Consider the following 63,027-nt stretch of genomic DNA (forward strand, 5'->3'; position numbering starts at 1 on the left):
CAACATTAAAGACGTATTGAGCTATCAAATTATCAAGGATAACCCAGTAAAATGTAAAAAATAAATCATGAACAGTGTTCAATTTTTAGAATCAGAATTTTTGTAATAAATTTGTTATATGTTACCTACAATTTTAACTAGTTTAACTATGGTGTTGACTTTAGTCGTTTAGTCAAAAAAAACTTTCACGTGCCACGTCAGTTTTTGTTAACTGACGTTGACATAAGGGACTAAAAGTATGGATAAAAAATATTAGAAGAACAATTTTTTGAAGAAAAATTTTAAAATGACTAAAAGTAAAATTGACCATAATTAGAGGAAATAAAAACTTATTTAACACTTAATAAATTTTATAGTTGGAAAAATATTGGCCCGTTTGTTTTGACTTTTTTTAAAAAGGATGTTTATAGTGTTACATATTTTAGTGTAAAAAAATTTATAAAGAAATTTTTCATAAAGTCTTCGAATGAAAATACCCAAAATGAAAGTCTTTAAAAATGAAAGTCTTCAAATGAAAATAACTATTCTTAAAATGTTATTTTAGATATTCTATCGATTTTCTTTTTTTGATATCAAAATTTCAAAAAATCACTTAAGTTTGAAATATTTCAAATAACTTTTCATAAAAATCATTTTTGAGATAAAAAATTTTCAAAAAATTGTGATTTTGATTATGTTTTGATATTCAATAATGTATATTTATGTTATAGAATGAACAATTCAATCTTTTAATTTATAAAAAACAAATTTAGAAAAAATTGTAATATTTTTTTTTTTGTAGAATCCATTTTCAAAAATACAAAGAAAAATTCATTTTTTTAAAACTAAAACAAACGGCCCATTATCTCCCTATATTTGTTTCATGATCACTATGCTCATTTATTCCACTAATTATATGACAATTTTATAATTAAAATGTAAATTCTAGTTTTAATATTAATGATTAATATCCCATTTAAAAAAAATATAATATCTAATGTACATTATTTTTATTACAAATAATTTTTTCAATGTAAGATATCTTCTTTTAAGAAAAATAAGTATAAAATAATAAAATGATAAAAGATATATAAAAATTCTTATATGCTTTTAGAAATATTAAATGTGATAACAAAATTTAAGTTTGTACCTCATTTGATTTGAAAAATTATATACACAATAAATAAATAATTAAAATTGCCACTGAAATTTAGAAAAGTCCACTTCATATCCGCAACTCATAAAACCTGTGCTTTTGTAAAACCTACGCCTGTAAAATCTGAAATTGCATATTACATAAAACTCTTATGCTCTCATATAAGGATTTCACAACCAACGATTTAAAATTGCATATTCTCTCTCAATTTTTCTCTCGATCTATCAAATTTGAAATTTTTTATAAAAAATATTCAGAATCAAAAACTTTTTCAAAATCAATTTTGAATAATCACAAACATAATCCTTCTCTTTTATGTTTCAATCTTTCTTTAAATTGGATTTTCTGTTCAATTTTACTATCGAATTAGAATATATTTCGATTTCCTCTCGCTTTCCACACGCCGTCGTGTTAAGATCCTAGTGGCATGTCCTTTTACTTATTATTATTTTTCTTAAACACTAAATCTAATTTAGTTAGTTTTGTTTAAATTGTGTTCTTTGGAAATGAAATTTCAGATAACTTTGATTCAAGGTTTTAACTCTGTTATTTGATATTAACTATGTTATTTGATACCTGATTTATAGGTTTTGTTTGATGTAATTTTTTATATTTGAATTTATTTATTTATTTATTTTAGTTTCGAATTTCATATACAAAATTTTAAGTTGATATGGTCCTTAATAAAATAAATTTTCATAATCAACATTAATAAATAAAAATTCATAAAAAAATCAATTAAACAAATAAAAAGAGTTTAAATTAAAATTGTAAGGCTAGATGAATAAAATCTAATTGTCTTTTTCAATAATTAATTATTTTTTTCATATTCATTTTATTTATAGTTTTGGACTCTACCTCCAAAGAAAAATAGGAGTGTGAAATATTGGACTTAGACAATATTTAATAAATCAATGGTTAATCTTATATTTTAATTAGCCACACATATTTAACCTTAGTTATTGACTCGTTGAAAAATGAATTAAAAAATAATGATTATCTAGACCAAAAACCAAAACAGTAATTATAATCATAAGAATTAAATGTTATTAAATTTTCTTTTTTTCTACCATAAATATTATAGAAAATAATAGGTAAAAGAAGTAAAATTTTATATTTATATTTATATTTGTTTCAATAATTTAGATATCTACATTGCTGAAGTATCTCCGATTCCTCTAGCAAGAAATTTGATTTCTTTGATCCTTTTAGGATATTTAATAACAAATTTGGTGGTCATAGTGATTAAGCTATGCAAGCATTCATACAAAATAAGATGTATAATCATCATAAAAATATTTTTTAGGATCATGTTTGAATGTGTAAGTGCATATTGCTAATTAGATTGTCAAATTGTTTGTATGTTATATTTTTTTATATGTGCTTCTAACACAATTGTTTGTAAAATCACATCAAACATTAATAATTATTTGTAATTGATCTAAATGATAATATTATTTATTGGTTTTGTTCGATTGATAATCAACCAAACAAGTCTTTTAAGGACACACTTCTACGGTAAAATGTATCTTTCAAATTTTATACTGAGATATCTCTATTGTTTAGCTTTATATGTTTACTAAACATAATTATATTTTTGTTAAATATTTTTTTTTTTATTAGGGCTATGAGATGTTATAATATTTTGAGAGGCTTTATTGTAAATAAAAAACCTAATTTTATATCTATTAAGGTAAGTTAATTTTCTTAAATTTATTGATATTAAGGTAAATTAATTGTCTTAAATTTATTGATATTAAGGTAAGTTAATTGTCTTAAATTTATTGATATTATTTAATTAATTTGTAGGCAAATCAACAAGACAATAGTTGGGCTTGTGATTATTATGTAATGAAAAATATGTTTGACATTATGAAGACAGATATATTTTCAAGGATTTCAATATTTAATATGTAAATCACATCACTTCATATTTTAACATGTTCTCATTTAATTTATTGTTTGCATTTGTATATATATATATATATATATATATATATATATATATATATATATATATATATATATATATATATATATATATATATATATATATATATATATATATATATATATATGATGATCCATCATCATATTCTATGATGTTATTGATAATATCCGACAACTTTGGACTCAATTTATTTTGTAAATAGTTGAATAACAACATCAATATGAAGAGAAAGAAACATGAAATTTGATAAAAGATAGCGTTTTGTAAGAACTAATATTGAATTATTAATTAATAAATCTTTTAATATTAATTTTTGTTTAAATTGGGATATACACTCTTTGATATAATTGTTTAAATTTAAACAAAAAAGTGTGAGTTTAATTTTGATCCGTTGAAACAATAATAAAATATTTGCAGAACTTGATTAAGATTAAACAATTATGTTATGTATTTTTTCCATCTATTTTATAGAATAATATTTGTTGATGGCTCATTTAAAATCATATCACACTTGATGTCATTTATAACACTAACTTTAGTAAATAACAGGTGTGATACATACGCCATACAAACATTATAAGAAAAATGCATACACCTAATTTAAGAAAAAAAAACAGATGTGAAAGGTTGGTTTCTAACCAAATAACTTTGTTAAACTTCTAACACCAAATTTTGGAGAAAATTAATACGATATATATGTTCTACATCTTTTTTAGATAAAAACATGTGTCATAAGTTGTTTTCTAATCAAACTACTCTATATTAAACTTTAACATCGGTTTTTGGAAAAAGTAGGTACGACTTATAAGTATTTACACCTCTTTGAAGGAGAAAAAAGGTGTCGAATGTTAGTTTTAACACCAATATGTAACACTTATAACACTAGTTTATAATCGGTGATAAATCGATTTACCATGTCTTTTTTAAAATCGGTGTCAAAATGATACTTACAATACCGATAGCAACAACACTGAAAAAAATAGGTATTAAATCTCTAAAAAACAACGGTTAAATTCCTTATCTACACTAATCAAAATCATTAATCCTAGGGTTTTGATTAATCCTAGATCTTATATATTATTACAAGATATAGTTTCTTATGATGAAAGAAACATGTAAGACCAATCTGGACATGAAGAGCTAACCACCACAACTAAATATCAGTTATGACAGTTAGGAGTTAGTTGGAGATTAAAATCCAATAGGTGCTTATGTAATATAGACAGCATAAACCTTACTTGTTGTATAAGAAGCATGTATTCTCCTTAATAAATTAATGAAGTTAGATGAATTTCACCAAATATACTTGTTCATAATATGGTATTAGATAGAATAATCTAGCTTCATTCTTCTTCGCCCAATTCATCAAGAATAATTTCTTGATTCATTTTTTCCCCTCAAGTCCTTGATTCATTGATTTATTTCTTCATCATCTTCTTCATGTCATTGTTGGTTTTCATACCAGGATTCGTTTTCTATATCCTTCTTTTTACCTAGTTTCGCAGATTTGTCTCATAAAAGTTCATGTTTTGTTTATCTCTTTTGGTCCATCTTTGCTACTCAATCACGCCTCTACGCGTTGCTCCATCAGGTCAACAAGTTGACATCAATTCATACCACTACATTCATCCCAACTTTGTTTGCATATATCCAAAGCTTAATTGGTCCAATTATCTTGCATGTAGTAACTCCATGCAGCGAGCTTTAGGTGCAAAAAACAAACTTCAGTTCATCAACGACACAATTGATATTCCTCCTACAACCTCAATTGCAATCAATAGAAAAATTGTAATTACCTGATTCATTCTTGGTTTTTCAATTCTGTTTTTGAGAAAATTGCATCTACCATTATGTTTCATGTAAATGCCATCAATGTATTGACTGACCTAAAAGAACGATTTTCCAAAGATGATCGCATTGGTATTTTCAACCTTCGATCTTCAATCAATAGTTTGAAGCATGCATCTAAGTCTATTATGGATTACTTCATTAAGTTATAAGGTTAATGGGAAGAACTCAATGAACATCTCCCATTTTTTGTATGTTCAGACATGCAGAATGCTTAGCCATGCAGAATGTCCGTGCCTATTGACATGAAGATCAAGTTATGCAGTTTTTAACTGGTCTGAATGATCAATACTCAGTTGTGAGGACTCATTTTATGTTGATGGAACCTTTACCACCAATCAACAAAGTTTATCCCATAATGTTGCAAGAAGAGAGCAATCAAAAATATGTTAATACAACTGAAGAAGATAACTCAATATTGGTCAATCCAGCTGAAAGATTTGATCACAAAGACAAGCCAAAATACTTCAAAAATCCTCCTATACAATGTAAATTAAGAAATAAGAGTGGTTATACTATGGTTTTCTGTTATCAAAATCATGGTCACCAAAATTCCAGCAGGAATAAATATCAAGTTAATGCATCCACCAATCAAATTTGTGATCTTGCTCAACCAATTGGTACCTCTACAGATACTTCTCATGCAAGTAACAACTATATATTTCTCATGAACAATATGACCAATTAATTGACTTTCTCCAACAAGTTAATTTTCTACTCTAATCAAATTCTTGCACTAATGTTTCAGTTTCTTCCATGATTCATGATAATCCATTGACTTCTATCTCTTCATGTATTATCCGCGCAACTTCTAAATTGCTACCTCATAATCAGTTTTGGATCCTTGATTTTGGTGCTAATTACCATGTAGGATATTCATTTAATTTCTTTCCTTCAACTCATGATATCAAATATCTTAACATCACATTCCCAAGTGGTCATTATATATCTATTAAACAAGCTGGGAACATCCATTTTGTTCCACCTTTTATTTGCACAATGTATTATATTCTGATGAGTTCCATCTCAATTTGATCTCCATCTCCAAAATTTGTAAATCTCTGAATTGTAAAATTGATTTTTCTATCAATGATTGTGTCATACAAGATTTGAGAACTATGAAGATGAATGGTTTGGATATACAAATTTCAAATGAATGTTTGGTCCCTTGTTGATGACACAAGACCACCTCATTCTATTTCAACCATCATTAACACCATATTTCCTAGTAATGCGTTATGGAATTTTAGATTAGGTCATGTTTTAAATAAAAATATTAGCCTTATGAATTTGTTGAATCCATCTATTTCTTTTGATAATAAAGTTACTTGTGATATATGCCACATATCTAGACAACAAAAAGTTTCCATTCTGTCATAGTTCTAGCACTACTAATTCAAAGTTTGAAATGTTTCATCTAGATATATGGGGGGCTTTATCTATACCTTCACTACACCATCATAAATACTTCTTAACAATCCTTAATGAGTATACACGATATGTGTGGATTGTTCTTTTGAAAACCAAAGCTGAAGTATCTACAAAAGTGAAACAATTTATCACCATGATCTAAAACCAATTCCACATTACACCTAAAACCATAAGAACTGATAATGGCCCTGAGTTTTTGTTACAATCCTTTTATGATTTCATATGAATAAATCATCAAAGTTAATGTGTTGAAACCCCTCAAAAGAATGGGATGATAGAGAGAAAACACCAACATTTGCTCAATGTTGGAAGATCAATACTCTACCAAGCCAAACTGCCGAAATAATATTGGTCTTATGCGCTCCTTTATGCCACATTAATCATAGATTGGGTCCCCACTCCTACATTAAAAAACCACTCCCCATATCATATATTCCATGATAAAACTCCTGAGATTGATTCATTCAAAGTCTTTGGATCACTATGTTATGCTTCCACACTTAGTATCCATAGAAAAAAACTTGACCCTAAAGCAAGAAAATCCATATTCTTGAATTATACCATTGGCACGAAGGGTTCCACCCTACTAGACCTTAACACCAAAGAAACTTTTGTCTTAAAAAATGTGTCATTTCATGAGCACATTTTACCATACACCACACAAGCATGTCACTCATCTTAATCATGGACTTACTATCCTAGTTCATCCCTTGACCATTCCACAACCACTACTTCCTATCCTACTAACCATTCACCAATCAATGATCCTCATACCTTCCCTACACAACAAAATGCACCATATCCTTCCATATATGATTTTCCTGAGGTTAATCAACCACCACCTATCACTAACCAACCTACTGCAGCAATCATTGATTTGCAACCAGTCATGCACAACAAAATTCACCACATCCTTCCATACATGACATTTCTAAGGTTCATCAACCACCACCTAACACTAACCAACCTATTGCAACTATTTGTACCTCTTTAAAGGTTACATACAAGTCATCTTATTTGCACCATTATGTATTCTCCACATCTCAAAATACCAATCAATTGTCTAAAGGTGTGCTATATCATATTTCTCTTTCCATGTCTTATTCTAACTTATCTACACCATATTGTCACTATTACTTGTCTTTCTCATCACATACTGAGTCTAAATCTTATGCTGATGCTTGTAAGTTTGAATATTAGAGTCAAGTTATGCAAACTGAACTCATTGCACTTGAAAAGATAAGTACTTGGAGTATAGTTGATTTGCCTTCAAATGCTAAGCCTATTGGATGCAAGTTAGTATATAAGATCAAGCACCATGATGTTATTACAATTGAGAGATTCAAAGCTAGGTTAGTTGCCAAAGGATATATCCAAATTTAAGGACTTGATTACTTTGAAACTTACTCTTCAGTTGACAAATTAACAACAATCAGACCATTTGTAGCTCTTCCCTCCATCAATAGTTGGCATCTTCATCAATTGGATGTGAATAATGCCTTCTTACATGGAGAAATTTAAGAGGATGTGTATATGACAATTCCACCAGATGTTAAGCATGATAAACCCAATCAAGTGTGAAAACTTGTTAAGTCCTCATATGGATTAAAATAAGCTAGTAGAAAATGTCATGAAATGTTAACTATTTTTCTCATAAACCATTAGTACAAACAAGCTATTGCAGAAGTGTCATTGTTTACAAAACAAGATCAAACATCATTTACCATAATGTTAGTTTATGTAGACAATGTTATTTTAGCAAGTAACTCAATATAAGAAATGAAATAGATTAAGGAGAAGTCGCATAAAGAATTCAAGATCAAAGACTTAGGCCATTTGAAATACTTCCTTGGAATAGAGGTTGCTAATTCCAAACTTCGCATTTCATTTTGCCAAAGAAAGTATTGTTTGGACCTCATACGATATTCAGAGGTACTATGTGCAAAGCCAACTTCCATACCATTAGATCGTTCAACAAAACTCCATAAGGATGCTAGTACATCATATCATGATATTCCTGCATACAAAAGATTTTTGTTATAAGATTACGTTATCTGAATGCTACTAGATGTGACATAACTTTTTGCACTCAACAACTAAGTCAGTTCTTATCTTCTCCAATATTGAATCATTTTAATGAAGCTACTCGTGTTTTGAGGTATTTGAAGTCAAGTCTTGTAAGAAGGATATTTTTACCAAGAGACTCATAAGTTAAGTTGCAGGGATACCCAAATGTTGATTGGGTTGGATGTTCGGATACTAGAAGATCTATTTCAGGATAATGTTTCTTTCTTGGAAGATCTATCATTTCATGGAGGACCAAGAAGAAATTAATTGTTTCTAGATCATCGAGCGAAGTTGAATATTAGGCTTTGCCTACTGCTACATGTGATCTCCAATGACATGTATATTTGTTCAAAGATTTGAAGATCAATTGCATACAGACACAATGATATATTTTGATAACCAAAGTGCATTGCAAATTACAGTCAATCCTGTATCTCATGAAAGAACCAAACATCTGAAAATTGAGTGTCACATTGTAAGAGAAAATATGTTGAAAGCGTTAATAAAATTACTGTCATGTATATCAAAGGATCGAGTAGCAAACTTCTTCACCAAACCCTTACTACCTCAACCTTTCAATTTATCAACCATCAACTAGTGGAAAGGTGTTACAAGGTATAATTTCTTATGATGCAAGCAACATGAAAGACCAAATTTGACATGAAGAGCTAACCACCACAATTAACTATCAGATATGACAATTAGAAATTAGTTGGAGATTACAACCCAATAGGTGTTTGTGTAATATATATATATATATATATATATATATATATATATATATATATATATATATATATATATATATATATATATATATATATATATATATATATATATATATATATATATATATATATATATATATCATAGACTTTACTTGCAATACAAGTCAAGCTTGTATTCTCCATAATCAATCAATGAAGTTAGATGAATATCACCAAATCTACTTGTTCATAATATATATTTTACTAAGAAATGGTTTCTCTACCTTTCACTTAGTTATTAATTTTCCCATTTTCAACCTATATTTTGGTTGAAAATGAAATAAGAATATCATCTATTTATATATATTAAATCTAGTGCATCAAACTATCTTGTGATACTTCAACTTCTTCTATGCCACATCATTCATTTTTTTTTTATGGTAAATCTCAAAATTTATCTTCAATTTTTAAAAGGTCAAAATATATTGTACTCTCCATAAAATATCTGAGGTTCGAATCCAAACAAATGGAAAAATACAATTACCTAATATTTGATTATTAACTTTCTTTATTTCAAAAATTATCATACTAATTTACTCATAATAAATTTATTATTACTCCAACAAAATATATTTTTTAAAATTTTAAAAATAAAAGAGATGCTCCGATCCACACACTTTAAAATGTTTTTTGTTATCTTAAAATGACAGCAACAAAAGAAATACTTGAAACATAATTTTAATGTTAAAGTATATATTCCATAATTTTTAAAGTTAAATTACTCTCAATTGATCTAAAAATATAATAGAGAATGCAACCCTCTTGATCGAATATATATATTTCTTCTCTATATTTTTCTTATCATATTAGACAAATAAATTAAAGACAAGCAATAAAATTATCGATTTCTCATATATATATATATATATATATATATATATATATATATATATATATATATATATATATATATATATATATATATATATATATATATATATATATATATATATATATATATATATATATATATATATAGATTTATAAAGATATTGACTGCTTTATTCGATAATAATGAAAATAAAATTTATTTTTTATCTAAGACTGAAAATAAGTATATGTCTTTAACAACTTTTAATTAAATATTTAAAAGAGAGGCAAATATTAAAAATATCTTAGAAGAAAAATAAAAAATAAATCATTAAGGAAATTTTTTAAAATTTTTTAAATTTATAAAATAAAATCTTGTATGTTAGTCTCAACTTATTAACCTAAATTTTTTATTCATATTATTATCTCGATTATTTTATAATAAATTATTATAATATAAATTTATTGTTCATATTTACAAAATAAAAAAATTTATAATTAAAACTCAATGCAAATGAAATAAAAATTAATTAACAGCCGCGGATCGTGCGAATCTCATTCTAGTTAAATCTTAATTACCAGCCATATATTTGAAACATCCTCGAATGAAACAACCAAGTATTTGTTTATTATGGAGTTTTTTTGTAAATTACCATTATTTTTATTCTAGTTTAATCAAATTACAAATGATCAAAGAATTTAATAATTATTTTAAGTTGGGGATGCTACAAGTATGAAATGTTTTGGTATTGACGTAGGTTAAATTATAGATATATGTTGATTTTCTTGATTGTTTTTTATTATTTCCAAGACTACTAATATATCAATAGTTGTTCTGATTGCAAACACTTTTAAAAAAAAAGTTAACACTTCATTTCTATCATATAAATTATTTTTATTATTTAACACTCATATTTCCATTTACTACTAATTAATTTTACTTAAATATATACGATCCACTTTATTGTTGTAGGTGGTAGTTGTTACTTTTGTGAGTACTTGATTTGTTTGACATTTACGCAGTTGTGGAAAGTTTGTCCATACTTTTGTTTTATCTCATAGTTTTTGAATTTTGATGACGCAGAAGTTTAATTTCGTCTTAATTCTCTAATATTCATTAAACTATGAATGCCAATCGTGGCAAATACTTTCTTCAAGTATCGACAAAATAAATGACCATCTTGAGCTATATATATGCCCCCACATTTCAACCTTCAGATCACACATTGAAACACAAGTAAGTTTAAAAAACCAGATGAAGAACTTGAGTATGATTCTAACGTTGCTAGTGCTATTGCTCCTCACTATGGAGCAAGGGAATGCTTTTGATTGTGAACAAGCAAAGACATCTGTAGAGCCTTGTACCTCATTCCTCGTCGGTGATGATGCCGAGCCATCAGCTAGTTGTTGCAGTGGCCTTAATGGTCTGAAATCTTCAACACCCACTGTTGATGAACAACGTGCCGCATGTGAATGCTTAAAAGAATTTGCTCGTAGCAACCCTAACATCAAAGACGACTTATCTCTCTCACTTCCCAAACATTGCGGTGTTGATGTCAGTTTTCCGATAAACAAAAACATGAATTGCAATGAGTAAGTTCTCAATATTTATTTATAAATATTACATTTTTAATTAATAAAGTTTCATCATTTAAAGATAAATAATTGAGATATCGTGTGTGCGTATGTTCTAATGTATCTGCCGAACTATTATTTGAAATTGTTTATCCTAACAAAAGAAATATGTAATGCTACCTAAAATCATTTATAAGTTGGACGATATATCTCTTTCTTGTAAAAATTGCAGTAAAAATAGTTACTTCTATATTAATCAACAATTAATTTTTTTTTAAGAATTTAATGTGGTTTCTTCAACAGATGTTACTCATGCACGGGAAATGTATTCATTATTTTGTCAAATAGTTGATAAAGTAGTAATTTAGTTTTTCTTTACTTATATATTTTTCACAAATTTATTTACTATTGTATTGTATTATGCTTGGATTGATATTGATATTAATTTTTGTGTTTTGTTTGGCAGCATTCAGTGAACTAAATGGAGAAAATAATAAACTAAACAGGGTGGACACTTGGTTGTTCTTATAAAAATAATACAACCCTGTGTAATACGTGTAATATGTTCTATGATGTTGTAATATAAAAAAGTTGATGTTAATAAATAATATGATATTTATGTTTAGTTATTTTTGTGCATTTTTTATGGAGATTAACTCAGGCATAAAAAAGTTAAGACAATTTTTTTAAATTATTTATTTTGGTAATAATTTTCTAAACAATGTTTAATTTTTTTAAAAATAATTCTATTAAAAATAAAAAAAGATTAAGTAATCTATCTTATAATATAGTAGGTAAAAAATATTTCTATCAACAATAACAAGAGTAACAAAGATTGTTAAGATTATTTTTTAAGTTATAAACATGTAAAACATAATTAAAAAATGTACTAAAAAACAAAAAATCATAAATTTGATTTGAATTTTTTCTCTTTTTCAACTCAAGTTCTTCTATTCTTGATTCTATTTTTCTTATGGCGTGCATTTTTTTCTTCCTGTTGTTTTTCAACATTTCCTTCACTATTACTTCCCATTTCTTTTCTACTTCTCTCAACTTCATCACTTATAGAGTTATCCATAGTATTCTTATTAAAATCTTCACTTGATTAAGTTGTAATTTGTTTAGATAACTGCTGAATTTGAGTTTCAAAATTCTTTATGAAAGCTTATCGGTTCTTATTGGATATTTCTTGTTTGGCCTTTAATGCTTTGAGATTGAGTTTAGCCATCTTCCTAAATTCATTCGCAACCTCTTTTAGAATATGCATGACTTCCTTGGTGGTGGATCTTGAAGAGCTTCTTGATTAAAATTTTGATATTAATTATTATTTCATTTAAGATTTAAATTATCATCCCACACACAGGTTATAAGTATTGGAGTAAGGATTTGTATCTTGATATTTTGTTTCATAATGCGTTTCTTCAACGTATCCATCTGGTACACAATGGTTATTGATGTGACCTTCACAGAAATCACATCGTAATGCCCCAACTAGATTAACATTTAATAGAATTAGATTTGAGGCTGCCAATTATTTTGATAAAGTTTCAGGTTATGCTAATAGAGGAAGTTGAAAATCAAGGTTCATTATACACAAACAAAAAAAATACCTTAGTAGCACTAAACAAAACCAAAATTGAATAAGAATATAAAGTTAATATAAAACAAAACAAGAGAACTTAAAAATAAAAAGCGTAACATAAAAATTAGAATGATGCCAAAAATTTGATAGACTTTTAACAAATGTAATAAATGTTATCGAAGTAAAATAAATAAATTTGTTTCCAATGAGATTTTTTATTTTATTTTAACAAGAAGATTATAATTCCATTGAAAGTAAAATTTGGGATTTTCAAACTTTGGTTTGAAAGAACAATTGCTTCAATAAACACTTGTTGGAAATTAGTCAGATTAAAGACGATTAGGCATTCCTTCGAATCCCATGTATGTCACTATTGATTTTGGTGTTTATTTTCCATATGTTGATTTTTCATCGCATACCACAATTTGACTTAGTCGTTAAAGTATATAACTCACATTTCTACACCACAACTCTGTAATCCCTTAAATCAATTGGATAATTAAAGAAGACAATATTCAATACGTTAAATCTTAAGTCACAACTTATAATTTCACCTCACTTTTTTAATAATATTTTAAGTGTTTGATTTTATACTCGTAGAATTTGCTGCAAAAATACGTTACCTGCGGATCTTTCTCCAGAATTTATATTATATAAAATTTATGTATTTTTTTTCTAAGTTTTAAAAGACCAGTACCTAATTTTATTACCTTTACTGAATTTTTCAAAATATCCACTAATTGTATGCATTTTTACCATATTTTTTAAAAATCTTGTAAGAAACCGTTTTTTTATAAATATTTTAGAAAATAATAATATGAAAAATTAAGTTATATTAAAAAACAACTTAAATTAATCAATGTTTTTTAGATTTTCTTCCGCCCATTATCAATATCTTTCTCTTAGACGCTTAAAATTTGATTCAATACTTCTAGTTCTCCAACCATTACTTACTTCTCTATTAATTCTGTATGCAAAGTTATTATTACTTTAGAGAATGATCTAATAGAAAGGAAGAGTTTGCTGAATAATTAGAAAAATTAAAACAAAAGTAACGTAAGAGAAACTTTTATCTTGAATTTTAGCAACAAACTTTCTATGTGTATATGTTACATGAACTTTCCCCTTAAAATTTAGGCAAATGATTTTTGTTAGTAATTACAAATTCTATTACCAGAGTAATTTGTGTTAAAATAATAATGATTTATTTTAAAATAACATTCAATTTTTTTGTGCCATATGGAACAACATAGAGGAATTTTAAGAAATGAGGGTTCTTTCACAAATGTAACTATCAATTGTGGTACATTAACAAGTCATGGTTATCCTCAAATTGGATATTTTCCACTCCGCTGATTTGCATTTTATAGATGATTATTAGTCGATGCTTTTTATTTTGTAAAACAGATGAAATATTTGTTGGATTTAGTCTCCCTTTTTATGTGGAGAAAGACCCAAATATGATTAGTCTATTTGTCTAACTTATTTAAGTGGAGAAGATCAATTTAGGGGTTGAGAGAGATAAAGAGAAAATAAGAATTCAAAAGAGAGAAAAGAGGAGAGAAACATATTCTCATATTTCTGCAACCAATCTCACCAAATCAACAATCTCCGATTCGTTAACCGTGAGACAAAAGTAACGTAAGAGAAACTTTTATATTGAGTTTTAGCGACAAGCTTTCTATATGTATGTTACATGAATTTTCGCCTTAAAGTTTAGGCAAATGATTTTTGTTAGTAATTACAATTTTTATTACCAGAGTAATTTGTGTTAAAATAATAATGATTTATTTTAAAATAACATTCAATTTTCTTGTTCCATATGGAACAACATAGAGGAATTTTAAGAAATGAGGGTTCTTTCACAAATTTAACTATCAATTGTGGGATATTAACAAGTCATGGTTATCCTCAAATTGGATATTTTCCACTCCGCTGATTTGCATTTTATAGATGATTATTAGTCGATGATTTTTATTTTGTGAAACAGATGAAATATTTGCTGCGTTTAGTCTCCCTTCCTATGTGAAGAAAGACCCAAATATGATTAGTCCATTTGTCTAACTTATTTAAGTGGAGAAGATCAATTTAGCGGCTAAGAGAGATAAAGAGAAAATAAGAATACAAAAGAGAGAAAAGAGGAGAGAAATCTATTCTCATTTTTCTGCAACCAGTCTCACCAAATAAACAATCTCTAAATCGTTAACCGTCAGACACAAGTAACGTAAGAGAAACTTTTATATTGAGTTTTTTAGCGACAAGCTTTCTATATGTATGTTACATGAATTTTCGCCTTAAAATTTAGGCAAATGATTTTTTGTTAGTAATTACAAATTTTATTACTAGGAGATTTGTGTTAAAATAATAATGCTTTGTTTTAAAATAACATTCCATTTTCTTGTTAGCACTATCTGATAGTGGCATAGGGAACAACTTAGAGGAATTTTAAGAAACGAGGGTTCTTTCACAAATGTTACTATCAATTGTGGTAGATTAACAAGTCATGGTTATCCTCAAATTTGATATTTTCCACTCGGTTGATTTGCATTTTATAGATGATTATTAATCCATGATTTATATTTTGTGAAACAGATGAAATGCTTGTTGAGTTTGGGCTCCATTCTTATGTGGAGAAAGACTCAAATATGATTAGTTCATTAGTCTCATTTATTTAACTAGAGATGATCAATTTAGGGGTTGAGAGAGATAGAGAGAAAATAAGAATTTAAAAGAGAGAATATATGAGAGAAACTTATTCTTGTTTTTCTATAATTAGTCTCACCAAATCAACGATCTCGAATTCGTTAGTCGTCCGATAAAAGTAACGTAAGACAAACTTTTATATTGAATTTTAGCAACAACCTTTCTATATGTATGCTACATGAACTTTCACCTTAAAATTTAGGCAAATGATTTTTGTTAGTAACTACAAATTTTATTACTAGAGTAATTTGTGTTAAAATAATAATGCTTTGTTTTAAAGTAACATTCAATTTTCTTAGCACTATTTCATAGTGGCATAGGAAACAACTTAGAGGAATTTCAAGAAATGAGGGTTCTTTCATAGTTGTTACTATCAATTCTGGTACATTAACAAGTCATGGTTATCCTCAAATTTAATATTTCTAACTCCGTTGATTTGCATTTTATAGATGATTATTAATCGATGATTTTTATTTTGTGAAATTGATGAAATATTTGTTGGATTTGTCCTCCTTTCCTATGTGGAGAAAGACTCAAATATGAGTTGCTCATTTTTCTCAATTATTTAAGTGAATATGATCAATTTAGGAGTTGAGAGAGATAGAGAGAAAATAAGAATTCAAAAGAGAGAAAGGAGGAGAGAAACCTATTCACATTTTTTCTGCAATCAGTCTCAGCAAATCAACGATCTCAAATTCGTTAGCCATCAGACAAAAGTAATGTAAGAGAAACTTTTATATTGACTTTTAGTGACAAGCTTTCTATATGTATGTTACATGAACTTTCTATATGTATGTTACATGAACTTTCTCCTTAAAATTTAGGCAAATGATTTTTGTTAGTAATTACAAATTTTATTACTAGAGTAATTTGTGTTAAAATAATAATGCTTTGTTTTAAAATAACATTCAATTTTCTTGTTAGCACTATCTGATAGTGGCATAGGGAACAACTTAGAGGAATTTCAAGAAACGAGGATTCTTTCACAAATGTTACTATCAATTGTGGTATATTAACAAGTCATGGTTATCCTCAAATTTGATATTTTTCACTCCGTTGATTTGCATTTTATAGATGATTATTAGTCAATGATTTTTCTTTTGTGAAATTGATAACATGAAACTATATCACATTTTTAGACTTGATTTAATTAAATTATATCGTTATTTGATTCAATTTATTTTATATTATTCAATATTACTCGGTATTTTCTTATTATTTATTTCAGGTATCATTGTTTAAAGCACGTGTGAAAAAGAAAGAAAAGGGGTGCAAAAAGAAGATTTTCTAGGAAAAGCAGCAAGCTGAAGCACCAAAGCCCAACCCACGTTTGGAACAAAGAAACTTGCTGTCACGACCGCAACAAGCACGTGCCGATCGCCACGTCCTAAAACCTAGTGTTACGACCGTAACACATAGTGTGACGGACGTCACACATTCCATCCTATATTTTAGGCTTTACGTGCGTAACGGAGTGGACGGTTTCCCCTAAATTCTCTCCTGCACTCGTAGACGTTTTGAACCACACTGAAGACCCATTCTAGGAAACGGTTATTTTGGGAGGTGAATATAAATAAACCTCACAAAAGCCTATTCAACCTCTCTTTTCGCCGTACAATTTTTCCAGCATTATTTTTCCAGCACTCTAAATTTTCAAGCAATTTATTTTCTTTTCTTTTCTAGTTTAGTTTCCGAAGCATACAATTTATTTTCTCACGATAGTTTCTACACCGAAAATTATTGTGTAATTTTTACTGGATCTAACCTTACGTTAGATCATAGTATTTTATTTCCTTGTTTTTACTTTCCTATCTGATTGAGAATTGTGAAGAACAAATCCAACCGGCTTGTGGTGGAGTGTTCGAGCATCGAAGCTAGGAGATAGAATCCAAATTTCTAGTATTTTTCCAGGTTCATTAATTAATTAATTTATCGTCTTAATTTACATATGCTTTGTTCCGCTGTTTATATATATTGTTTGTTTGATATGGCCATATTTATGCATGATTATTGTTTATGCATATTTATCATGTCTGGATAATTAATTTAGATATCGGTATGTAAAGTAAGCGGAATAAAGGAATCAAAATTGAGTTGGTTTAAATTTATTTCAGAATATAGTCACTCTTTTTCTGGTCTCAATTTACAAGGTTAATACCAAGATTTTTGTACGAGAGTAAAAGACATAAAGAAGTTAAAATCAATAGAACGACGGTTTGAGCTTTTAACTGGACAGTGTAAATTGAACATTAACTTTAAATCAGGGCGAAAGCAATTTTTAAGGTTAATTAAATTCTAATTATTTTCAAAAATTATTTTTAAAAGTTAAATGTGAGGACGAGAGTTAAGCATTTAAGTTTAATCATATAATCTAAGTCAACAGAGCGAGAGTTTGAGACGAGGGCGTTTAAACGGTTAGTATTTTCTCAAAAGGAGTTTCCATAGATTCTATTATTTTCAAAAGTGATTTTAGATTTAACGAAATAGTGAGAGCGTACGTTAAAATATAAAGTCATAGTCTAATTCAACAGAGCGAGAGTTTGAGGAAAAGACTTTTAATTAATAGTGTCTACTAAAAAGACTTATTTTAAAATTAAGGAAAAGACCAACGAAGATTTGATTCCCTAATTGCGACGAACTACCTACTGATATCCATATTATTTGATATTTTATCTAGATCCAAATTTAGTTTTATTTTTTCCTAATCATTAAAGTATCATCCGCCTTAGCTTTACGCAGTAACCCTAGAAAAACGGTAGATCGATTCATTAAGTCCCTGTGGGATCGATATCTTTTAAAACTACGCGATTAGACTGTGCACTTGCAGTTAGTACCCCGATAGACTCATAAAGTCGCGATCAGAAATAAATGAAATGTTTGTTGGGTTTGAGCTTCCTTCATATGTGGAGAAAGAACCAAATATGATTAATTCATTTATCTAACTTATTTAAGTGGAGATGATCAATTTAGGGATTGAGAGATATAGAGAGAAAATAAGAATTCAAAAGAGAGAAAAGATGAGAGAAGCCTATTCTTACTTTTCTGGAGGAGATAAGCCTACCCAAGCGGGGTTCTCTGACTTTGATATGGATGGAGACATTGATTCCATAAATTCTACTTCAGGCTACATGATTAAATTTGCATGGGGTTATGGTTTGGCAGTCTAGATTACAAATGTGTGCAACATTGTCTACTAGATAGGCTGAGTTTATTGCCATTTCCAAAGCGTGCAAAAAGTTACTCTAGTTGAAGAATTTTTTGCATGACCTTGGTTTTGTTCAAGACAAATATGTGTTATATGTTGATAGTAAAAGCTCTATTCATCTTGGTAAGAATCCTACTTTTTATAATAGGTCCAAACATATTAATGTGAGATATCATTGGATACGTGATGTTTTGGATGCTAAGTTGTTGAAGTTAGCTATAGTTCATACAAATCATAATGGTTCTGATATGATGACTAAAGCATTACCAAGAGGGAAATTTGAAGTTTGTTTTGATATCGTCGATTTGGGGATTTCCTCCACATAGTAGTGAAGGGGAGATTTGTTGGGTTTGGGCTTCATTCCTATATGAAGAAAGATCCAAATATTATTAACCCATTTGTCTCACATTTTTAAGTGGAGAAGATCAATTTAGGGTTGAGAGAGATATAGAGAAAATAAGGATTCAAAGGAGAGAAAAGAGAAGAGAAACCTATTCCCGTTTTTATGCAACCAATATCACTAAATCAAAGATCGCGGATACGTTAACTGTCAGATCAAGCTCAAATTTGGAGGGTAGGTTCACAACACCTATCTAACTTTGACTGTTCAGAATTTCAAAACAAGGTCTGATCCGAGAGATATCTGCTTCGCACTGAAGCTACAGATTTGAGATTTTTTTCTTTTCTATTTTATTCTTATTTGTAAGCTAGTTTTATTTGTGATTTGTGGTTGTCAGCACTAGTTTGTGAATCACTTTAAGACTCTCTTGTACCCTTAATTGATTATAGAGGTGCTATTTCTTTAGCATGGACAACTCATGATTTTTACTCACATATTGAGGTATTTTCCACGTTAAAAAATTTGTGTTCTTTGCGTCTTTATTTGTTCAATTTTCCGTCTTATATTTGTCGTTGATCCTTAAGGTTCCTATAAGTGTGGGAAATTTTGTATCCCCTGTTTATTAGTTTGTTATTGTGTCTTAATTTCCCATCAGAGTGACATCAGAGCTCTTGGTTAAGGGATATTTTACTTGTTTCAATGATGGAATCAAATACAAATATGAAGATGGTATTTTTGAATGGTTCTAATTACCATTTATGGAAGGGCAAGATGAAAGACTTACTATTTGTCAAGAAATTACATTTACCTAATTTTAATTCCACAAATCCAGATTTTGTGTCTCATATTGAGGGGTTTTCCACGTTAAAATATAAGTGTTCTTTTGTGCCTTTATTTGTTCGATATGTTGTCTTATATTTATTGTTGATCCTTAAGGTTCCTACAAGTGTGAGGAATTTTATATTCGTTGTATCTTAGTCTGTTATTGTGTCTTAATTTTACTCCCATCAATGCTTTTATCAAAACCATCAATAAGTTCAATGTTCTCATGTAGTTATTGTTCTTTAATTTGTCATTGAGCATACATGGCTTACCCCACCAATTCTTTGATCCCAATCAATAGAGATAGTCATTTCTCTAACAACATCTGAATCAAAGTTGCACAGTTGCAACCACTGAAACATGTTGGTGAACCATTTTTTAATATGTATTGATAAATATGATACTCACTACTTTCTAAATTGCTTTATCACATAATATATGAGACACATATCTTGTACCATGATTCAAACCAATATTATTAAATATTTTGTATAACGTCTGTATTCCGGTATTGCATTGGAATTTTGGCTACCCGATATGAAAATCGGTATTGCATTTCGACATCGTTAAACTAAAAATGGCGAAGCTTTTCTGGTATACTACAATTATATCTTGACTAGCGTTCAGACGGGCACTCCCGTGCTCGTCTGTCCTCTTTTTTTAATGCGCACAACAAAGAAAATTAAATGTAAATTTTTCTTTTTATGAGATTTCTATTGTATGTAGCATTAATAATATTATTATTACACTTTGAAAATGATAAACAAAGATATTCAAAATTATATTAAAGCATGCAAATTACTATTGATATTGTATAATCAATGACATTCTCTAAGAAGAATGCCGAACATGAAATCTTTATACGAAGTATTTTCTTTTTCCCTGCAATTGTTTTCCGTGGTAAAGAAAAAATTTAAGACTCTAAAATTAGAATTTTTTTAGATAAAAAGATAGTAAAATTAATAGTAAGTAGTGTAATATAGTTTTTTTTTACCTTATAAAGATTTGTATTAATTCTTCATACATCCATTTATCAATGCACTCTTGAGATTTATAAAACTACAAATACATGACAAAATGTCATATCATCAAAGATATACATTCAAAATATTTGAATCATTTGAATATAATAAGATTTATTGTAACACAAATAAATGTATACCTGGAGAATGAAGATACTTTGTTTTAGTCTTGATTTAATAGAACAACAACTCTGACTTATTTCTGAATTACTTGTATTTTTGTTATAAAAAAAAGAAAACGATGGACTTAGTAAATATATATGGTTTTATTTACATAAACCACTAATAGAAGGTAAATTCATGAATTCAAAAATATTCTTAAATGAATAAAATAAAACCTCTCTCTCTCTCTCTCTCTCTCTCTCTCTCTCTCTCTCTCTCTCTCTCTCTCTCTCTCTCTCTCTCTCTCTCTCTCTCTCTTTTCTGGAATCTGTCTTATAACAACGATAAAAAAATATAAATTCATAAAATTCTAGTATCCGCTTAAAATTAAGTTGAAAATTTCAAATTTTCCGAAATTTTTACGGGATATCATGATCATTCCATTCCAAACGAATATGCTAGACTTTATTGGAGAGTGTCAAGTTAAATATTGTCATGACTTATATTTCTCCTGTGATTCTCTATTATATTTCACTAATATTAAGAAAAGTAATAAATAAATTTCTTTAATGTTCATATGATGCAATATAAACAAAAAGAAAGAGAACTTACATCGTCAAAGTTGTTGATTTTATATTTTTAATATAACATCTTCAGTGACCAAGTGATATAATAAAAAATTGTAGTGAAAGAAAAATATTTATGAATTAACTAAAAGGGAGAGAGAAAAAGAAATAAATAATTTTTAACTAAAAGAAAGTGAGAAATATTTTAAATTAAAAGATAAGAAAGTTACTAACCACTTTATTTTGTAACTGATGTAAGTTGCCAAGAACATAATTTTTTAAATTATATTATGTTATTTATTTAAAAAGAAACTAAAAGATATTTTTGGATCAAAATTAGATCACGCAAAAATCATGTATTCCCTTTATATATAGGTATAGATACAAGATGAATTTGAAGTTGACTGTTATTTATAATAACTGCTCCATTACTTATATTTAATATTCACAATATATGACTGGCTTTTTTTTTTAATTTTGAATTTCTTTATTAATTCATTTTAAAACTAATAAAAATAATTTTTGAGGATATTATTGATATCAAAATAGGTCAGGCCAAAACACCACATTAAATAGTTATGGATACTCAATAAATAATATATATGACAAACATTTTTGTAGCATTGTAATTAATTATATTTTTTTTATCATTGATGTAATTTATTTTATATATAAACACGTAATTATTTAAGTCAAGAGTTTCATTCTACCTAGTCTATGTGCTTTAACACTTAATAAATATTTATACATTAAATAAACACGTAATTATTTAAGTTAAGAGTTTCATTCCACCTAGTCTATATGCTTTAACACTTAATAAATATTTATACATTACGTAAAATAATTTACTAAAATAAATTGTTATGTCCAAAAATAAAATAATTATTTATTTAATAACTCATTAAGATAAAATAATTTATCTCCATAGTTGATACATTATTTTATCAAAAACTCAAAGATATGCATTAAAAATATTTTATTTTATCATATTGAAATATCAAAGAAAAAAATATGGAAAATAATAACACAAAAATAAAATAATTGATTATTTTTTTATGTTATTTCGGATTAAGCTTGTTAGTGTTATAGATAAGTATAAAATCCATATAAAATATGAAGTAATATTTCTTAAAAAAAGTTATATAAAATTACAATAACCGAAAAAAATTCGAAATGTTGAATAGGAATTAGGAAGTTATTTAAGGTTACAACTGCCCTACGGCCATCATGTGTTAATTCTTTTTATTTTAATTATTATTATTTCTAAATAATAAACAAATATAAAAAAAGAAGTTACTTTTTAAAATAATAAATAAATAAAAAAGAAGAAGTTAATTGAGGGTATTTATGGAAGAAATAAAAGTCATCCCAAAATCACATATCCCCTTTATATATAGTTATAAATATCGGATCTAGCTAATAATAAAAACTTGTTTTAGAAGTAGACCGATATTATTATTATTATTAATATTATTATTAATATTATTATTATTATTATTATCATTATTTATAACTAGCGTTCAAACGGGCACTCCGTGCCCGTTTGTCCGCTTTTTTTACTGCACTAACGCGTGAAAATATTAACAGTTTATCTTTTTTTATAAATTTGATTTTATATAAACTATTTATATGATGAAACATATGATATTTATTTAGATATATATTAAATTTTGTTTGCAATATAATATTCTTTGTATTAAATTTTGTTTGAATTGAGAAAACCGCATTGTGACGTGATGTTATTCAACCATTTTTTTTCAAACAAATCAATAATGTAAGTGGAATAAATTGGTGATTTGGAATACCGTATTATGAAAAAAGAAAATAGGTGACACAAAAATTAAGTTTTGTCTTTATATATTGTTATAGATTGTTCAAAACCATAAGAAGATTTAGATAAAATAAGAAAAAAATGTTTCTCATAGTTTATTAAGCAAATAAACATAAACTTTAAAAGAGAGATATTAAGTGACATTGTTGCTTAATAGGAAGGTCAACCATATAATCAAAATCAGAAGTCTCTCTCATAAATTTGTATATATTAACTTAATTTTGCATAAATTTTGTATATATTAATTAAAAAAATATAAATTTATAAAATTTCTATTTAATATTTTCAAATACAAATGCTCAAAATATTTAAAATTAATTGATTTGAAATGAAGACAAATACTTAAAATATCTAAAATTGATTCATTTGAAATGAAGAGAAGAATTTAGTGTGAGACATTTATTATTGCTAACGATTATGATAATTTATAATTTTGAAGTTAAGTAAAAAAATATCTATCAGTTATCTTTTCATCTTTTATTCAATTTTATGATTTTAATTTATTTTCAGTTTTCACACAGATAGATAACTGCTCTATCAGTTATGTAGATGTCAATGGTGGTAGTTACTTTTATTCTTTCATTAATCGTGGATACAATTTAGTGGGTAAAAAGATAATTGTTTAAGGGTAATTTAGGAATTAAATTAGGTCACGCCAAAAGAGTATATCCCCTTTTATCTATAGGTATAGAAGATAGTGAATATTAAAATGCAAGATGAAGTCTCAACTTTAAAAATCTTTAAGGCAAAGGCAAGTAAATTACGTCATAAAAATGGATCGGGTAACAGAAAAGAAATAAATAGTTAAAATATAAATATGGAAGTAAGTCATTAGAAAGAATCTATACCGTGTTACTTACATTTGCAATACTCTTCGGTTGTCGATCTGCTCAGGAATCATTCTCCTAGTTTCTCTAAGACAACACACCAAGAATTATGTTCATCTAGTGTTCCCTTATCCCATGTCTCTTTTGTTTCTCTGTTTTAGATATTGAAGTAAGAGGGAAAGAAAAATGTTACATAAAGATTATTGTTCACACATGATAAATTTATTGGAAGGTAAAAAGGGAAAAACTAACCAAAATAGAGAAATCGGCTAAGCAAATGTTATTTCTTTAGAGGAAATGGCAATGAATTTTTACAGTTAAATAGAAAAGTAGGAATAAGAAGACAGTTATATAATGGTAACTAGCGTTCAGACGGGCACTCCTGTGCCCGTCTGCCCGCTTTTTTTAATGCGCACAGCGGAGAAAAATTAATGTATGTTTTTTTTATGAGATTTCTATTGTACGTCATATTAAAAATAATATTATTATACTTTGAAAATGGTAAGAGTTCTAAATTAAGTCTTTTATCCTAAATATATATATGATCCCTTGAAAATGTTTGTTTGTAATGATGCCCTTATTGTTTACCAAAATCATGATCGAATGCAACGGTAATAATCATAAATATTCATCTTTCTTTTATGGAAAAACCACTTTCGTATTGCTTACCAAAATCCCCTATATTCATCTTTCTTTTATGGAAAAACCACTTTCGTATTGTTTACCAAAATCCCCTATGAATAAATATATGTTATATCAGTATTCCCTTTACTCTCTCTCTCGTCTGCCCGCTTTTTTTAATGCACACAGCAAAGAAAATTAAATGTAAATTTTTCTTTTTATGAGATTTCTATTGTATGTAGCATTAAAAATAATATTATTACACTTTGAAAATGATAAACAAAGATATTCAAAATTATATTAAAGCATACAAAGTACTATTAAGAGGAATGTCGAACATGAAATCTTTATACGAAGTATTTTCTTTTTCCCTGCAATTGTTTTCCGTGGTAAAGAAAAAATGTAAGACTCTCAAATTAGATTTTTTTTAGATAAAAAGATAGTAAAATTAGTAGTAAGTAGTGTAATATAGTTTTATTTTACCTTATCAAGATTTGTATTAATTCTTCATACATCCATTTATCAATGCACTCTTGAGATTTATAAAACTACAAATACATGACAAAATGTCATATCATCAAAGAAATACATTTGACTCATTTGATGTAATTTATTTTATATATAAACACGTAATTATTTAAGTAAGAGTTTCATTCTACCTAGTCTATGTGCTTTAACACTTAATAAATATATATACATTAAGTAAACACGTAATTATTTAAGTTAAGAGTTTCATTCTACCTAGTCTATATGTTTTAACACTTAATAAATAATTTACAAAAATAACTTATTACGTAAAATAATTTATTACGTAAAATAATTTACTAAAATAAATTGTTATGTCCAAAAGTAAAATAATTATTTATTTAATAAGTCATTAAGATAAAATAATTTATCTCAATAGTTGATACATTATTTTATCAAAAAATCAAAGATATGCATTAAAAATATTTTATTTTATCATATTGAAATATCAAAGAAAAAATATGGTAAATAATAACACAAAAATAAAATAATTGATTATTTTTTTTATGTTATTTCGAGTTAAGCTTGTTAGTGTTATAGATAAGTATAAAATCCAAAATGGTTGAATATAAAATAGGAAGTAATATTTCTTTAAAAAAAAGTTATATAAAATTATAATAATCGAAAAAAATCGAAATGTTAAATAGGAATTAGGAAGTTATTTGAGGTTACAACTGCCCTACGGCCATTATGTGTTAATTCTTTTTATTTTAATTATTATTATTTTAAAATAATAAACAAATATAAAAAAAGAAGTTACTTTTTAAAATAATAAACAAATATAAAAGAAGAAGTTAAGTGAGGGTATTTGTGGAAGAAATAAAGGCCATACCAAAATCACCTATCCCCTTTATATATAGTTATAGATGTTGAAAGCATAAAAAGGTTTGAGCAAAATCTCATATCCCCTTATTATTATAGAAGATGAATTTGAAGTTGATTGTTATCTGCTATGTGCATCATATAAAAATCAATCAATAACACATATATTTGGTTATTAAATTATTCGTATGTACGCGTGTAATGTTATTTTGAAAGCGAATTTGTAAGCAATTATGAAAGCAACAGTGGGGTACCATCGAAATTGATGATAAAAAATTTAATGTATTATCTATTACACAACAGTGAGATACCAATTTTATAAGTAGAATGAATAAGTAAACCAATTTAAAGTGTAATTAGGAAAAGAAAATCATATCCAATATAAACTTATATTTTTATGATAATGGAGAAAAGCAAAATAAACTTATCTTTATGTTTGTGTTTTTCAATTATTTTAATTTTTTTATGTGAAGTTTTAAAAAAAATCCTTTTTTAAGAGCAACTATATATGATCATATCTTGCAACAACGAGGTGTTTAAGTTATGAAAAAAACTGTCATTATCGTTACTAAAAGAAACTATTGTCAATTTTAAAAATGTGGTGAGAGGTTATTAAAATAAACTATATTGGAAGTAAAAAAACTGCATATTAGAAAGTTACAATAGAAAATCAAAAGTAAGATAGAAATATAATAGAATGAAAAAGTTCAACAAAAAAATAGTATGTTGATTGAGAAAAAGATGAAATTAAAAAGGAAAAATAGAAGTTGATTTTTAACTTGTGTCATCCTTCAACAGATAATGGAAGTTATAGATATTATATATTATTTTGTGAGAGATGGAAGTTAGTTTATCAATTGGTAACCAACAAAAAATACTAATCACTTAAGTTATTTATAAAAAAGATAAAGGTTAATTTTTGAACAAAAATAGGCCACTCCAAAAACTCGTATCCTCTTTATATATAACTAGCGTTCAGACGGGCACTCCCGTGCCCGTCTGCCCGCTTTTTTTAATGCGCACAGCGTAGAGGAAAATAAATATTTGTTTTCTTTTTATGAGGTTTTTACTGTAGGTCGCATTAAAAATAATATTAATACATTTTGAAAACGGTAAATAAAGATATTCAAAATTATATCGAAACATGCAAAGTAATATTGATACTGTGTAATCAATGACGTTCTTTAAGAGGAATGCCGAACATGAAATCTCTATTCGAAGTATTTTCTTTTTTCCTGCAATTGTTTTCCGTAGTAAAGAAAAAATGTAAGACTCTTAAATTAGACTTTTTTTAAAGAAAAAGATAGTAAAAATAATAGTAAGTAGTGTAATATAGCTTTTGCTTACCTTATAAAGATTCGAATCAATTCTTCGTACATCCCTTTATCAATGCGCTCTTGAGATTTAAAAAACTACAAATACATGATGAAATGTCATATTATAAAAGAAATACATTCAGAACACTTGACTCGTTTGAATATAATATGGTTTATTGCGACTCAAATAATACCTGGAGAATGGAGATACTTTGTTTTAGTCTAGATTTCGTAGAACAACAATTATGACTTGTTTCTGAATTACCTGGATTTCTGGTAAATAAGGAAAACAATGGAGTTAGTAAATATATATGGTTTTATTTATATAAACCACAAATAGCAGTTAAATTCATGCATTCAAAAATAATCTAGAGTAAATATATTCTTAAATGAATTAAATAAAAACCTTTCCATCCTTTGAGATATTATTTCTCTTTTCACCATTTTCCAAAGTTGTGTTTTATCTGTTATTACCGTGGAGCTCCAACCGATGGAGTAAATTTTCAAACGTTTGACCTGTTTCAATGAGGATGATAAAAATGTTAGTGAAAGAGTGATGAAAGTGCAAGAATTTTTTTCATACGTATTACAGAAAAGATAAATACACCTTATTGTCGAGTTTGCCGATGGATGAAATACTTTGTTCATCCTTCCACGTGTTCCATTTATCTTCAAAGTCTGTTATCTAAAATTTATTGCATAAGAATAGTGAGAATAACTATCACCCCATTTATATCTAACATAAAAGCATAAAATAAATGATTAAGTATAACTTACTTTCATGTCGAAGCAAGTTTCAACATTCTTTCGTCTCAACTCCCTACATAATTGGAAGATTTCATCGTGTTCTAGTTTGGCTGTATATTAAAGCAAAAGAAAATTATATTTAGTTATTATCTATCTATGATATAAATAATACAATATAAGCTTGGTATGTCGTGTAACCAAAATGGGAATCAACGTGTGAGCAATTTTTTCATTGTACTTAATAAATACCTGCGAGTGCGATAAAAGAATTTGTTTGTAGACTACATTTTTTGTGTAGTCACCATCTTCTCCTTTCAATTTTCCTTCCCTGGTTAAAACTCTTGTTGTAGTCTGTGAAACACCCCTGGATAAAGCCACATATAACTGTCCATGACTAAAAACATGTCGTGGAAGATATATTCCAACATTTGGAATGGTTTGTCCTTGTGATTGTAATTGCAAAACTTAGTCGCACAAGAAACTGCTTTCTACTAAGGACAAAAGGCAGTCCATCACTTGCAGATGTTTTTATTTTAATTCTAGGCAAAAAAGCACGTTTTCCTGCGTTGCTTCCTGTCAGGATTTCCACATCCAACATATTCATAAATAAACCACGACATAATAACCGGGTCCCATTACACAATCCATATCTAGGATCTAGATTTCGTAACAACATCAATGGTGCACCCTTTTTTATCTTTAGAATATGAGGTGGCAAACTACCTTGTGCAATTGAGTTTAAGAATTCTTGCTGGTATAAATTATGATTATCTCCTTCAACCTCGTCAAACGATAACAAATTATGTTCTTCTCCTGGAAACTGATCGATAATCATATCATTCAATTTCTGGACATCATCATTTGTTGGTGTCAAAATAGCTCTTTGTACCATATATGGGGCATCCCAACCATGCAATTCTAGATCAGGAAAAATATGTTGGATAAGTACTTGTATGGAATGTTCACCTTCCCATGGGATTGCAATATGTAAAGGTAACCTCACCATGTCATCTGGTTTGGTAGGTTCGACACCATCACCAATGCGAATAAGAAATTCTGCAAACTCTTGATCATGCAATGATCGCATATTTTGACGCAAATGCAAAATCTTGGTATGAATCCATAAATGAGACTGAACAATAGACGCTGAAATCATTTGTGCCTTAGTACCTTTTCTTACAACAGGAAGAACTTGACGAAAATCCCCCCCATGATCAGAACTTTTCCACCAAATGGAGCACTGTTGCTACAAATGTCTTGTAATGATCGATCTAAGGCTTCCAAACAATTTTTGTTTGTCATTGGTGCTTCATCCCAAATTATTGCGGCAGCAACTCTAATGAGATTTGCAAGATCCTTTTGCTTTTCAATACCACAAATGGAACTCGGTTGAATATCAATAGGTATCTTAAATCGAGAGTGTGCAGTCCTACCACCGGGTAACAATGTTGCAGCTATACCAGATGATGCAGTTGCTAAGACAATTTCTCCTTTACTTCTTAAACTTGCCATTAATGTTCTATAAAGGAATGTTTTACCTGTTCCTCCTGGACCATCAACAAAAAATACCCCACTGTGTTTTTGAACAATTACATTCATAATGGTGTTGAATGCAATCATTTGATCATTATTTAACTTAGCAATAAATTCAATATCTTCATTGGGGATATCGATCGCTAACTCCTCTTGTATGATACTTGGAACTGCACCTCTGTCTATTGTATTAGGGGGTAAAGATGGGAGATCATAATCATCAATCTTTTTACCGTGCAGGTTTAAGAGTTCATTCAAGTTCTTCAACAACATATTAGTTAAGTTTGACTCCACAACATTGTTAGCTGTTTGATAATCCTCTACCATATGTGTAAAAAACTCATTCCAAAGGCCTCTAACATCAGTAGGTTCACAAAATATTAAAATCGTCACGAATAACCTTCGTAAAGCATATGGCATTCGGAGACTCGTAGCCTCAACCAAACAATCACGAATACTATGATCAGTCTCTAGAAATCCCCTATCCTCGGCTGATTTTTTGAATGTACTGAAAGTCATGCCATTATTTGTAAGAAGATATTCCCAACTGGTTGGACCTATGACATGCGATAACAACAGTCGCAAGTAAAACTTATCTCCCTCCGAAGGTGATACCGTATAGATTCTCCCGATAACTTTTCTTGTTGATCGCCTACGATGCCATTCCATATCCCGCTTGTTCCAACAATAATGCTCTGGAATCTCTCTATACAAATACTTTCTTGCTTGTGGATCTCGTAGATTCAATGCAAAGAATTGTGTGAGCATTGTTTTGGAGTTGCGTTCATTATTTAACACATCTGCAATTTGCTGATGATCATAAAAGCGCACTTGATGGCGGTTCGGCAAGTGGATCTGCAATCTTTCAACCGAAGGATATAATCGGTAAAGAGTGAATCGAAATATTTTCCATAATGCCTCGGGAGCACAAATCCATCTTGCATCAACATATTGCTGAACTTCATCCATGTATGATCCTTTATGAACCTCCATAGCCACACGATCAGGGCCCTTGTACACATATTTGTATAGATACTTGATACTTTTAATGCTACTGCAAATCTCTACATTGATGTGACAGTCATACTTTAACAGTAACCAAGGGTTATAAGGAACCACCCATCTATTATCGACAGACTTATCTCTACCTAACGATACAGACTCATCAAACCTTCTCCTATACTCGGGATATGAGTCAGTGCCTTGACGTGTTTCATCCAAGAACTGTTTGGGATACCTTTTTTTACAATGTCCGTCTTTCATACATGGAGACTTTCGGTTGATTATGCCGCAAGGTCCGTGGATCATATGTCTTACAACAGCTTCATGCAACTGTGGTTCACATTCTAATTTAGGTATTTCTGCTCTTACCATACTATCATAATCTTTTGGGTCACGCAACTTATCGTTACTTTCTAAGACCAATAACATATGCACATGCGGCAGTCCTCGCTTTTGAAATTCAGTGACATACATGTAGCTTTTAACTTTACCCAAGACTCCTTTATTAATAACATCATCCTTCAATTTCTCAAATTTCGAACGAAATATTCTTGTTAGCAAATCTGGACGATCTTGTGGTGTTTGAAAAGGCAAAAGTTCTGATGTTATCTCACTCCAAGAAGGATTGCATGTCATTGTTAGAAAAATATCTGGTTTACCGCCATTAAGAACAATAGCCATGTCATCTTCATAACGTTGTGTCATGTCTCGACGACTGCCAATAAATGATGATGGCAATATTGTTATTTTTCCAATGTTCTCTACGATGATTCATGAAATGCATTAGTATTAGAATATATGAATTATTAGCATTAGAAGTACAACTAATTATTAATCCAAAACTGTATATTTATGCTATATGAATTTGTACCTGCATTAGTTTCACCAACATGCAAAGCATCATGTAAACCTTGGTACAATTCAGAACGTATATCACTTTGGTGCTCTTTATTCCACCTTAATCTTCCTGATTCAATTTTGACATAATTGTCTACAACATATTGTTGCAACAGTCGACCCGCATTTAACAACATTGATTGATCATTTGGGCGAATCTACAGTTGATTGAAAAAAATGTCGGTGTTAAATGTAAAGTTTTTTAAACAACGCTTAGCTAAGTAGATTATCTACTAAAATTAATCCAAATTTACCTGAAGCATGTAACTGTAATATGCTCGACATGACACTCTTCATCCATTGCAATTTGTTGTGTTGATGTCCCAACCATGCGTCCCAAATGGAAACAATACAGGGTATTGCAAAGGATCATAATATCCCTTTGTCTCTTGAACTTTCTTGAGATTTCCATCACAACGAATGACATTAATATCCCTTCCATAATCCATCGAATCTGCATCACATCCAACAATAATTGCCGCAACTTGTTCAGCAGTTGGAAGATTGTATTGATGGTGATTACGTGGACGCTCTTTAAGTATGAGGCTACATTCACTGATATTTGGAAGTATTGAAAGTTGCTTGAACCTAATTACAAAAGGATTAAACTGATGGAGCATTTTCTGTAATTTGTGAACTATATTTTGGTGCAGCCGTGGATTTTCCTGCATTCTATTATGTAGCTCGTTATCGGTGTCGTAGATGTATAGTTGTAAGAAACGCGGTCTGACACCCTCATTTGGATAGAAACCTCCTATGTTATGGTAAAAAGCACCTTGAGCACGAAATGTGTATATACCACGACCAGATGCAAGAATATTCTCATCAACATGAACACCAATTGAAGTGAATGAAACCACATGGTTATAACTTCGAATATGTTGCCTAAAATGTTTTCCTTCAGCTGAACTATCCAAAAATAATTGTTGCAATACTATAGGAGCATCAACTCGTGAGAATGATATATTTCCACCATTACAACACGTATCACGTGATTCATGATGAAACAATCTTGCATTGCAGTGTCTACAGGTAAATGGATGAGGCAACCGGGCTTTTGCCATCATCATATTATTTTTGAAATTTCGAGCAATATTGTGCTTTGCTCGAAAAGCATGTCCTGATTCTACAGGCAGGAGTTTGATATTGATTACTAAATATTATCTAAAATCTAAAATACAAATAAAAAATATATGCAAGATGCCTCAATTATTATATTTTAATATTGCATGATTTGAAATTTTACGTCACATGAGCAAATGCTACATTTATTTGAAGCAAAATTTTTACGAACATACCTTGAGGACGACGTGATAATGCACCATTTTCTCTGACATCCATGTTAACATATGATATTACTGCATCCTCTAAAGCTTCGTCAACATCCATATCATCTGATACAAAAATAATAATTAATATATATACATTTGTAAAAATTAATACTCGCATACTTAGAACTATATCACTTATACCTGTATCGGATTGACTCGTGATGTTTTGTTGATTAGGGGATGTACAATTACGATCTGCGGGTTTAAATACATAGAATAAGATATGGCGAAAGCGAACAAAATTATGAAATATAACGTATAATATATATATTGATCATCACCAACCAGGTGCAACATCATTAACATGTGTAATTCTACTTGGACCGGCTTCACTGTCATGAGTTCCTTGAAAGTGTGATCTTGAAAAAGTCATATTTGTAAAATTTTGAAATGGAACTCTCGACTGACTGTTTATATGGCGAGATGTTTGAAATGGAATTCTCAATCACTACACTATGAGCTAATCGAATAAGAACAACATAATATATATTTTCAATTATAAAGTGTGGGAAATGCTAATAAGGGGCATTAGTTAAGAAATTCATTAAAAAGTAAGTTGAACCGTTTTTAAAAAATTAAAAATATATGTTTTTTCTAATATATATATATATATATATATATATATATATATATATATATATATATATATATATATATATATATATATATATATATATATAACAGAATTATTTTTTTTTTTAAGAATATCGTGTCTATTCAATGTACTGAACTTATAATATTCTTTTATTTATAATTCTTAATCCGTCGTGGGACACCGGTTAATATGACCCATAAAGTATTATTTGTCTTTACTAATAATACGTTAATTTTAATTGTATTATAAATATTTTAAATTGAATAAAATGTTTTAATTACAATTTAACATATATTTATCAATTCTACGAAAAAAAATTGAAAAAATAATTTATCAGGTATTGCAAAGGATATCCATTTTATATATAGGTATAGATTTACATTTTTCTTTATTACAGACTTGTGAATATCAGTGTGATGTTATATGGTTGCAGACACATAGTAACAATTTCATTATGGATATGTAGGCTAACAGGAACTTTGCATCAAAAGGAAGATATAGGCGATTCTGTATGTTGTTATAGGTTTTGACTATTTTTTGCGTTATTATTATGTTTTCTTTTAAAAGAAAATATGTAGTGGCAGTCATTTGATCTCTTGTTTTCCTTTACATTTTTCATAAAATATAACAACCAATATGATTCTAGAAGCTGTGGACATGACAATCCACTAAATCAATTAAATATAATTAATTAAATTAATTAAAGAGTGATTATCCATTAACTAACTACCCTTCCAACATGGTGGCTAACCAATTCGAGGTTAAATGTTTCCAAAGCTATATATTTCATTAAGAATTCCTTTCTTATAAATTGATAAAGATTCAAGAATTAACATGTGAAACTGACCACATAGAGTGAATTTTCAATGCGGTCAACGCGAAGCACTTCCCAAAGATTTTCTTCACTATCTTGTATTTTTTTGGGTGCAGGATAAGGAAGTGAATAATATGAGTATGGGAGTTGGGTCTTTATTGATATTAATTTGTTTACTTTCACTTTCAAAACATCTCCCTGCAACAGATAAATATTGAGCAAGTCAGTTAAGGACATAAAAAATAGACCTACAATGAATCCTTATAATTATAATCAGATCAAGATTATGACAAAAAGATATCACATTTTACAAAATCCATGACATTTTTTTGCAACAAAATATCCATAGTATAACTTCAGTCCTTATAAAAAGCTACATGAATATTCAATTGATTTCTGCGTCTTTCACAATTACCATTAATTAAGTCAAAAATTCAACAATGGAAGTTGATCTGATGACATATCCTTCATATTTAGAAATACATCACCGTGTTTCACCTTAGACAATAAGAACAACTATCTCTAACCTCACACATCTTACTATAACACCCATCACTCAATCCATCCATTCAAACAAACACTGCAATCCGTTTTAGGCCAAATTAAGTAAGTGATAAAACACAGAAAAAGAGTAATAGAAATCAAAACCTAAACCACATAATCCTCCATATATCAAAAAGTTAAATCAATGAACAATTTTCGTAGAAGCGATCCACTAAAATTAAGATTCAATTCATTTCAAACACACTCGTACCTCTTATTTCAAAATGAATTTGAGAAAATGATTTGGTTATGGAAGAGAGAGATATAGTAAAAGAGGAAGGAGGCAAATATGGGGTTGGTATGGTTATGAATTTTTCTCCTAACTTTGGTGTGGAGAGAGAAAGAAAGAGAGAGAAAGAAAGAAATATTCTTATTTTTGAAATATGCAGTTATCATATATAGTGGTGTAGGAGGAAGTTATTTAGTATAGTTGATGTGTTGGAGGAAGTTATTTGATGTGTTCATGGAGGTTACATAATTAATAAATGAGTTTTTTTTTGTATTTTTTTTTAATTTAATAATTGATAGTAATTGTAACAATTGATAAAGGATAAAATTGGAAGAAAAAATACAATAAATATTTTTCTCTTTTAATATTTTTCTCTCTCTTTTAATTAGTATAAATAAAAAAATATTCTCAAATAATATTAAATAAAATACATAACCATACCAGTACAATAAATATTTTTAATTGGAAGAAAATATTATTTAGTCTAAACATTTATTAATTGGAAGAAAAAATACAATAAATAATTTTTGGAAATATTAGACTAAATAATATTTTATACTAATTAATAAATGTTTAGACTAAATAGTTAATAAATGTTTAGACTAAATAATTTTAATCAGTACAAAAAATATATTAGTTACAAAAAAAGTTATATAAAATTACAATAACCGAAAAAATTGAAATGTTAAATAGGAATTAGGAAGTTATTTGAGGTTACAACTGCCCTACGGCCATTATGTGTTAATTCTTTTTATTTTAATTATTATTATTTTTAAATAATAAACAAATATAAAAAAGAAGTTATTTTTTAAAATAATAAACAAATATAAAAGAAGAAGTTAAGTGAGGGTATTTGTGGAAGAAATAAAGGCCATACCAAAATCACCTATCCCCTTTATATATAGTTATAGATTATAGATTATTATTATTTTTAAATAATAAACAAATATAAAAAAAGAAGTTACTTTTTAAAATAGTAAACAAATATAAAAGAAGAAGTTAAGTGAGGGTATTTGTGGAAGAAATAAAGGCCATACCAAAATCACCTATCCCCTTTATATATAGTTATAGATATAGATTATTATTATTTTTAAATAATAAACAAATATAAAAAAAGAAGTTACTTTTTAAAATAATAAAACAAGTATAAAAGAAGAAGTTAAGTGGGAGTATTTGTGGAAGAAATAAAGGCCATACCAAAATCACCTATCCCCTTTATATATAGTTATAGATAGATAAATGGTTGACCCATTTTAAAAAAAGAACATTAAAAAAATAGAATGTGAAGAGGTGAAATGTTCAGAGTCATCAATGGTGACCAATAGCGGTGCTATCCTGCTATAGCGGAACAGAGTGGAGGCTAGCCATTATGGGAAGAGGTTTAACGGTGCAAACACTATAACGGCCGCTATAAGATAAATAGCGGGTAGTGAGGGTGGAGCAGTTTACGATTCAAAGCAGTTTTTGTCCCACTATTATTTTTTTTTTGAAAAAATGAAATAACCACTTAAATTTAAAAGATTTTGAGGGTAAATTTTGGTTTTTCAATCAAATTTGAGTGGACTACTACCTAACCTTCCTTCACCCGCATTGTTCTTCCCTTTGCACTTGTATGTTTATCATTATCATTCATGCAATTTGTTCAAAAAATATCACATAGCGGACATCTCGCTATTCACTATCCTGCAATTGTGTTCGCCTCTCTGCGTCGCTACTTGATATTGACAGCTTTTATATATATATATATATATATATATATATATATATATATATATATATATATATATATATATATATATATATATATATATATATATATATATATATATTAATTCTACATAAACCCTATGCTTATGGTAAAAAAACGAACCTCCATCTCCTTCAATACTCGTTCGGTGGTTTTTCTTCTTCACTTTGTGGTATTTCTTTTTCTTTCATCTTTTATCCTTAGTTTGACTTAGAAGAACAAATAATCATTAGTTACACCTAAAATAACTACTAATTATTAATTATTTTAAAGTTTGAACTACATAACTTTTGAGTTTAAACTCATTTTTAATTTTTCTTTTTAGCTTTTTACAACATGTTGTGTAAAGTATGTTAGACAATGCTTATTATCAGAAAGTGTTGTCTAATGATGATTTATGGCAGAGTGTTTAGCTAAAAAAAATTTGTCTAATAATGTGTTACCCCGTCGCTTTTATTGAAGAGTGCTGCCTAAAATGGACTTATACCAATATTTTTAACAGAAAGTGTTGCTTAATGATGACTTATGTCAACGCTTTTATTAAAAAGCACTTCCTAAAAGGACTTTTGTTTGCGCTTTTATTACGCGATTGCTTTTCGCATAAAGTGCTGCCTAATGATGTCCTACGCCAACAATTTAATCAGAAAGCGCTGCATAAAAAGGACTTACGCCACTGCTTATAATAAAAAGTGCTGCCTAAATTACATTTAAGCCGAAACTTTTACATTAAAAAAGCGTTATCTATACCTACAACAACGATGTCATAGGCATCAGCAGTGCTTAAGGTCTTCTTTAGCATAATAAATATAATATTAGAGAAGACAATTATTATGTCTTTTTCACATGAAACAATTATGTTACAATAAAATCATATAATATAGACTATTAATATTTTTGTTGTTGTTTCCTTACGAAGTCAATCAAATGGAACATCTATGCAATCTGAAATAAATTTTACAAACACAACTGTGAGATTTTTGCTCTTTTATTATTTGGTTTTGCAAAGAAAACATCATGTGACCATTTGATTCTGAACTAAGTAAAGCTTTTTTCTTTGTTAGCAGCTAAAAACCGTGGTGGGATTGAAACTGCCAGATTTTTGTCAAAATTCTTGTTTACAACTAGTTGATGTGAATGTAGCATGTAATGGTATGCATATTGAATAGCAGCCAGGGGAGGCTTGACTAGTTTCATAATGTGTTTAACAACTTGGAATTCCTTTTCCTTTTAGTTTTTATTTTCTTACTTCTATAGAATGATTATCTACTGATGTTCATTTTTCATATGCTTTAGATTGGGAGATTCTACAATATAAGATTCACTAGAAACGATTTGTCTATGCTGGTTATAGTTGGGGTGTTATAAGAGGAGTAGAAAAGAATAATATTTTGTGAGGGAATACATATATAGATGATATTTAAACTTGATTATGCTCCTCGTCGAAACAAGTTAAAAGAGAAATTAGATGTATCACTAAAAAAGAGAAACAAATTCCAAGAGTAATCATATTTTTTTTCTTGGAGGAAGAACAATTCATGCATCTAGAATACTTTCTTTTCTCCACTCTTTTTTAATAACACTGCATTTTAAACAAAATCAAATTTTGATGTCTTTGACATGCTTGAATTAAAATAAAATTTAAATTGTAAATTTTCTCTATTAAATTTACATATACCAAGTTAACGTGAGTGGAGATCATGTAGCAATTTTTTTAAAAAATTAAAATTCTTAATGGCGGTTCTAACTGTCACAATGATTAAATATTTATTTTTCAATTAATGGAAGTTGAAACTGTCACAATTATATTGTTAAGAGAAATTTTAGAACTATCACACAATATGTTAAGGTGGTTGGAGAGACTATATTTCAAACTGCCGCAAAATGGGTTCGCGAAACCTGATTTTATAATAGTTAACAGGTCGTGGCAGCCCTAAGTCAGCCATGATTCAAACTACCAAAATAGCTGAAAATAATCTTCACAAAAGGGTTTTTCTTTTAGTGTCTATGTTTAATGGAGCATGAAAAGAAAAAAGGTTTAAAAGTATATAATTTTTATTTTGATTTTTAACTGTCATACAATTTCAAAAGTATTTAGAGAAATGCATGATGATGTTTTAGGCGCATTTAAGAAAATTTATCTTCAAAGAAAAATGAATTGAGTACTTGAAAGAGAAATTAAAATTCTTAATAGTGCCTTAGAATTCTTAAAGGAAGCACATGCGTCTCTCGTAAGTGAAAAATTATGTGATTCAAATACTTTAGAAGAAAATGGTAGTTAAAATGGAATGTGACATTTGTCCAGTCTTAAAAATGAAAATTTAAAAGGACAATTGAAATATGTTGTTTGATTATCTAATGTTATTTCATCATTTTCAAGTGATAGAGGGAACAATTATAATAAAAACCCTCACTTCACTAGAAAAGATAGAATGGATGTTTCATCTAAATTAGTTGTCAATATTGTGGTAATAAATGTGACATTTGGCCTCTTTGTCATGCTAAGAATATTAAAGTCTCTAATGATATTATTGGAATGGATACATAAGTTTCCTATTACTAACTCTTAAGGACTCACTAGTTTGATACTTATTTATATTTATTGATATCTCGTGCAAGAGTGTCTGAGAATCTTAATGGATTCTCAAGACAAAAAAATGAAGTTGTATCCAATCATATTTTGATCATATTATATTTTTTTGTATTAGTTTTGTTGTTTGTTAACTTTACTTGTATAACAAGTTAAATCCTAAATTATTGTATTTGGTATGATTGTTCTATTCTCCTCTATTTTCGTATAATTGCACTTAATTTATCTTAATTGTTTTGCAAGTATTTTGTCCATTCATTTATTTTCCATCTCCATCAAAATAATATTTTTGTTGTATTAATATTTTTTGATTAAACTCCTATTGCATTAAAAGGTTTTTCTCATTAAAAATTTTAAGCATAAGAAATCACATTTTCTCATTTGCTCAAATTTACGTTGATGATATTACTTTTTGATCCATTGAGTAATCTCGATGCTGAGATTTTGCTAGTGTCATAAAGGTGATTTTGAAATGTCATTGATGAGATAAATTAATTACTTCTTGGGATTTCAAATCAAGAAAATTGAGGTTGACATGTTCATTAGTCAGACAAAGTATTGCTTGAATATCATAAAGATATATGATATGAAAGATTCAAAGAGAATTTTTATAGATATAACTTCAAATTTTCTAATTGATAAAGATGAGCAGGGTGTGGAGATCGAGATTACCAAATATAAAGGTATCATAGGATATTTACTCTATTTAACCATGAGTAGGTCAAATATTATATTTAACATGTGCATGTGTGCTCGATTTCAAGAGTTGCCTAGGGAGTCTCATTTTAAGATTGTTAAAAGAATTTATGTGGCATATTAGCGGAACCTCACATCATCTTCTTAGGTTCGCAATGGAAGCGAGTATATCTTTGTAGGATTCTCCAATTCTAACTTTTTTTGTTATAAATTACACAGGAAGAGTACTAGTGGTTCTTGACATTTGTTTGGAATTTTTTTAGTTTCTTAGCACGGTAAGAAGCAGTATAGTGTTGCTCTTTCTGTCATTGAGGTAGAACATGTAGTCGTCTGTAAGTTTTATGCACAAGTCTTATGACTAAAGCATCTATTAGATTATAATTTAAAATTCGATGTGTTCCAATCAAATGCAATAACACTAGCATTGTCACTCTTAGTAAGAATATTGTGCTGCATTTACACATTATACATATAGAAATCATGCATCATTTTCTCAGAGATCATGTTGAAAAAAGTTTACTTTAGAATATGTGGTCGCCAAAAGTTAGTTAGCTAATATTTTTACAAAATCGCTAATCATATAGCCATTTCACAAGATTCTTATAGGTTAAAAATCAATTTTTTGCTTTGTAATTTTTGTATAGACATTGTAACGTGATTTTGTGTGAATGAATGAACAACTTTGAATAAAAATGATGCTTTAAGTTAATACAAAATGTTTTTCTTTTCAAATAAACAAAATTCCTCCAAAAATTCTCATTTGAATCAAATCTTTGAATGAACTATGAATTTATAAGATTTCATTAAATGAACCATGAATGAGAATTATGAATCAAGAATTAATGAACCAATGGATGCACTATGAATGAATTAATGGATTATGGATATGAATGAAACCATGAATGAGGCATGAATGAAACGAAGTCTTGGACCGAATGGATCATCCAACACATAGACATATAACAAGCCCCTGTCAATAAATGATTGATCCAAAACAAACATAGCATGATGCAAACCCCAATGGCCCAAGGTCTCATGTCATGAATTAGGGTTTTGTTCAATTTGAAGATCAACAAACAAATCCCATTGTCGCACCTCGAAAAAAAATGGGGATACGACTTCAAAGCGAAGCGCGATCGCACGCTCGCAATGATGGACTGAACAAAGTCGCCACCGAACTTTATTTATTCCTAAAAAGGAAAGGGGAAATATCGATAAAACCCAAGACAAAAGAAAGGATAAGATATGGTCATCGCAACCAATATCAGGGTTCGGGAGTCGATTACGCAAGGGGAAGGTATTAGCACCCCTCACGTCCGTTGTACTCAACGGGAACCATTAGGTCAGTTGTGTGCGTTAGTGTTAGTTAAAATATTAGGCTTTTCAAGTTATTAGGTGGGAAAGAAAGAATATAAGAGAGAAGAAATGTTTTTGGATTTTTTAACGAAGGACTAAACCTAAGTTTTTTATTAGTGGGCCTGACAAGATTTACGAATCCTGCTCCTACGTATCTCAAAAGAGAAATCAAGGCTTACGTAGTTCTGGGTAGAAAAATGTTTGTTTGTTGGTCGATTTTAGCGAAAGCTATATGGTATTAACCGACGAAAACATCGTTTTACCCAAAACAGATGAGGAGTGGACGCATACCACACATCGGACGGATTTATAAATCTACATTCGGAAAAGCGTCATTTATCTCTACTCAACAATCATGGCCGAAACATTGTTTTGTATCACTTAAGACAATATATCTTCCATTTAAAAAAAGGTTTTTGATTAATCGCACGGCGGCGAGAAAAGAGTTTGATTGGTTGGATGTACTTTGAGTGATGGCGAGAACTTGGATGAGCGAGATATACATCTCGAATCCTAGCCTCAGGAGTGCACGGTATACACCATGTTCCATTTCCATCTTTATTGAAAGAGGTTAAAATAGGAATTAAGTATTTTGGAATTTGATTGAGAAAGGGTTTGAAGAAACCGCATTGACAATTTTAGACGATGGCGAGAGCTAAGATAGGCGAGGCATACATCTCGAATCTTAATCTCAGGAGTGCATGGTATACACCATGTTCCATTTCCACCTTTATTGAAAAAGTGTTAAATAAGAATTAGGTATTTTGAGTTTTGTTGTAAAAAATGACTTGACACTAGATCAAGTATTGATGGACGTTTAAGAGAAATTTGAATGAGTGTTTGAGAGAGAACAAAGTGGATAAATTTGGATGATGGCGAGAGCTAAGATAAGCGAGGCATACGTCTCGAATCTTAGTCTTAGGAGTGCGCGGTATACACCACGTTCCACTTCCATCTTTATTGAAAAGGTCTTAACTATAAATTAATATTTTTTTGAGTTTTTATTAGAAAAAATGGCTTGACGTTGAATCAAGCGTTTGATGAAAGTTTGAAATAAATGGAATAGAATAGGGGGAGAAATGAATTGATTTGTTTATTGAGAAAATACTCGACGTTGGATCGAGTCATATTTTTGTATTTTTTTGGAAATAATTGATTTTATTCTTGTGTTAATATCTAACTAAACAGTCAAACAAATAAAGAAATAAAACAATACAAAATTATTACACATCGGGGGAGTGGGGTACATTTTGTCAAATGGGGATTCAAAATCATGAAATAATTAAATCGGGCCCAAACAACAAATAATGCAATGTATGAGTGTAAGTGCAAGAGAACCGGCTCATTGTAAGAAAGCCCAAGAGTAAGCTATGTGAGGTTGATGGCGATGCTTAAAAGCAATCGACTTACAAGGGTATGGAAATGGGCTCGATATTGAATAGAGAAAAGTATGATTTTAATAGTTTAAAGCGGCTTTGAATGGATGATGAAATTAAAGGAAAACCAAATTTGTGTTATTAAACAATAATGCAACTACGAGTATAGGAGAAATTATAATAAAACATAAACATGAAAAAAATGAATGCTAAAGAAATAAAATGCTATATATGGGTATTGAACCCACTACCCAAAGGGAGGTGAGACCACTTCCCCTCCACTAGGCCACCGATGGTCACTTGTAATCCTAACAACGACCCAATCGTATAACCAAAGAACCAAATGAAATAAAATAATAAAAAAAAAGTCAGCATGGGCCACAAACACTTGGGCCGAATGAACACCCAATAGCCTCTTAGACTGTCTGGGTTTGTTTGGTTCGTTAGAAATCGAAGCCCAACAGCATGACAAATCAGGTAAAAAAAATAAAATAAACCCAAAACTGGATTTGTTTGAGCCACCGTCTCCTTCTTTCCCAAATCAGAACTCCCTCCCCCTTTTTCAGAACAACAACACCTAAACCGTACAGAAGCGTCACGAAATAACCCCAAGGTCCTCGCTTCCAATTTCAATTATAAAGCGCGAATGGCAAAAAGGGTGATATCGGTGATGGATTCGAATAATGACAAACAAATAGCGGTAAACAGTCGAACGCGTCATGCATAAAGAGAGAGTGATAACCTGTGAACCCGCGGACGCGACGACGATTTGGTCGATTTGGTCTTCCTCTGAACTGCCTCCGCCTCCTTTTCTTCGCAGTCGTCGCTTCAGGTAATTTCACTCGATTGAGTTTAATGCACTGTGCGAAAGGATACTGTGAGATTGATGAGAAATTTCGTAGCCGCCGAACCCCCTCCTCCTCCTCTTTTTGTGCTCTGATCCCTCTCCCTCCTTTTATGTCCACAACTTTAGGGTTTCGGATTGGTATATGGAGTTCAAAAGAGTATCTCTGCAAACTCCTTTTGATGTGCTCAGAATCGGATCGTCTTGTTTGATGCTAGATTTGGAAACGGTAATTTGAGCCTGTGCTTTTCCTTTGAATTTTTGTCTCCATTTCATTTTGGGATTATTTCTTGAATTTTAACGCTTTGCTAATGCTATGTTTTACTGCAGTGAATTCGGTGAAAACATGAGGAGCTTTTGTTTTTCACATGGCTTTGGTTTGTAGCATTGCCATTTGATCGTCTCTTCTTGTTGTTTAATTTTAGACTGCCACCTTTTTCAAAGCATAGTTCTTGGTCAACAGACATGTCCCTGAAAGCTAGTTGAGGAGAAGACTTGGAGAGGAACAGTTGGTTTTGTTCAGTGCTCATGCTTGAAAGGACTGTTGCCATTGTCGATATGGCTGGATGATAGTGTTTGGACAAAAGACTCAGTTCCCAAAGTACAGAGGCAAGGGCGCCGCTTAAAATAGGATCCGTCGCATATGGTAGATATTTCAGAATTGTGCCAGAAACAGAGCCCCCTCCAGTGTCATTTTCCAACAAATTTTTGCACTTGATATTTTTCAGAAAAAGGTGCTTTACTGTGACCGAGGCCGCCATAGAATCTGCAGATCCAACACACAGTGACAATGTAGCCAAACGTTTTATAAAAGCAGCAACTTTTTGCATGTCATGCTACCCATCGTCGCACAGCGTTATCTTCAAAGCCTCTGCTAACACCTCTTCTTGATCTCTTCCAGGTCTGTATTCAAGTAGGAGATTGTAAAGATGGACATTGAAGTCCTGTAAGGCATCAAGATTGGTTCTCATCACTTTAAAAGCAACGATGCAACATTGGAGGCGTTCAGATACAGTCAGACATTTAGGAAACTTCTCAGATGTGTTGTTATTTGTTTAATCAGGTGCAGCGAAATCATGTCTATGATCTAAGGCAGTTAATCTTAACCGGATACGATGAAATTTGTTCTCAACACATATTACAGTGAGTGCCTTTGAATGCTGTTGGAGTTAATCGTTAATTTTTTTCGCAGGTGTATTTGAGTAATATTAGCTGACAGTTCCTTTAGCCAAAGCCTAAATCTTTCTGTCCAACTATGCATTTCATGTTTCTGACTGAAGTTTTCATAAAGCTTGCTGATCCCGGTGGCTAGTTTTGCCAGTGGTTTTGATGTAAGAGAGGAAATTGTTTCTAGAAGCTTGGACTGATGTTGTACTGCTTGTGATTTAGACACTCCGGTTAAGCATGCATCAAACAGTTCCATGTTACTACCAGAAGATACACAAGTTTTTCACTCCTACTGAAATATCCAGAGACTTGCCCGGAAAAATGATGCCAAAATCTGCGAAAACTTCCTGTAGAAAGTCCTTAAATTTTGCGGGTGTTAGTTGTAATTTTAAGTGTCGGGTTTTTGTTATCGTATCCACAGGGATTGTAAGATATCACCGCCGTTCGATGGTTGTATTAATTCTAGCTTTAGGTAACAATAGGGTTTTGGTTGTTGTCACGTTATCTTGCATAAAAATGTAATAAAATGCGGTAAAAGTTATGGTTTGAATATTTGAGAAATATTGCCAAAGTTAGGGTTCAACGATCACTTTGCATGTATTTGTTCGGTCAACAATCTTATAAACTCCTTTAGATGATAAATTATTTCACAAAGTCCTCCCAATGTGTTTCTCTCGAACACACATTGTGAGTTTTCCCATTTTGATCGATTGTTTATCTCTAACACAACCTATCAAAATGACAACTTTTTGGTTCAACCTTATGGTGAACAAAATCATTCATTACTATCTCTAGCTAACAAACAAGATTCGATGAAAACCTAGGTTAAGAGTTGGTAAACATCTCTCGATCATAAACCAACACAAAGAGTTTTGAATAAGAACAAAGTTTTCATCATATATTCACCATTAAAGAGTTTACACATGAAGATCCTTACATTTACACACAAAGCTAGTGATCATCTACATCTAACCTTGACAAATGGAGGACTTAGCTACTCATTTTCATGGTAGCTTGGTCGGCAAGATTCGGAAGAAGGTTGATCAACATCCGAGTCGAATAATCGAGATTGGATGGGAATCCACCTTCTTTTTGTAAAAGATGGTTAAGAGATGAAGAGAAATGAAATTTAGGGCACAAAAGCTTCTAAGAACAATGCTGTAAAAATATCTAGAAAATGTGCAAAAGTATGGAAAACTAGGTATGACTCCAAAAAGTGGCACTTGCTACTTATAGAGCTGTACTGGGCTGTCATGCTCGCTAGGCGAGCAGAATGGCTCGCCTAGCGAGGGTCTAATTGTGGCACATGAGGCACCTGCGCCCAGAGAAACAGCCTATCTCAGACTGTCATGTTCGCCTAGCGAACAAAACCTTCGCCTAGCGAAGGACACGCTTCAACCTTCGCCCCAGCGAGGTTGAGAGGTTTTGCTACTGGAATGCTCGCTGGGAACTCGCTAGAGCCTCGCCTGGCGAGTGAGTGCTGGTTGCGCTTTTCACCAAGTCTGGAAGCGTTCGCTGCAGCGTTCGCTGGAAGCTCGCCTAGCGAGTTTGGTCATGTTTGTCACTGTAAAATCCTGGAGCATTTCGCTGGACCCTCGCTAGACGCTCGCCTAGCGAGTGCTTCGCCACAGACCTCGCCTAGCGAGCAAGCTGATGAATGCTTGTTTTATTTGGTTCCTTTGCCAACTTTCTTGTGTCTTCATTTTCAATTATTTCATGCCTTCTTCCTGCACAATAACACACAAATCAAAGGTACCAAGATCGTTTATCAATGTATTGCATTTCATCTAAAACAAAGGTGGTTTTGACAATTTAGCAAGGAAATGGAGTGAAAGATACCCATATTTGATAGCTCAAATAAGCACTTTTGGGTATCTAACAACTCTCCCCAACTAGATTCTTGCTTGTCCTCAAGAAAAGTATGTCTCTTGAAGGACAAGAGGATTTGCTTTAAGAAAATGGTTTCTCCGAAGTTGGATAAAACGGCTCAAACACAAGCGAATCAGCATATACAAGTTTCCAACGGTTCGAATAAAATAATACACAAGAACTAAAACTTAATAGCTATGCGAAATATTTATCTATCTACAACAATATTATTCTGAATGAATCACCCTATCTCTCCTCTTTGAATAAGGAATGAAGAATTTACGCGTTTGCAACCGCGGGAATAATCTCACTCTCTAACAAATAATGAAGAAATCAATTCGATTCATACAATGTCTAACAATTATAAATGGTAATGTGGAAGCACGAAGATCACTAAGGGCTTTTCGGTTGAAGCTTGGTCAGGTTAACAAACAAGGGTCATTTCTAAGACCATTGAAAACGAAATTGCCGATGCAAAAAAGACATTCACTGTACACATATTCACACATCTCGACTTCGTTCCATTTGTTTCTTATTTGAAACCTTCACAACTCTTATTTCACAACTCAATTTTTATTTTTCACTATTTTTCTTCCAAGCAAGCATTCATTTTCATTCTTTCTATTTTTGTTCTTTTCTTTCACATCATATTTACAAAACAGATGTTTCTTTTCTATATTTTTATTTTCAATGCTTGCTTGGTTTTTCATTTTTTTTTTCAAGAGTTGTGGTACTTACCGATTCTCCCCAACTTATTTCTTACTCACCCTAAGTGAATGCTCTTAACTTTTTACGGCAAAAGAACAATAATCAAGATTTTCCGGGTTGTAAAAAAAAGATTTTTGAAATCTCGCTTTATTTCAAGCTGAGATTCAACTGTTTAAGCTCAAAGGGGTTAACGAATACTCTCTCTGCTCACAGGTAAGTTGTTTTTGGATGTAGTTGTGCTCGATAGAAAACAAGTGCCTTGATCATTTCTAATTGCTTCCACATATTCACAATAATAAAAGACAAAGCATGAATCAAATGAATCAACAAAACTTATTAGAATCCAGCATTTAAGTGTACAATGGAGGTTTCCTCACAATTTGTGGTTTTAAGTTCTAGATGAAACATTCATTCAATTATGTTGCAAAAAGACAATATTCAATTTACCAAAAAGAGTAAAGTTCTTAATGCATTCTAAAATTCTAGCCGGAGGTAACCATGTACCTTAGCCTTATTCACTTGTTTATTCTTATCATTGTCATCCAAGCTCGGATGCACCTTCATTGGGTACTTCTTTGAGGAGCAACCAATCTAGAGGGTTTGCCACTCAATCAACCAAAAATTTATTAAACAAACAAAATTTAAAACATAAATAATAATATAAACTTCAAAATTTAAATTTGTTCGTGGGGGACAAAACACCCCAAAAGTACAAAACCAAAGTCAAAATACAGAATCCGAAAATACAATAGAAATAAACATAAAAACTGAAAAATACAATAACTTAACCCTCCAAGGGCTCAGAATCCTCCTCACTACCGGCCTCAGAACCGGTAGCCTCATCATCATCATCATCAACTGCACCACCAGAAGACGCACCAGCGCCCGCCCCCTCACCATACACAGGCCTGTCCACAGGCCAGTTGGCGTTAAGCAGAAACTGCTCACGCGTCATCAAGGCATGAGCACCACTTCCCTGCAGCTGTAACCGCTGCATAGAGTCGTGCATATCTATCATGGCACGCTGGGTTGCCGCCATCCATTCAAAACTGTAATCGCACACAACCTGCAGGTAGGGATCTGGTCCAGGAGTAGAAGTACCAGGACCATCAGAAGCCCGGGTACTCTCTGCAGCTGCACTGCCTCTGGAATTCTTGGCCCTGCAATATTTGGCCACGTACCGGTCATCGATAGGCGACGGGATCCTTACCTGACCCCGAGACGGTAGTTTCACCTTTGCCTGAATGCACAAACGCATGATCAAGCACGGGAAAGCTAGGGGACAATTCACACGAGCCCCCGACTTTAGCCCGCTCTCAATCACGGACTTAAGCTCATTAGCGATGATCCTCGCCACATCGATCTAGACGTTGGAGAGGATACTGTGAACCAAATGTGCCACTGGGATCGGCACTGTAGAGGTGTGGGACTTTGGCTGGATGTTTGTCAGAACCAAAAGCAGTATCAGTTGAGCCATGGGAGTCATGTCCTCCCTATGATACCTCATTGGAACCCCAGATGGGTTCAGCTCAACAGATTTCCCTCTTAATAGCAGGGCGGCAGAAATGGCTTCAACATCTCGGTGAAGCCGTAAATCAGTGTGGTATGTGTCTCTTTCCTCAGCTCCCAGCTGGAGCGGCTCACCAAGGACTCGGTTAATGGCATCCCTATCAAATGCAACTGGACGGCCGGCCACTCTAGATATCTAAGTAAAGGGCTCTTCGTCATCAGGCAGTGCGTTTGCATAAAACTCACGCACCGTTGCTATGTCATAATGCTCAAGTGGGGAAATTAACCGATCCCACTTCATAGTGTCTATCAACCCGACAAATGCTCTGTTTGTGCCTTGGGGGTTGATGAGGAATCGCTTCTCCGGAAGAATTTTCCGTTTCTCCAAAGCAATGTACCTGGCGGCCTGCTTCGCCCCGACAAATTTGTCGTTATCAAATTGGATCGTTACTGGACGGGAAGTGCTCGTTCCCTTCCTCTTCTTTGAATTTCCAGACCTTGATTCCATCTGCAAAATATAACAGGAAACAACACACACCAAACAGATTAGACAGCAAAACCAAAATTTAAAGAACTGTCATGCTCGCTGCTGCTTCGCCTAGCGAAGTGGCAGCGAACGCTCGCCCCTGGTTCGCCTAGCGAGTGCTAGCGAACCTTACGGGTTTTTGGGTTCTGCAGCATTTTCAGAGAAATCTTCCCAAAACCCGCATTCTAATGGTTTCAATTTCAGAACCTAATGATTTATCAATTAAACGAACGTTCTATGCTATTGGGGATTACACATTTACATGCAAAACCTAAAATCCCCAATTGCAAAACCTAAAATCCCCAATTGCAAAACCTAAAATCCCACATGCAAACCTAAAGTTTCCCATACCACAACTCATCCTAATTGACATCCAAATCGAAAATAACAGAGTTCAAACATACAAAAAATGTAGTAGGGCAAACCTTAGTTACACGGATTGATTGAAATGTGAAGTGGAGTAGGGTTTGCAATCTTCCAAATTGGGATAGAGTGTTAGTGAGAGAGATGAAAATGAGAGAGTGAGGAGAGTGCTCGGTTAAAATTTTCCTCAGCAGAGTTGAAAAACAGAAAAGTTGTGTTTGGGCCAAAATGAGTGCCCTGCTGAGATTTTTAATAAGTGCTGTCATGCAGCGCTCGCTGCTGCTTCTCCTAGCGAGCAGCAAGCGAATCAGCTCGCTACTGCCTCGCCTAGTGAGCATGATAGCAATTGCCTTTTCAAAGGCAGCAGTTCAGGTTCATTCAGCAAGGTGTTAGCACTACGAATCCCATCACAACACACAGAAAAAGCAGTAAATACTTACAATGTTGGGGTGCCTCCCAACAAGCGCTTGTTTAACGTCGGCTAAGCTCGACGGTGTGATGCTCACAGAGAAGCATCCAACGGAATTGCACAGCTCTCGCGATCCACATGACCGCCGAGATAAACTTTCAATCGTTGGCCATTCACTGTCCAACTATCTTTCTTGTCCATGTCTTCAATGACAATAGCCCCGTACTCCTTCACCTCTTTCACCCGAAATGGCCCGGACCATTTTGATTTCAACTTCCCGGGAACAATTTCAACCTGGAGTTGAACAATAGGACCAACTGTCCGGGCACAAATTCTTTGCTTCGGAGCTTCTTGTCGTGGTACTTTTTTGCCTTTTCTTTGTACAACCAACTTGAGTGATATGCGGCATTGCGCATCTCCTCCAACTCAAGTAGTTGCACCTTCCTTTTGTCACCGACCAACTCATTTTCAAAATTTAAATATTTCAGGGCCCACAAGGCTTTGTGCTCCAATTCAACCGCCAAATGGCAAGTTTTACCAAACACCAATTGAAAGGGAGTTAGGCCAATTGGAGCTTTAAAGGCGGTACGGTATGCCCATAACGCCTCATCCAATTTTTGGGACCACTCCTTTTTTGAATTAGACACAGTTTTTTCGAGAATTCTCTTAATCTCTCGATTAGAGACCTCGGCTTGCCCATTCGCCTGTGGGTGATACGGAGTTGTCACCCTATGTGATACACCGTAATGTTTTAAAATGCTTTCCAACGGTGCATTACAAAAGTGTGACCCTCCGTCACTTATCAACACTCGGGGGGTTCCGAAACGGGAAAATATGTTTTTCTTCAAAAAATTTATCACCGTTTTCGCGTCCGCCCGAGGTGAGGCAATCGCCTCAACCCACTTAGAAATGTAGTCAACTGCGACAAGCATATACTCGTTCCCATAAGAGGGCGGGAATGGTCCTACAAAATCGATGCCCCAACAATCAAATACTTCGACTTCTTGTATATTCTGGAGAGGCATCTCATCTCTCTTACCTATCCCACCGCTTCTCTGGAAACTATCACAACTTTGCGCATGGGTGTGTGCGTCTTTGAAAATGGTGGGCCAATAAAATCCCGATTGGAGGATTTTAGTGGCCGTTCTCACCCCATTATAGTGTCCGCCGTAAGGCGAGTTGTGACAATGCCAAAGGATGCTCTGCGCTTCATCGCCAGTGATGCATCTCCTTAATAGGTTATCACTACCCAACTTAAACAAGTACGGGTCATCCCAAACATAATACTTGGCATCCGAAAGAAACTTCCTTTTTTGGTTCGAAGTTAGGTCGGGAGGCACAAAACCACTAGCCTTGTGGTTCGCAAAGTCTGCAAACCACGACCTAACTTGAACTTTAAACAGTTTTTCATCAGGAAATTCTTCCCGGATTTCCTTCTCAGACGCTGTAACCTCCACATTCACTAAGCGGGATAAATGATCCGCCACCAAATTTTCCGATCCCTTCTTGTCTTTGATTTCCACATCAAATTCTTGTAACAAAAGGATCCAACGGATGAGCCTTTGCTTCAAATCCGATTTGGTTAGCAGATATTTAATCGCCGCGTGGTCGGTATACACTACGACTTTAGACCCTATAAGATAAGACCTAAACTTTTCTAGCGCATACACTATTGCAAGTAGTTCTTTTTCCGTAGTGGCATAGTTTATTTGAGCCTCGTTAAGAACCTTACTTGCATAATGTATCGCATGAAAATTTTTATCTTTTCTTTGGCCAAGTACCGCTCCAACTGCGTAGTCGCTCGCATCACACATTAGTTCAAAATTTTCATTCCAATTGGGAGCGACTATTATTGGAGCGGTAACCAATTTTTCTTTTAAAGTTTCGAAAGCTTGCAAACAATCATCAGTTAAGAGAAATACCTGGTCCTTAGCGAGCAAATTGCTCAAAGGCTTAGCCACCTTTGAGAAGTCCTTGATAAAGCGCCGATAGAACCCGGCGTGCCCCAAAAAGCTACGGATGCCCTTCACATTCACCGGAGGAGGTAATTTTTCTATCACTTCAACCTTAGCTCTATCCACTTCAAGCCCCCTTCTAGAGACTTTGTGGCCTAGCACGATCCCCTCGGTCACCATGAAGTGACACTTCTCCCAATTAAGCACCAAATTGGTCTTCACACATCTTTCCAACACCATTTTCAAGTTTGCCAAGCATAGACTAAAAGACCCACCAAATACCGAGACGTCATCCATGAAGACTTCCATTATTTTCTCTATCAGATCGGCAAAAATGGCTTGCACACATCGTTGGAAAGTTGTCGGTGCATTGCACAGCCCAAAGGGCATTTTTCGGTATGCGAACACTCCAAACGGACACGTGAAAGCCGTCTTCTCATGATCGGCCGGGTCAACCGCAATTTGGTTGTACCTGGAGTAGCCGTCCAAAAAACAATAGTATTGTTGGCCCGAGAGTCTTTCGAGCATTTGATCCAGGAATGGGAGTGGAAAATGGTCCTTTCGAGTCGCGGTATTCAACCGCCTATAATCAATACACATTCTCCACCCTGTTGCAACTTTAGTAGGGTTCAATTCATCCTTGTCATTTCGGATTACGGTAATTCCACCCTTCTTCGGAACCACGTGCACAGGACTAACCCACGGACTATCCGAGATCGGGTAAATCATCCCCGCATCCAACAGCTTTACAACTTCCTTTCCAACAACCTCCTTCATGGTAGGATTTAAGCGGCGTTGTGGTTGAGCTACCGGCTTGAAATCCTCTTCCATCAAAATCTTGTGCATACAATAGGAGGGACTAATTCCTTTTAGATCGGAAAGAGTCCAACCCATGGCTTCTTGATTTGTTTTTAGCACGGTGATCAGACGGGCTTCTTCTTCATTTGTCAAAAGGTTGCTTATGATGACCGGCTTTGCCTCGGTCTCATCTAGGAATACATATTTCAAAGTAGAGGGTAGTGTTTTCAATTCAATAGGTGCTTTTTCGTCAATAACCTCCTTCTTCAAGTCTTCTTCCTCTACTTCCCACGGTTGTAGGTCGTCTAAACTATCAAGTTCCTTTAAGCATTCCTCAAGAGCTAGCTCTTCTTCAACGGTGAAAACCTCCAATGAGTCGTCAAGAGCTAACTCCATAGGAGATATCTCATGAATATGCTTTGAAACTTCCAAAATAGCGTCTTCGGTCACATCGATGCGAAAGCTATCATTTCTATCTTTTGAGTGCTTCATTGCTTCGAATAGATCGAATGTTACTTCCTCATTTTGGACTCTGACCTTCATTAAACCGTCATCAACATCTATCATCATTCGCGCGGTCTTCATGAATGGTCGGCCCAAGATGAGCGGAGCATCATCATCTTCCTCCATATCAATAACAATAAAATCGATCGGGAAAAAGAATTTGTCGACTTTAACCAAAACATCTTGGGCTACCCCATGAGGATGGGTTGTCGACTTATCCGCCAATTGCAACGTCATTCGGATGGACTTAATTTCGATGTTGCCAAGCCTCTTTATAATAGACAAAGGTATAAGATTAATGCTCGACCCCAAGTCAATTAGTCCCTTCCCGACATAGATATCTCCAATTTTAACTGGCAAAGTAACTCTTCCCGGATCAACCTCTTTTTTGGAAGCGTCCTTTGAATAATGGCACTACAGCTCGCATCAAGGACGATGGTCTCCGGTTTCGTATACCTCCGTTTTTTTGTAAGTATGTCTTTCATGAACTTGGCATACTTGGGCATTTGCTCCAAGGCTTCGGCAAACGGAATGTTTATTTGTAATTGTTTAAAAATATCCATGAACCGGGCGTAATGCCGTTCATTCTCTCTTTTGGACGGGGCATGAGGATAAGGTAGGTTTTGGATTGGAGTAGTGCTCACTACCTCCTTTCCCTTTGCAACTCTAGCACTCCTCCATCTAGGCTTTTCCACTTCCTCCCCCCTTACTTCATCAATCGTATTTTTCTCAATCTCCACACTTTTTTTCTTTTCAACTTCACCATTCTTTTCTTTATTTTCAACTTCTTCCTTTTCACTCCACTCCCCCACTTCACCATCAACATTTTCCTCCAATATTTCCTCCTCATTTTCTTTCTTTTTCTCTCTTTGTTCACTCTCAACTCTTTTGTTATTCTCACTCATCAACTCCTTCCCACTTCTCGTTGTGACCGCCTTACAATGCTCCTTAGGATTTGTTTGCGTATTTGCCGAAAAGGAAGGACCGGTTTGTTGTTCCGCGAGTTGCTTAGCAAGTTGCCCAACTTGAGTCTCGAGATTTTTTATGGCCGCGTCGTTGCTTTTTTGATTTGCCATTGACATTTGCATGAATTGCGTCAATGTGTCTTCCAACTTAGAAGTTACGACCGACTGTTGTTGAGGTATATAAGGATTTTGGGGAGGGTTTTGACGGCTAGAAGAACCACCTCCATAACCTTGGTTATGGTAATAGTTACTCCTAGGTTGGAACCCTTGGTTCCCTTGGTAATGTTGTTGTTGATTTTGAGGGTGCGGTTGATAAGGTTGTTGTTGTTGTTGTTGTTGTCTCGGTTGGTAGTCCCTTTGGTTTGCCATGTAGTTTACATCTTCGAATCCCGGAGGTGGACAGAATCCGGTGTCATGCTCACCTTTACAAAGCTCACAACAAGCTATTTGTTTAGCTTTAGACGGTTCTCTCAACTCTTTAATTTGTTGCGTTAAGAGTTCCACTTGTTGTGAGATGAGCTTGTTTTGGGCAAGGATGGCATCGTTCGTCCCTAGCTCAAGCACTCCCGACTTCTTCAAAGAGTTGCCTCGACTTTGACTCTGAAGATCATTTAGAGCCATTCGATTTATAATGTTTGTAGCTTCTTCGGCACTTTTTGACAATAAAGAGCCACCCGAGGTAGCATTCAACAACGTCTTGCAATTTGGTTGAAGTCCATTTTTGAAGATATGGATTTGAGTCAATTCATCAAATCCATGCCCTTTACATTTCCTAAGCATGGACTTGAATCTTTCCCACGCTTCATTTAAGGATTCATTGATTCCTTGTGCAAACACCGAGATGGCCGTCTTTGATTCCATGAACCGGTTATGGGAGAAGAATCTTTCCATAAACTTTTCTTCTAACACGTTCCAGTATGTCATTACGGCTGGTGTTTGGTCTAAGTACCAATCTTTTGCTTTACCGAGCAAAGCATGGGGAAATAATCTTCGGAACAACGGGAGCTCCTGAGCCTGATCCACTCCGGCCGCCAATGCTATCTCATAAAATTTTGTGAGAAAAGCAAAGGGATCTTCATGGTCCATTCCGGTGAATGGACTTCCATATAATAAATTGAGAGTTCCCGTTTTCATCTCAGCTTGCCTTCCCGTGTGGTTGGCAAACTGAGCGGTGTTTCTTGGACTGTTTATGCATGGAGTAGAAATAGGTGGTGGTGGTGGCTCCATGTTAGGTATGAATGGTGGTGGATTTGTGGTAGAAGAACTTTCTCCTTGCTCTTGACGTTGTCTAGCGTGTTGCCTCCTACGTCTCGTTTTGCTATTGTTCCTCCTTGCGGTTCTTTCGATCTCGGGATCAAAAAGAAGTTCGTCCACAGGGATTTGCCCTCGCATAAAACGTAAGCTGCACACTAAACCAAACAGATTACAAGCACAAGTCAAAAATTCGAAAGCTAAAAATTAAGCAACCATTGCGATGCTCGCAATATCAATTTACAATCCCCGGCAACGGCGCCATTTTGTTAGTTGTAATTTTAAGTGTCGGGTTTTGTTATCGTATCCACAGGGATTGTAAGATATCACCGCCGTTCGATGGTTGTATTAATTCTAACTTTAGGTAACAATAGGGTTTTGGTTGTTGTCACGTTATCTTGCATAAAAATGTAATAAAATGCGGTAAAAGTTATGTTTGAATATTTGAGAAATATTGCCAAAGTTAGGGTTCAACGATCACTTTGCATGTATTTGTTCGGTCAACAATCTTATAAACTCCTTTAGATGATAAATTATTTCACAAAGTCCTCCCAATGTGTTTCTCTCGAACACACATTGTGAGTTTTCCCATTTTGATCGATTGTTTATCTCTAACACAACCTATCAAAATGACAACTTTTTGGTTCAACCTTATGGTGAACAAAATCATTCATTACTATCTCTAGCTAACAAACAAGATTGGATGAAAACCTAGGTTAAGAGTTGGTAAACATCTCTTGATCATAAACCAACACAAAGAGTTTTGAATAAGAACAAAGTTTTCATCATATATTCACCATTAAAGAGTTTACACATGAAGATCCTTACATTTACACACAAAGCTAGTGATCATCTACATCTAACCTTGACAAATGGAGGACTTAGCTACTCATTTTCATGGTAGCTTGGTCGGCAAGTTTCGGAAGAAGGTTGATTAACATCCGAGTCGAATAATCGAGATTGGATGGGAATCCACCTTCTTTTTGTAAAACATGGTTAAGAGATGAAGAGAAATGAAATTTAGGGCACAAAAGCTTCTAAGAACAATGCTGTAAAAATATCTAGAAAAAGTGCAAAAGTATGGAAAACTAGGTATGGCTCCAAAAAGTGGCCCTTGCTACTTATAGAGCTGTACTGGGTTGTCATGCTCGCTAGGAGCAGAATGGCTCGCCTAGCGAGGGTCTAATTGAGGCACATGAGGCACCTGCGCCCAGAGAAACAGCCTATCTCAGACTGTCATGTTCGCCTAGCGAACAAAACCTTCGCCTAGCGAAGGACACGCTTCAACCTTCGCCCCAGCGAGGTTGAGAGGTTTTGCTACTGGAATGCTCGCTGGGAACTCGCTAGAGCCTCGCCTGGCGAGTGAGTGCTGGCTGCGCTTTTCACCAAGTCTGGAAGCGTTCGCTGCAGCGTTCGCTGGAAGCTCGCCTAGCGAGTTTGGTCATGTTTGTCACTGTAAAATCCTGGAGCATTTCGCTGGACCCTCGCTAGACGCTCGCCTAGCGAGTGCTTCGCCACAGACCTCGCCTAGCGAGCAAGCTGATGAATGCTTGTTTTATTTGGTTCGTTTGCCAACTTTCTTGTGTCTTCATTTTCAATTATCACTACGCCAAAAACTGGAATAGACAGCGCCCCTTAGAGGGCGCTTTATTACAAAAGCGCACTCTAAAGTAAAGAGAAAAAATAAGGAGCATACTATTGGAATAGACAGCGCACTTTAGAGGGCGCTTTTGTAACAAAGCGCACTCTAAAGTGAAGCGAAAAAATAATGAGGAAATGGAGGGACACCAATAGAGGACGCTTTATTGAAAGCGCCCTCTAAGGGTAACCTTAGAGGGCGCTTCTAAAAAAGCGCTCTCTATGTCCATGTACATTTCCAGTTTATAAGGCGCTTTTGGAAAGCCTTAGAGAGCGCTTTTAGAAGCGCCCTCTTAGGCCCCCTTTAGAGGGCGCTTTTGTAACTAAGCGCCCTCTAAAGTGAAGCCAAAAAAAAAATGGAGGGACAACAATAGAGGGCGCTTTTGTGAAAGCGCCCTCTAAGGTTACCCTTAGAGGGCGCTTTTGAAAAAGCGCTCTCTAAGTCCATGTACATTTCCAGTTTAGAAGGCGCTTTTCGAAAGCCTTAGAGAGCGCTTTCAGAAGCGCCCTCTTAGGCCCCCTTTAGAGGGCGCTTTTTTAAAAAAGCGCCCTCTAAGGTCCCCTTTAGTAAACATTAAAATTATAACATATACTGCATGTCTCTTTATTTTCCCTCTCTATAAGCTATTTCGTTTACGTAACTGGGTTTTCTCTCAACTGCGATTACTCTCTACTGCGATTACTCTCGTCCTCCGTTCGTTCTCCCTCCCTCACCGTCATCGTCGCCGTTCGTTCTCCCTCCCTCACCGTTCACGTTCACTGCGTTAACCTCTTCCACCGTCACTGTTCACTTTCTTCTCCATCGTTACCGTCACCTTTAAGGTATTTCTCTTCTCCATCGTTACCGTTCACTTTCTTCATGTGTTTGATTAGGGCATTTTCTAAACTTAGTTTTTCATTTTGTGCATTATGTTGATTAATGTTGTTTAGGGCAAACTGAGTTTTTTATTTCTGATTGAAAACTGATATATTTGAAGTGTGTTTGAGCTTGTGCTTGGAAGTTTGATGATTATGGATGCAAGTTTGTTCATGTTCCAAACACCATAAGTTTGCATTGGTCTTTTGCATGCAGTAGGTGTGTGTGAGTAAATGTGTATGCAGTAAGTTTGTGCATGCAGTAAATGTGTTCACGTATTGAATCATTGTCTTACTTGGGTCTTATTGAATCATTTCTATATTACAGATAAAATGGCTAACCAAGACGATACCCATGCCGCGAATGAATCACGTAATAATGTTGAAAAAGAAATCAAACGAGGATTGACTGTTATGAAGTCAATCATTCGTGCAAGAGACAAGGGTGTAAAATTTGAAGTACATTGGAGTGCTGAAGACCAACTAATTGAGCCTAACGGTTCAATGTTGGCAAGTTACATTGGTTTCCTTGTTCGCCAACATATTCCGATTACATGTGATAATTGGAGAAGTCCGGACTTGAAGGTTGGCAAGGAAAAAATATGGTCGGAGATACAGGTACTTACCATATATTGTTATATGTTTTTTTTGTTGACTATTTGTTAACCATATATTGTTATAATATTACTTTATAATAACACACTCCATTTGTATGTTTTTTAGAGATCCTTTCACATCGATGAAAGCCGGCAAAAATATTGTATTCAATTGGCCGGAAAAAGACTCCGAGGATTTCGATCCTTTTTGTGCAACAAATTTCTCAAGGATGAGGAAGGAAAATTTGTTGAAGGAGAACGGCCAATGAAGTATGCCGAGATTATTTCAGCCGATGAATGGGATAACTTTGTCGCCAAACGAAGAAACGAAAAATTCCATGTAATGTCTATTAATTATGGTATTATACAATTGTTAAGTTACTTGGTTCTAATATGCCTTAAACTTTTTTATCCAGGAAGTAAGCGACATAAATAGGAAAAGGGCATCAAAACCCGCGTATCCGTACAAAAAAGGGCGTACGGGTTATGCACGGTTACAACAAAGAATTGTGAGTATATTCAAATGCTATGAGCTTATACATTGTCACAATATGTTATAATTGATGATCTTATAATCTAATTCAATGTGTAGCTAGCCAAGGAGAAAAGTGACGCAACATCTCTTCCGGACCACGTATTATGGAAGGCTGCTCGGGTTGGGAAGGATGGGGCTGTCGTTGAAGCGGTCCAAAATGTTTATGACGAATGTGTAAGTATATGTAACATTATTTCTTTAATTATATCGAAAATTTTGTTAGACATATAATTCATTTTTAATCTCCTCTAATAATATTTCAGGAGACTTTATCCCAAACCGTACCTTCAACCGAGGTCCAGGATTGCAGGAGCGTACTTAGTCGAGTACTAAATGTTCCTGAGTATTCCGGTCGTGTGAGGGGTAAGGGTTTTGGTGTGACTCCGTCGTCATTTTATAAAAAAACAAAAACAAAAAATCCTACCAACAAAGGTGATGGAGACCTTGGCGGAGTTAAGGGCACAAGTACTCCAACTGCAAAACGAGAATGCAAGGTATAGAGAGGAAAGGTGCGCTTCCGAGGCAAAAGATACTAGTGACCGAGCTAGTATCAATCATCAACCGAAATTTCCCGAGGTAATTATATATGTTATTATGAAATTAAAATAGCACTTTTTTACTTGACACATATACAAGTTAACAATAACATTTATTATTGGTTTAGGGCATTTCACCTTGTCAGCTGTATCTATCGTCACCAACTTATCGCATGGTTGGCAAGGGAAAAGTGCACAATACTTCGGGTGAATTACTTCACCATAATCCCCTCCCGGTGGGATTTATGAAAGTTTCGGTTGACCTCGTATTAGATACGGACGCCCGTCTACCATTACCCGACGTTGTTTCAGAGACAACGTTGATGCGAGATGCAGTCGGATCCTTTGTTGGTTGGCCGTCAGATCTAATTTTCCCTGATGCCGAGGTATATATGTTCTAAATGATTATGAATATTTAGAATTCACATTTCAATTCAGCTACAATTATGATATTTAATCAATCCTTATTACATGGTAATGTTAGACTCCTACAAGACCCACCCCTAAAGCTGGTAAAGGGGTTTCAAGACGCATCGAGTCGGTTGCATCTCAAAAAGAGGTACAAATATATATACCCATTGAATTATATACACAACGATTCTTTTGCATCACAAAAAGTAATGATTTATTTTATATGAATTTTTAGGTTCCCGGTCGAAAGTTGAAAAGCGATGGTAAGGATATTCCAACGAAGGATATTCCAACGAAGGATATTCCAACGACGGCCGGGACAAAATCTCAAATTATGATGCGTCTTGAGAAAATGGTGGAAGAGTCCGATATTATGGACGGGTCCATTCGTAGTATAGATTTTGATGAAGGTGTTTTCGGAAAAGCTCATTTCGAAATAATTGGAAAGGAGGACATGCAACAACTTTTGAGCACGACGAATTGGGCATCGCTATCATTCATACATACATATGGTACTCCGATCAATCTATAATTTACTTAGTTGAACAATTTATTTACACATTTCAATGAGTAGTCTAATATTTATTATGTTTCTATTTAAGGTATATGTATGACAAATTGATGCGGGGAACTGAATTGTGTAACCGTTTCAATTTTATTGCTGCTTCCCGTGTCAACGCAACGTTAATATCGAAAATCCAACATCCGTAAAGAATGATCTAGTCGATAGATTCATGGCGGCCGGCGATAATACTACACGCAGTTTGTATTTTTTACCGTTTAATTCTGGCAACGGGTTAGATTTTCTTTCTAATAATTTCATTCTAATCTATGTATATCTTTTACGTAGAAAATTTTCATTCATCTAAATTTTTGTTTTATTTTACAGTGGCCACTGGGTGTTGGTTGCTATGGATCTTTCGAGACTAATAGTGTATTATCTCGATTCGTTATCGGGTGATTGGAGTAAATATCCGGGTTTGAAGAAGACGGTTGACACGTAAGTGAAATTCCCCTAAATATTCGTGTGTATTTCTATATTTAATTATGTCTGTCAAATTGATCTCAATATACGTTTTTATTTTGTTAGGGCAATAATAAAATTTAGATCGAAAAAGAATTACCGCATTAGGAAGGCATTACCTGGGTCAGAGTTCAGGTATATATTAAGTATCTTATTTTTGCTTATAATAGTGTTTGTTTTTTTGCTTATAATAGTGTTTGTAAGAAATTAACTATATATATATTGTTTTTTTTTCTGTGTAGTGTCCTCAGCAAAATAATTCGGTCGATTGCGGATTTTTTGTATTGAATTTATGAAGGATATCATTGCATTGAATCGTATAGACATCCCAAAAATGGTATGGAATAATAACTTAGGGTTTTTTTTAATATATATCGTATAACTAATCTAATTGTTACTAATCATGAATATGTTTTATTCTCTTTATTGTAGTACTTTGAGGAATACAAATCTTACTCAAGCTCATTTGGATGAAATGAAGGATGAATTGTGTCAATTCATTGTTGATCAAAGAATCATATAGCTAGGTTGTATATTGTTGTACATATATGTATGAATGTTGTTGTTGTATGCTGTTGTTTGTATATATGTTGTATATTGTTGTTGTACTTTTACTAAATCATGAATATGTTGTTGTATATTGTTGATCAAAGAATCATATATTAATGTTGTATTATGGAGGATTAATGTTGTATATAAATGGATTCATGTTGTATATATCATGGATTATGGTGTATAACTATTGTATTAAAGGATGAAATCAATATGAATTTTACACTTTTGCAGCATGCGAACAGGTTACCAATTAAATATCCACTGTTTTTTCAAACAAATTTTTTTAAAATAACTAACACTTTAGAGGGCGCTTTCTGTAGGAAGCGCCCTCTAAACACTTTACATTGAGAACTTTAGAGGGGCGCTTTGTCCAGAAAGCGCCCTCTAAACACTTTATCATTGACAACTTTAGAGGGCGCTTCTGGCAGAAAGCGCCCTCTAAAGTGTTAGTTATTTTAAAAAATAGGCGCCCTCTAAACACTTTACTTGACAACTTTAGAGGGCGCTTTTTCCAAGAAGCGCCCTCTAAACACTTTACATTGACAACTTTAGAGGGCGCTTTTTCAGAAAGCGCCCTCTAAGGTGTCCCTTTATGGACCACTCCAGAGGGCGCTTTTTTCATAAAGCGCACTATAATGGGGCCTTTAGACAGCGCTTTTCTCCAGGAAAACAAAGCGCTGTCTTTACA

The 63,027-nt window shown here is 32.4% G+C and overlaps 2 protein-coding genes and 1 pseudogene across 2 annotated transcripts; 1 reads left to right on the top strand and 2 right to left on the bottom strand.

Annotated features, from left to right (window-relative positions):
- The first annotated feature begins 11,246 nt into the window (after nucleotides 1–11,246).
- On the top strand, nucleotides 11,247–12,209 carry LOC127074226 (non-specific lipid-transfer protein A-like). The gene is made up of 2 exons (XM_051015529.1): nucleotides 11,247–11,602; nucleotides 12,051–12,209. Exons 1-2 carry the CDS (start codon nucleotides 11,265–11,267, stop codon nucleotides 12,058–12,060), a joined length of 348 nt encoding a protein of 115 aa, XP_050871486.1. The 5' UTR covers nucleotides 11,247–11,264; the 3' UTR covers nucleotides 12,061–12,209.
- A 17,582-nt stretch (nucleotides 12,210–29,791) lies between these two features.
- LOC127136461 (uncharacterized) lies at nucleotides 29,792–33,751 on the bottom strand. The gene is made up of 6 exons (XM_051063014.1): nucleotides 33,664–33,751; nucleotides 33,520–33,573; nucleotides 33,346–33,441; nucleotides 32,401–33,173; nucleotides 32,022–32,205; nucleotides 29,792–31,911 (listed from the first exon to the last, which is right to left on the bottom strand). Exons 1-6 carry the CDS (start codon nucleotides 33,749–33,751, stop codon nucleotides 29,792–29,794), a joined length of 3,315 nt encoding a protein of 1,104 aa, XP_050918971.1.
- Nucleotides 33,752–44,479: 10,728 nt separating this feature from the next.
- On the bottom strand, nucleotides 44,480–45,214 carry LOC127136462 (nucleolar complex-associated protein 3-like; annotated as a pseudogene).
- Nucleotides 45,215–63,027: the final 17,813 nt, after the last annotated feature.

This window comes from Lathyrus oleraceus, chromosome 4, assembly GCF_024323335.1.
Source record: "Lathyrus oleraceus cultivar Zhongwan6 chromosome 4, CAAS_Psat_ZW6_1.0, whole genome shotgun sequence".
NCBI lineage: Eukaryota > Viridiplantae > Streptophyta > Magnoliopsida > Fabales > Fabaceae > Lathyrus > Lathyrus oleraceus.

Coding starts and splice junctions, on each gene's coding strand:
- LOC127074226 (XM_051015529.1), top strand. CDS start 11,265: ATGAAGAACTTGAGTATGATTCTAACGTTGCTAGTGCTATTGCTCCTC.
- LOC127136461 (XM_051063014.1), bottom strand. CDS start 33,751: ATGACTTTTTCAAGATCACACTTTCAAGGAACTCATGACAGTGAAGCC. Junction 33,442..33,519: donor CACGAGTCAATCCGATACAG/GTATAAGTGATA, acceptor TTTTTGTATCAG/ATGATATGGATGTTGACGAA. Junction 33,174..33,345: donor ATTATCACGTCGTCCTCAAG/GTATGTTCGTAA, acceptor TCCTGCCTGTAG/AATCAGGACATGCTTTTCGA.